Genomic DNA, 72,089 nt, shown 5'->3' on the forward strand with positions numbered 1-72,089 from the left:
CCTCCTTCTTCCCTTTTTTAAAGATGGGCACTACATTAGCCTTTTTCCAGTCATCTGGGACCTCCCCCGATCACCATGAGTTTTCAAAAATAATGGCTAATGGCTCTGCAATCTCATCCGCCAACTCCTTTAGCACCCTCGGATGCAGCGCATCCAGCCCCATGGACTTGTGCACGTCCAGTTTTTCTAAATAGTTCCGAACCACTTCTTTCTCCACAGAGGGCTGGTCACCTTCTCCCCATATTGTGCTGCCCAGTGCAGCAGTCTGGGAGCTGACCTTGTGCGTGAAGACAGAGGCAAAAAAAGCATCGAGTACATTAGCTTTTTCCATATCCTCGGTCACTAGGTTGCCTCCCTCATTCAGTAAGGGGCCCACACTTTCCTTGGCTTTCTTCTTGTTGCTAACATACCTGAAGAAACCCTTCTTGTTACTCTTAACATCTCTTGCTAGCTGCAACTCCAAGTGTGATTTGGCCTTCCTGATTTCACTCCTGCATGCCTGAGCAATATTTTTATACTCCTCCCTGGTCATTTGTCCAATCTTCCACTTCTTGTAAGCTTCTTTTTTGCATTTAAGATCAGCAAGGATTTCACTGGTTAGCCAAGCTGGTCATCTGCCATATTTACTATTCTTTCTACACATCGGGATGGTTTGTTCCTGCAACCGCAATAAGGATTCTTTAAAATACAGCCAGCTCTCCTGGACCCCTTTGCCCTTCATGTTATTCTCCCAGGGGATCCTGCCCATTTGTTCCCTGAGGGAGTCAAAGTCTGCTTTTCTGAAGTCCAGGGTCCATATTCTGCTGCTCTCCTTTCTTCCTTGTGTCAGGATCCTGAACTCGACCATCTCATGGTCACTGCCTCCCAGGTTCCCATCCACTTTTGCTTCCCCTACTAATTCTTCCCTGTTTGTGAGCAGCAGGTCAAGAAAAGCTCTGCCCCTAGTTGGTTCCTCCAGCACTTGCACAAGGAAATTGTCCCCTACACTTTCCAAAAACTTCCTGGATTGTCTGTGCACCGCTGTATTCCTCTCCCAGCAGATATCAGGGTGATTAAAGTCTCCCATGAGAACCAGGGCCTGCGATCTAGCAACTTCTGCTAGTTGCCAGAAGAAAGCCTCGTCCACCTCATCCCCCCTGGTCTGGTGGTCTATAGCAGACTCCAACCACGACATCACCCTTGTTGCTCACACTTCTCAACTTTATCCAGAGACTCTCAGGTTTTTCTGCAGTTTCATACTGGAGCTCTGAGCAGTCATACTCCTCTCTTACATACAATGCAACTCCCCCACCTTTTCTGCCCTGCCTGTCCTTCCTGAACAGTTTATATCCATCCATGACAGTACTCCTGTCATGTGAGTTATCCCACCAAGTCTCTGTTATTCCAATTGCATCATAGTTCCCTGACTGTGCCAGGACTTCCAGTTCTCCCTGCTTGTTTCCCAGGCTTCTTGCATTTGTGTATAGGCACTTAAGATAACTCATCGATCGTCCCTCTTTCTCAGCATGAGACAGGAGTCCTCCCCTCTTGCGCTCTCCTGCTTGTGCTTTCTCCCAGGATCCCATTTCCCCACTTACCTCAGGGCTTTGGTCTCCTTCCCCCGGTGAACCTAGTTTAAAGCCCTCCTCACTAGGTTAGCCAGCCTGCTGGCGAAGATGCTCTTCCCTCTCTTCGTTAGGTGGAGCCCGTCTCTGCCTAGCACTCCTCCTTCTTGGAACACCATCCCATGGTTGAAGAATCCAAAGCCTTCTCTCCGAGAAAAGGAGGGGCTGTGGTTTCCGGGTTAACATGCAGCACAAACCCAACTACCCCCCCCCCGAATTCTCTGGGATGATCATTTCACCCCTCCCCCCCAACGTGTGGCTAACAGCGGGGAACATTTCTGTTCAGCCAAGCAGGAACGGGCACCTCTGAATGTCCCCTTAATAAAATCACCCCATTTCAACCAGGTGTCCGTGAATGATATCACTCTCCTGAGGATAACAAAGGGAGATAAGGAATGGATGTTGTCTGCATGCCAGCAAACACCGGGACCATACGCTGCCATGCTTTGTTATGCAATGATTCCAGACTATGTGCTACTGGCCTGGTATGGTAAAGTGTCCTACCATGGCGGACGGGATAAGGCAGTCCTCCCCAGAAACCTTTTGCAAAGGCTTTGGGAGTACATGAAGGAGAGCTTTCTGGAGATGTCGCTGGAGGATTTCCGCTCCATCCCCATACACTTTAACAGAATTTTCCAGTAGCTGTACTGGCCGCGATTGCCAGGGCAAATTAATCATTAATCATTAAACATGCTTGCTTTTAAACCATGTGTAATATTTACAAAGGTACACTCACCAGAGGTTCCTTGTGTGCCCTCAGGGTCTGGGAGCATGCCTTGGGTGAGTTCGGGGGTTACTGGTTCCAGGTCCAGGCTGATAAACATATCCTGACTGTTGGGGAAACCGGTTTCTCCGCTTCCTTGCTGTGAGCTATCTTCATTGTCTTCATCGTACCCCGAACCCGCTTCCCTGTTGCGTGATTCTCCATTGATGGAGTCAAAGCACACGGTTGGGGTAGTGGTGGCTGCACCCCCTAGCATGGCATGCAGCTCCGCGTAGAAGCGGTATGTTTGCGGCTCTGCCCCGGACCTTCCGTTTGCCTCTCTGGCTTTGTGGTAGGCTTGCCTTAGCTCCTTAATTTTCATGCGGCACCGCTGTGCGTCCCTGTTATGGCCTCTGTCCTTCATGGCCTTTGAGACTTTTTCTAATATTTTGCCATTTTGTTTACTGCTACGGAGTTCAGCTAGCACTGATTCATCTCCCCATATGGCGAGCAGATCCCGTACCTCCCATTCTGTCCATGCTGGAGCTCTTTTGTGATCCTGGGACTCCATCATGGTTACCTGTGCTGATGAGCTCTGTGTGGTCACCTGTGCTCTCCACGTTCGGCAAACAGGAAATGAAATTCAAAAGTTCGTGGGGCTTTTCCTGTCTACCTGGTCAGTGCATCTGAGTTGAGAGTGCTGTCCAGAGTGGTCAAAATGAAGCACTGTGGGATAGCTCCCGGAGGCCAATAACGTCGAATTCTGTCCACACTACCCCAAATCCGACCCGCAAAGGCTGATTTTAGCGCTAATCCCCTCGTCGGAGGTGGAGTAAAGAAACTGGTTTAAAGGGCCCTTTAAGTCGAAAAAAAAGGTCTTCGTTGTGTGGACGTGTCCAGGCTTAATTCGATTTAATGCTGCTAAATTCGACCTAAACTCGTAGTGTAGACCGGCCTAAGATTCTCTCCTGGGCTCAAGAATTGGTAAGGATGACAATTACAGCCACCCTGCTTCTGAATTTCACAGTGTGCCTATGGGGAGGAGATTCTGTCAACTTCCAGAGGAGTGTGGACACAAATCAGAGAGCTTGTCTACACAGGGAAACTGACTGACTAGCATAGGTGTAGTAAAATAATTGTTAATAATTATCCTTCCACTCCCAGCCTTTTTTCTACATCCAGTTTTGCTCCCCTTTAGTACTATAGGTAGAGGAAATCGTCCAGTGCCATTAGTCCTGCTTGAACAATCTAATTTTTAAGATAAGGTATTGTGAAGAACTAGACCTGATATTGATATTCTTTGTAAAGTGTAAAATGGTTTCATTTTAATATTTCTTCATACCACTGTTTGAAAGTGGCTGTTTTAACTACTTACTGAAATTCAAATTCAAATGACTGTGTTAATTAGCTGGAGGGTCTGCTATGCCCCTTTTTTTTCTTAAAGAGATTTCGATCATGGGCTGGATAAAATGTTTAGAGAATAAAAAATACATCTCAGATGAAACTGATGACTTAAAGTGAGTTAAAGAGCCCAAGCAGATGATGTACTTTTTAACTTTTTGTAGTGCTGTATCATGCACTCGGGATAATATCTATTCCCATAAGTCAAAGTGAATATTTTCTGCTTGTTTGTAATAGACTTGAAAATACGGGTCATAAACAACTCACTCATCACATTTTTTTGCTGTTAGTCTTTTTTGAGTTATGTGGGAGGGGAGGGGGAGCTTTGGAGCACTTGGAAAACGGTGTCTTTTCTATGTTTGTGCTATTTTCTGGTTATATCATATTATGTTTCAAGTTTTTAAAAACCTGATGGGATAGTTTAGCATTGTTTAGTCACAGCACAGCCTTGTTGCCCCAAAGGGAAGTTTGAGGAGGGGCTTTGCCTCAAGGAAGTACAATCCTTCTCCAAGCTTCTTTGTATACCATCTCCATCAGTTTTGACTCCTGCCGCTGCCCCTTCCTGCACTTTTACAAGGTCTAGAGACAATCTGGCCCTGAGAGTGGCCTATCTGAGATGCATAAGATTATAACAACAACTGCTCATTCCTTTTCTTTCTGGTGCAGCTCTGTATTGTGAAAACAAGGGGTCACTTGGTGCAGTAAGTGGGCAGTAAATTTCAAACATCTCAGAAACAGCACCTCATAGAGCGTGTAGTGAGCCTGTGGAATCTGAAACCACAGGAGGCTGCCAGCTCAAATACTGTATTGGATTGAAAAGAGTCTAGATACAGTAGATGCCATTTTATAACAACCCTATAATAACAACTTTGGGTTAATTAGAAGCATTTGCCTGGAACTGTTACCATCCAACTGACTATAATGTTAATTAGTCCGGATAGTGGCAACAGACTTGCTGCTTACTGACAACCTTGTTAGTGAAGAGGTTTTAATATAATCAATTTGATGGCTGACCTGAATGTGTGAATCATGGCCTCTTGATTTTTACCTGCAATTTAAAGCCCTGGACGTTGCCCAAACCAAACCAAACCCAACAATTATTGATGCACTTCATTTCGCTAAGGAGTCTAGGGCTGCAGCTCTCCCAAAGACAGTATGTAATGGCTTCTGAAAGGGCAGGTTTGTTTCAGCCACTGACAATGTCGGGCTGGAGGACACTGATGTGCACCTTGATGATGTCATCCCCTACAGTCTAACAGCGGAGGAATTTGAGACCATTGTTGAGTTTGACAGCCAGGTGGAGACCCCGCCAATGTGGAACTCCTTTCAGACAGTCAAGGCTGTAATGAGTCACAAGAGGAAGGTGCATCAGACGAAGAAGCCAAACAGCCTTCGCTTCCAGGACAGTTACATGCTCTGAATGTTTTCCAGAGGCTATGCGAGAATCATGGCTTTTACAGTGGATACAATCCTCGATCACAAAATTGAGAGCAATTTACAGGTGGAGGTGGCAAATCAGAAAACAGACACAGGATGAATTTTGTTCTTAAACTAATTTTCCCCCCACTTTTTTTATTTTACTCACATTTTCTTTATAAGATTTTTGTGCTGTTTCACTTTGTGTGACATGCCTGGAGTATTGACTTTAAGTACAGTAGACAGACATTTTGTAAGTTTGCTAACGTGCACCGTATATAGTGCAACAAACGTGGCACTTTTGTAAATAAAGGAAATAAATTTCTAGGCCTCATGTTTGTGGAGAAAAGTCTGAAAATGTGAGCCGGGTGTATCCTAACAGCTGCAAAACCAGAAGGCAAAAAAAGAACTCCAACTGTATTATTTTATGATATTATTTTACATTGTTTGGGTGGTCAATACTTGTAGATCTTTCTCTGTTCTAGTGGCAGAGCTGGTTGCGACTGCAAAGCCATTTCCATTATAACATTCTGTTTTCACACGCTCAGAACTTTCCCAAACTTTCACCTTTTAGGATGGGTGAGAGGAGAATCAGCCCCCAAGTTTGATTGTGGTAAGTGCTTGCCCAAGTCCCACCCAGTAGGGAACCTACCCGTCTGTTAGCCTGCAACACTGTAGCTTCTGTGGTTGAACAGAGCACATCAAAAGCCATGTGTGCTATGGCTCTGTGGAAAGTACAGGCTGTTTAATTAAAGTCCTTGGTCGAAAAGATTACGTAGAGGAAAGAGTTTGAAAATCGTTACCTTAGCAGCTGAGCTCTATGCAGAAGATCAACACATTATTATTTAGTATTAACTATTGTTTATATAGAGCTACTGGCAAAAATATACTAGGCACTTTCCAAGTAAAGCAGGCACAGTCCCTGTCCTGGAGTGCTTGTTTATTGCACAGGGCTCCAAGCAATGACTATCATTTAATGCAAATAATATGAAAATGGTGCTCAATTAGTTTAGTGTGGAAGATTGTGAGAAGATTTTAATAATATGGACTTTACGTGAAATTTTTGCTTTCGTCTCAGTAATTAACACTTGCAAAAGGATTAATCTGTATTTATTAAGCATGTTGTAATATTGGCACATGAGCAGAATAATAAGATGATGAGTATGGACAATGGGGTTTTCACTTTACTGTAAGTTGCCTTTTATTATTATTATTTTTTTAAGTGCTGAACAATAAGGTTTATTCTAAACTAAAATGAGAAGATGCGATTATTCCTGCAAAGTGGTGGTGTGCAAAAAATTTCATTTTCAAGATTTCCCTTCAAGGGCTTGTAAGATGATGCTGTGGTGAAATGTTTATGTATTGCAGAAAAGTCAAACTCATTTTGATTATTTCCTTGGTGCCTGCAGATCTTTGCAAAGTGAATGGGTTGCAGAGTATGGAAAGATCATTTGCAAAGTCTGCAGTAACTTGTTTGACACTGTGTGTGTGTGTCTGTGTATGTCTAAATATATATACATAGTGTTTGTTTATTTATTATTTTAAAATGGTAGTAAAGTGTGTGTGTGTGGGGGGGAGGGGGAATACCAATTATATCCACAGACAGCATCTACAAAGTGCTAAATACTTTCAGTTTATAAAACAGAGCACAAAAATGTGAATCATCATTTCTTAGGGTTTGTCTACTCCATGGGGCAATGTGTCCCTGAGGGGTGTGAATTCTAATAAGCATCAAACTTTTATGCACTAACTGGCCTGTGCATGGTGTGCACTAAAAGTTCCTTAGTGTGCATAAACCTTTTACATTTTTAATATTTTAATGAGCATTAAGAAACATCTAGTGCACACCAGCTGGGTCTACACAGTCCAGTTAGTGCATAAAAGTTTGTTGCTCATTAAAATTCACACCCCTCTTGGACACATTGCCTATGTGTGTACATCTAAGGGCTTGTCTACACCATGGGGCAAACACCCGGCTCTCTCACCTATTCCCTAATACTTCTCATGCTTTTCTATATGCACTACCTCAGGCTTCCTCCACTCATCCTGCAGCAAAATCCTTTCCTTCCTTCCTTCCTTCTCTCCTCCGTTTTTCTTCACCACCATGTGGCAAAATCCAGCCTCACATTACCTCCCTCTACCTTCCCCTGCCATGATCCCCCTACCTCCAGGTTTTGCCATGCTACTTTCATCCTACCTAGCTGCTAGAAAGATCTCAGCCTCTCAGGGAATAGGAAGGGGTTTGCTGCTCACTTCTTTGTGCTCCCTCTGGGGCCCTGCCATAGCTGGGCAGAGCATGTATGTTGTGATGATGGTATGCTCTGATGACTAGCCAGGCTATGCCTCACTGCTGGTCCTGCAAAGGAGGCTCCCTGATGCTGCTTGCAACAGAGTTGGTGCTGTCATCAGCTTGCGGCCTCCCGGTGAAGGGCCATTGTCCTGCACTGCCACAGTGCAGCATGGGGATGTTTTTCCAGCAAAGTGAGACTGGGTGGGAGGGAGCAGGGATAGTGGTGGGAGATTTCTCTCCTAATTTTCAAGTGACATAACATTATTGGAATTCACCATTAGTGGGCCTGCATATTCTTTGCTTCTGCAGGCTGAGCTCTTTGCACACATCAGGGCTCTCCTTGCTTTCCTCCATTCCGCCTCACAAGTTCCCTCTGTGTCACCCTCCTATCCCCCTCTATTTCCGGGATTCCCTACAATGCCTACTCACTCCTTCATGCCCCGGGCTCTGGGTATTCCCCCATTTCCTCTCCCCATACCAGAATCTCCTATTCTACTATACCAGTGGCTCTGTGAGTCTCCCATTCTTCTCTCTCCAATGCTATTGCCACCTATTCTCCCCCAGCCAGGGTCCCCCATTCCCACCCCATACCAGAGGCTCTTGTCTGCACCCTCACATTCCCTTCCTCCCACCATTCTTAATTCTTTTAATTCTGTTGAGGCGATAAATCATTCAGTGTGTCAACACTCTAATCTGGATTGGGATGATGGGCAGAGCTGAGATGGGGATAGTGTTCTGTAGGAAGCTGTTAATGACGGCTACCAATCGGTTTTTTGATCTACAGACAATTACAGATGTGATTGCAGAAGCTGCTGGGTCTGCTAACCATGTGCAAGGGGCTCCATGTGCCCAGTGATACTTAAAACATTCCCTGAAAGTTTGGAATTAATCAGATGCAGAGTTCAAAAGTTATCATACAAATGGAGATGCCATTGGTTGTATGTAAGACCTTGCTTTGCCTAGCCAATTACTGGAAGGCACCAAATGTTGCTGTTAAAGATAATGTTATATGTTCTGCTTATCTGAATGTTATAGCATTTAGAGCTGGGAGAAATGCTTCTTGTCAGCTGCGATGGAGTTTTTTTTTAGCAGTTGAATATGTCATCAGAAGTCCGTTTTGCTTGAATCTCTCTCACTGGATTGTTTTCTCAGGTATAGCTGCTGTCTACAGGTTATATTCATACAGGGAAACGAAGAATTACATGGTGCTAAAAACGTTAGGAGACAGACACACTTGTCTTTTAAATGCTAAAATGGTGAGGCTCAGCAAAGCTGGCTGGGTTGGGGCCTCCTGGGAAATGGGGCCACCATTCTTCTACCCTACTTTTCAGTACTTCCATCCTACTCCCTTTCTCCTCCTCCTGCCATCCCAAAGTCTGTGTCCACTTTTCTACTCCTAGGCATCCATGGTGTCAATCTGGTTTCAAGTTAATTTTTTATATGCATTCTATCCCAATGTTTGTCATTCTCTTTTCTTACTGAACCTTTTTCAGTAGGAAAGAGTCAACTTTCATCTAATATGGTGGGTGAAGGCACAGCTACACTAGAGAGTTTATAGTGGTCTAATGTAGCTGCTCTAAGCCGACGGGAGAGAGCTCTTCTGTCTGCTTAACTATTCCAGCCCCTGCGAGTGGCAGAAAATATCTCAGTGGGAGAAGTGCTCTTGCCAACACAGAGCTGTCCATACTGGTGCTTATGTCGGTATAACTTATGTCACTTGGGGGTGAGTTGGACTCTGTCTACACTACAGCCTATGTTGACATAACTTATGTTGCTCAGGGGTGTGATACACCGAGCGTCTACTGCCAACATAGCTTCTGCCCCTTGCAGTGGTGAGCTCTTTCCCGTCAGCATAGAGCGTCTTCACCAGATGTGCTGCAGCGGTACAGCTGTATCGGTACAGCTGTGCCGCTGCAGCGCTGTACATATAGATATGGCCTTATTCACACTCCTGAGTGACTTAAATTATGCCGACATAAGCTGTATTGTAGATATAGCTTTCAGTAAAGGTCTGTGTGGTAGGTAATATGTAGTGAGAAATACCTGCAGGTGAAAGCCAAGTAGATAAATATAAGGTACTTCAGCACCTGGTTTCTTATCTAACCTTTTAATCCTACCATTAACAGTTTCCTGTTTATCCTTCAGTTAAAATCTTCAGCTCACCTTGAAGAAGCTGATTGTTCTGTGGGAAGACTAATTATGAGCTGCATCTCACTCCCTCTCAATAAATGGGCAATCAGCCCTGAGGTTTTATTCTCCGTTCTGGATTGAATGGCTGCTTTATGTCACAAACATTTTTTAAACAGGTGGATTTGGCCACTGAATATGTTTGCTTTAAAAGTAAATATACAGATCTAGGTGTTTGTTTTTTGGCACCCATTTTAAGATTAAAACTTTGAGTCGTCCCAGGGAGTTTATGGTTAGCTAACACTGTACATAATTACACACAGTAGGAAATCTGGGGACTTCTCTCTCTTGCTTCAGTGACTTGACCAGCTTGCTTAGCAATCCGACAGTGCTATGTTGTAAGGGTCAGGATTTTGGAGCCGAGCCAGCATTGGTATTTTGAAGCCAGGTTACTAATGACTCCATCAGCTTTTTCTCTTCTGGCCTGGCACAGGTAGCAAAACCAACATGTCTCAACGTGTTTGGCACATAAGTCCTGTCAGCTGCCTACTTCCCCCAGCTGAGGGAAAGCAAGCAAAAGAGGTTTACCCATTCCTGGCAGCCCTGCAGGTGTCCAAGTCTCTGAAAGAGTCCCAAAGGTGTGGGCGTGCTGGAAAGAAAAATCCCCAGTGACTTCACCCGGCTTTGCTTGTGGTGGTTACTCACAATGAAGTCATGTTTTTTTTTTTTTTCAGCTCTGCATGTTCAATGCTACATCTGCGTTTTTGCATATGAGTGAAACTGCAGCTCAAGACTGACTCAGGGAGCTTTCTCTTCAGAGAGTTTTGGTGAGTAAATTGAGATAAAGAGGAAGCTGAGTTAATCCAATAACTCCTCCCTGAAGGGCAGGTGCTACAAGGATGGCTCAAGATACAGAACAGAGGAAGTGCCTTGTTGACACAGGCGATCAGTGCTAAGTGGCTGAAATTGATATAATAATATTAGTTTGGAGAGCAAAGCCCAATCTCTCAAGCCTGCTAAATTCACCCCTTCATAGTGTGTGTGCTTTCTTTAACTACCTCCATTTGACCAGCCTCCCTTTGCAGTGGGAGTTCACAGCTCTCTCTCATTGTCTCACAATGGTTGCATCACTGCAGTACAACATGGACTATGCCATGTTAGTGTGTAAGGATTATTAAAATAAACCCTGACTCACACTTAGCCATCCTTGGGAAAGATGGTTATCAAGGGTTTATTTCACACAGTTAATTCTCTTAAACATTACATCATTAGATATCTTCTGTGACTGATGTAGAAATCCTGTGGGGCTAATGACTGTTTATTTTCGAGGAAAATTCACACGGTAAATGGTGTAGGGAAACTTGCCACTGCTTGGTAGGATATTTTTATCTGACAGTTAACCCATCATCTCTTTGAAATCCTGGTTTCCTGATCTTTTTTTATCGCTACTCCTCCCACTTTTATTACATCTCTCGTATTCTACAACCACTGGTTGAAGCAAATCATGGACGTGGTCATTGTATGGAGGTGGAGGGAAGTGCATTAGAAGGGCCACCAGGTTGTGGAGGGAAAGGGCATTAGAGGTATGAGAGTGCAGGTAAGAGGACTCCTCAGTACTGTGCAGAGCCACTCGCTAGTTTGGGATGTTGGTGTTGGAGCGTGTAGGCCTTGACTGGGCTCCTACACGTAGCAGGAGTTCCAGATTTCCCATGGCTGCTGAGCAATCTATTTCCATAGTGTGGATAAGGGCTCAGAGACTGGGCATGCCTGGGGCAATGGCGCTATCTCCTCCAACACGGCCCTTTGGACATGTGAAAGTGGCTGCAGGAGAAGGTGCCAGCTCAGTGTGCTTTTCACCGCACTGTGCACTTGCTTGCAGCTCCCCAACTCGCCCCATGAAGGCTTTCAGGACTGGACTCCTGAGCACTGGGGTTCACTTCAGGGACACCTCCTTGCAGCATTTTACCTGGTAACGTCAAAGACCAGCGGTGGTTTTATGTTTTTGTAGGCAGTGGGAGAATTACTTAGTAGATATATCTGTTTCTTCAGTCACCCGCTTTTTTCCCATCAACCAGAAAATTCTTGTCCGTCAAACCTCATTCCTCATAGGCCCACCACTACTCTCTTCTCTTTCCATGTGGGGCAAGGACATGACCAGGATGTAGGAGGCTGTGTCTAATGGTTGGAGCTATGGAGGTAGCCAGGCCTAGAGGTTAGAGTGGAGCCAAGCTGGAGTCAATGATGAGGGCCATAGGATACCCAGCGGTGTAGTTAAGAGCAGAGCCAGTGATCATAAGCCAAATGCCGAAGCCAGTGGGTGCGCCGGAGATGTGATTGGGAAGCAGAGCCAGGAGTCAGAGCCAGAGGTGTCAAGGATGGAGAAGGGCAGGGTCTGACGCAGGCACAAGAGCAGGAGCTGGCACAGGAAGCAGTGCCAAGTGCAGCTGCGGGCTTGCAATGCGTGGAGCAGCCAACAAGGCTCTTGCTGGGTCAAGTAGTAACTAGCTCCACCCCTTCACCAGTCAGGAACTGCAGTCAATCAGACAGCCCCTGCCAGGATCAGCGGTGTCCAGTGTGTTGCTAGGAGACTGACTCTGCTGAATCTAGCTCCCTGACACCACCTCTGTCCTTTCCATCTTCTTCCTCTTCAAAAACAAGAATAACATACTTGCTGCTCCCACAGCAGATTGACCACTGAATGAGGGGCACCGCATCTGGCCCCCATCCCTAGGAACAGCTCAGGATGTGATTCAAAACAATTACTAAATCTTGTTGGAAACACAAGATAGTCCTCCCTCTCTTTCCTCCCTGGTCTCTCCCATTTCCTGGATTATTGTTGCCAGGTTACCTTTCACTGTCTCGGTTGTTAGGCAAAGTGGATTGGTAAAGCAGGTTGAATAATACAAAGTGACTTGTGAATGTTCTCTCACTCAAAAACTGTGAGTTTGTTTTGCTGTTGTTTGTGAGGACCTTAGATTTTTTGCCTGCTGCAAGTAGGTCTCCTTGGGGTGAACCCAATGTTCAGGGGTCCAGTCCTGTAAGCCTTTATAGGGCAAGGGCTTGGAATGGCTTCTGGGTATTTCTGGAAATGTCCATGAATCCCCAAATGGTCTCAAATTTTGCCATGGATGATTTTTCATCTGAAATTTTGTGCCAGATATGTGTTGATTGCAATTGATTATTCTCTAAAAAGTTTCAGTCATCCAATCAAGGATCAGATGCAATACCATATGATGTAGGCAACCAATTGTGAATAGCTGAGGTGTATCATCCTTAAACAACCTCTAGGCTGAAATGTGTTACGTGAACTATTTGGTGAATAATTACATATATACTTGTGGACATCAAGATTGGGTAACAAACAATCTGCAAACAGAAAAAAGGGGGAAATTAGCAACATAGAATATTTGCAATGAATAATTTGACCACTGTAATGATAGATTTGCTGCACTTCCAGGTCATGGTACTACCTGAAATGGTTAAACCTTGGAAGAGATCTGAAATATATTGCATCAGCAAACTGGTACATTATTTACACTGGCAAAGTCCTCAGCTGTAGGGAAAACTATTTCAGGAAGTGTTAGTCTGGGCATGGTCAGCATTGGCTCAGAGTTTATATAAAATGTAGATTCAGGAGATGATTGGGCACAAAATATTATAGATTTTAAAACACCTAAGAATATTCATCCTGTTCGATTATTCAGTCTGCTGCAAATATTCTACACATTTCTTTGGAAAAGAGAAGTTGGCTTGCGCCATGGAACAACCAATAAAGTGTCCCATTGTCCCTCTGGACTGGGCTGTTAAGTAGGAAAGAGCTATGTACATAAAAAAATACCAGCATTTACATTTATTTAGGAGGCTAATAATAAACCTTCAGTGGAGCTTTGTAGTCTACTCAAACTGTGTTCCTCCCCCACAAAATCATTGCATGTTAGCATTATGTTTATAATTTCACCCACACTACTCATGTACTGACACGAACAATTTGGGCTCTAGTTTTTTCATGATAGGCTTGGGCATGAGTTATGGAAGAATCATCGGATCAATGTCACAAGTCATGGAAATCACAGGATAAATTATGAAATGTTACCCATGTTTTATAGTAAATAACCTATCTTCCCAGAAGCAGTCCTCTACATTAAGTTCTTAAGAGCTAAATCTGGTGGTTCTTAAACTCCCAGTGAAGTCTGTGGGGAATTTTGGCCAACTAAGGACTTCAGAATGAGACCTTAAACATATTCTGGGAACCCTCTTGATTTGAATATAAACCCTTCTTTTTATATATCCCTCCTTTATAGGTTCAGGTTTCTTTCTTCTTCTTCTTCCCCACAAAAAGTTGCCTTTAGATTGAGGGAGTAACTTGTCACTACTTCTTGTTTGACAACTTGTTTCCCTATATTTCCCTCATGGTCCATTGTGTCATGTGTTGCTTATTCTTTATTCTCTACTAGTGCTCTGTGAAGTCTTTTGGGCTTCTTGTTTCAGTCTCAATAGGCTTGATTGTACACATCCTTCCCATGCAGCACTATTGGTGATGTTATTTCATTGCATAGTGCTGATTTCAGTGGAAGTTCCACACAGAGAAGCTTTGTAGGGAAGCTCCAAACCTTATTCCAGCAGTTCTCAAACTATGGGGCGGACCTTGAAATTTGTCAAGGGAGACGTGAGCTGTGTGCTTTTTTAAGAGGTCTGGCTGTCAGCCCCAGGTGGCTGGAGCTTGTGCAGAAGGGCCATGGACACCCAGGAAGTGGGGATAAAGGCGACTGTTGGAGCCCTGTTGCTTGGGCTCTCCTTTCCCCACACCCCTATCCCTCCCTGGGAGGCAGCCTGGGCTTAGGCTCTCCTTCCTCCCTTTGTTCTCAGTTCTCTCATTTGGAGGTGGCAGGGCTCTGGCTGTCAACCCCAAGGTGCAGCAGCAGTGCAGAAATAAGGGTGGCAATGGTGCGCTAAGTCTGCTGTGATAAGTGATATTGACAAATATCACTTTTCACATTGCTACCCTTACTTCTGTGCTGCTGCTGGTGGCGATGCTGCCTTCAGAGTTGGGCACCCAGCTAGCAGCTGCTGCTCTCCACTCTTTCTTCAGAGCTGGGAGGAGGTATATGTATATGTGTGTGTGTGTGTGTGTGTGTGTGTGTGTGACATGTAAATGACTACAGACACAAAGAAGGGGGGGGAGGGTGAATCAAATAAATTTGAGAACCACTGCCTGATACAAATATTCACCTGCAGGTTCACACAGGTGCTTTGTTATCTGCCCAGCCGCTGACCTACTAACACACCAATTCCCCAAAGTCAAGGATATTTATAACATAAACATGAAAATCTTTTGAGTCCATGACTCTTGTGACAGTGATGACAAATATACAGCCTTACTGATAGTAAAAGAGGACCTTGGGAGCAGCTTTTATCATTTACATGCTGTAGTGTTGCAAAAGAATGCAATAGGGAAAATGTATCAAAATAAATTAGGCTGGAAGATTCTTTCCCCGCTATTGTAATGCATCTTTCCTCATTTATGTCCAGGGAGAATGTGTTTGCCTCCTATGCTTAGGCTTAGTTATCACTCATTTACGGCTTGATTGTGCAGTGTATTGACTCAATGGGAGTTGAGGGCACTTAGCACCTTGCCGGATCAAGCCAATAGAAGATGGCTTTAAAAAATGACTCATTTGCACCAGACCCTGTCTTGCCATGTTACTGCCCACCTTAGTCTTAGTGAAGGTGGACTGATAAATCATGTGCATTGATTTCCCAACAGAAGTAACTTCACTGGCACAATAAAAAAAATATTTCCTGTCAGAACAGACCTCAAATCTTCCAGTGAAATAATGGGTTCAAACAGTGCAGACATTGCATTTTTGGCAATCTCAGGGAGGATTTCCTACAGGAACATAAAGTATCCTGTTGGAAGCAAAACTCTCAAACGAGGCCTTTATTACCTTGTGAAACTTCTTCTGAAATACAAAAAATTCCTGAAGCATCAAAATGAAAAGAGGAATACAATTAAGTTAAAGTTAACTAAGACCAGATGCATTTGTTATAGGAGGCAATATGCTAGGCTGAAACCCTCCTCCCCCAACAACCTGGTATGTTGTTCCAAATGGCATCCTGGGAAATTGTCTAAGGTTAACTAACGTTACTAAGGGTAACTTTTAATTTGAAAGGAATATGAGGCACTTATTTTGGCCCTTGGTCTCTGCTGTAGTCAAACCCAACAGCAAAACCAAGCTTTTCCATAAAGATATATTAGATGAAACTCAAACTACCAAATGAGACCTTTATACTTCCACCTGTACATTATGGCTCTAATAAACACGTTATCAGCTCATGAAAATGATGGTAAACAGGTGACTGGAGGATTTGATAAGTCAGCAGCAAAGATTAACAGTTTTTTCTCAGGGAAAAGCTGTGAGAGATTCACTTATTTAAAACAATTGCAGCATGTGAATTTACTGCACTTAAATCATTATTGGCAATTAGTATGTGTCAGAAAGGTTGCAGCTGGCTCCAATTACAGGTGGAGGTTTTAGAACTTGAACTTAATTGTATGTGAGATAGTAGGAGGCTGGGCAATGCATGTTAGGATGGGGAAACACCATTCAGAAAGGAGAACAAGATTGTGTGATCTGGATCTTGATTTTTTTCTTTGGCTTTAGTCCTCCTTGAGGAAAAACTCATGGTAGTGGACTACCATGATGGACTACAAGCTGTCAGGAACAGTATCCCTGATGAGGCCACAGCAAGCCTGGTGGCTGAGCTTTGTGACTTTGTCCTCACCCACAACCACTTCAGATTTGGGGACAACTTATACCTTCAAGTCAGTGGCACTGCTATGGGTACCCACATGTCCCCACAGTATGCCAACATTTTTATGGCTGACTTTGAACAACGCTTCCTCAGCTCTCGTCCCCTAGTGCCTCTATTTGCGCTACATTGATGACATCTTCATCATATGGACCCACGGAAAGGAGGCCCTTGAAGAATTCCACCTGGACTTCAACAATTTCCACCCCACCATCAACCTCAGCCTGGACCAGTCCACACAAGAGATCCACTTCCTGGACACTACAGTGCAAATAAGTGATGGTCACATAAACACCACCCTATACCGGAAACCTGCTGACCACTATACGTACCTACATGCCTCCAGCTTCCATCCAAGACACATCACACGATCCATTGTCTACAGCCAAGCCCTAAGATACAACCGAATTTGCTCCAACCCTTCAGACAGAGACAAATACCTACAAGATCTTTATCAAGCATTCGTAAAACTACAATACCCACCTGGGGAAGTGAGGAAACAGATTGACAGAGCAAGACGGGTACCCAGAAATCACCTACTACAGGACAGGCCCAACAAGGACAATAACAGAACACCACTGGCCATCGCATACAGCCCCCAGCTAAAACCTCTCCAGCGCATTATCCACGATCTACAACCTATCCTAGAAAATGATCCCTCACTCTCACAGACCTTGGGAGGCAGGCCAGTCCTCGCTTACAGACAACCCCCCAACCTGAAGCAAATACTCACCAGCAACTGCACACCACACCACAGAAACACCAACCCAGGAACCAATCCCTGTAGCAAACCTCGTTGCCTACTCTGTCCCCATATCTACTCTGGCAACACCATCAGAGGACCCAACCACATCAGCCACACCATCAAGGGCTCATTCACCTGCACATCCACTAATGTTATATATGCCATCATGTGTCAACAATGCCCCTCTGCCATGTACATTGGCCAAACCGGACAGTCCCTCCGCAAAAGAATAAATGGACACAAATCAGACATCAGGAATGGTAACATACATAAGCCAGTAAGTGAACACTTCAATCTCCCTGGTCATTCTATTACAGATTTAAAAGTCACTATCATTGAACAAAAAAACTTCAGAAACAGACTTCAAAGAGAAACAGCAGAACTAAGATTAATTTGCAAATTCAACACCATTAATCTGGGCTTGAATAGGCACTGGAAGTGGCTGGCTCATTACAGAAGCAGCTTTTCCTCTCCTGGAATTGACATCTCCTCATCTATTATTGGGAGTGGACTACATCCACCCTGATTGAATTGGCCCTGTCAACACTGATTCTCCACTTGCGAAGTAACTCCCTGCTCTCCATGTGTCAGTATATAATGCCTGCATCTGTAACTTTCACTCTATGCATCCGAAGAAGTGAGGTTTTTACCCACGAAAGCTTATGCCCAAATAAATCTGTTAGTCTTTAAGGTGCCACCAGACTCTTTGTTATTTTTGTAGATACAGACTAACACGGCTACCCCATGATACTTGACATCATGGTAGTGGAAGGCTTCTGGGACCTCAGCAGGGTTCACCTTGTGGTATTTCCTTCTTGTTCTGCTCTTCTCTAAGAGGGAGGGGCTTCTAACTTTGTGTCAAGGAGAGGGTGTGTGGCTTGGAAACCCTGTGCAATTTATCTAACCCTCTGTCTGTCTTAGGTTTCTCTATAGTGCCAAACCTTGGACTGTGGAGTTGCAGCATAGAAACCAATCCCCTCTCTTCTGGTCCTGGCATCTCCTCGGGAGCTGTGTTGTCACTAGATAACTCCTGTGCCTGAGCCCTATCTTCCCTGTTCTAGGGGCTCAGAGGATGCAGAGGAAAGCTTTTAATATTTCCACGCTCATTAGTGCATGCTGCTTACAACCCTGACATGTCTCCCAACTGACAGAGCCCCAGTGTGTGCCTGTACTAGGCTTGTGTATCTTCAGTGGGAGGAGGGAAAGAGCAGCAGAGATGCTGCTTTCTTTTGCCTTCCCTCCCTGTCCTTTGTTTCCAATTTCTTCCCCATTCCACTGGCTTTAGCTCCTCTATACTAGTGCCAGTGGAAAGGAGCAGTGGATCATTGTATTTTAAAATACTCCAGCTGAGCTCATTTATAAACTCTGAGGCGATTTTCTATTTGCATCCCCACATTCATTAGCTAGCAAATAAAGCCTGCATGGAGAGAAGGCAAGTGATCTGCAGTAAGTTTATATTGAGGTTTATGCCTGTGGTACAAGTGTCCCGTTGGTCCTCTATATTGCTCATGTACCTTTGTTTGTGCAACAGGACATCTACTGTGAAACTCATTAAAGTTGCACCACTCTCATGCTTTCCTGAAATAGCAAGTACTAGGTGCTGGGTATTAACAGGGAAAGAATTCTGTGCTTTGAAAACTAAACTGGCTCTTTATTAAGAGAACTGTTTAAAGAGGAGCTGCAAATGCAGCTAGCATTCTAGCCATCTGCACAGAGACTGACTTCCTGGTGCCTCCTCCAAGCTCTTCTCTCCTGCATGTTTTTCTCCTTACTTCAAGTTTCAGGCATGTTGCTACAGGTGGGATCATGAGTTTAAAATCCTAGCTAGGTCTTCTCTCTCTCATCCTCTGTAGTTTCAGAAAGTGAGAGTGGGCAAAACAAATGACCAGGAGCAGGAGAGGGAGAATCTGTGGATTCCAACCTAATGCTATTCTTTCAAAGTCAAAGGAGAAGTGCCATCAGAAATATTGATTGCTACGTGTGTTTAGTTAAGGATGTTATTTGGAATTAGGGTTTTTCAAATCAGAGTCTTATATCAGACCTTCACAACCAAGAGACCATATTGTACCTCTTAAGTATAGTTTGTTTATCAGATACACTTGGTTCTAATACAAGATATGTATGCCTTTTCCATAGGAATGCCACATTAGGAAACTGGTGGTCTGTGACATGCAGACGTGTTTTACCTCACTGTTACCTTGTGCTCCCCTGTCTGTCTGTATCTTGACTTGTATTTAGATTGAAACCCTGCCACAAGGAACTTACAAACTGTTATGTTTGTACAGCAGTAATCACATTGTGGGCCTATGATTGGAGCTCATAGAAGACACCCATCAAGATTTACATAATTCTGTTTTGTTACTGTCAATTATTGATCTCAGAAGTGCTGACTGATGAAACCATAGAAAAATGTAAACATATTAAATCATTAAATCCCACATCCTGTAAATCTTCCTTCTCCTGCACTATGTTAAGTTTTTGTATCTCAGTTGGAGGCTTTGTCACCTATCTTTGAAGTCCAGCACTGTACACTTCGTTTTTGGAAGATTCTGTGGTATGCAACAAAATTACAGTGATGAGAGTGTTTTAGATCTGTATTTGCATGCCATTTTAGCAGCTATGTCCCCAAATATTTCCCCCTCCATATATGTTGCTGTTCTTTTTTTAACAGCAGTTGTATTAACTATTACTATTGGTAATTTTATTCCATGTATTTACTTACCCAGGGTCTGATCTTCTACCTTACCACTGTGCATGGACAGGAGTTACATTTAGTGCATCTGGATGAGGAGCAGAGAAGTTGAGGAGTAGTGGCTCTGAAGTATGCTTGCCTTTTCCACAATCCCACTGAAGTGCCTCTGAAGGTACACCACAGAGCTAGGCCTCTGCTTCTCTGGTCAGAGTATGATCAGGTGGCAACTGTCAAATACTTGGGAAGTGTCCTAGACCTTGCTGGAAGATGCTCAAAAGATGTGGATGCTTGTGTAGCAGCTGCCTCTGCCACATTCCAGGGCCTTCAGCAGCTTCTGTGGAGACATCGGGACATCACACTTTCTACGTATCTGCGGATTCTCAGAACTATGGTTATACCAATTATATTGTACAGCAGTGACATATAGGCACCAAGGAAGGCTGAAAAGCAGCAGATTGACATTTTTGATGCTCATTATCGTAAGCTGCTCTATATTAAGTGGCAGGAAAAGATAAGCAATAAGGATATTCATAGCCAAACTCACCAAGTATTCCCATCAGCACTGGTTTGCTTTTGGCAGCTTTCTGGGTATGGACATATTTCTAGGATGACAGACAACTGAATTACGAAGTGTATTTTCAAAAGAATGCCACTGCAGGTTTAGTGATCACCAACAGCTTCCATAGTGCAATAAAATCACCAATGATGGACATAGACTGACCATCCAGCTAGACCATCTTAAGGAGCTAGCTAGAGATCAATCAACATAGTGCTCAATCTGCAAGGAGGCCACTCCCTTTGGGATCAGCCTTGACACTAATGGGGGTCAGCAGGGCATGTAGGGCAATGCTGCTGTCCATAGTACTGTTCCCTCACAAACTCACCTATGACTTCCCTGAGAGAACCATCTCCACATGCTGTGAAAAACCCCTTCTCGGAGGGTGGTGATACTGCCAACCCCAAGTATTCGAATGAGCGAGGTTTCAACAAATCATAAGAGTGGCTTAAAATCATATGATTTCATAAAAGACCCAAAATTTATTTTATTTGCCTTCTATTGTTGGAGTGCTTAGGGTTCATGTTTCCAAGCTTTCCCCCAGAGCCATAAGGGCTAGAAATTTACAGTTTTTAAAATAAAAGCTGAGCTGCTCACCTAATTATCTGATTGAAGCTGCTGGGGCAATAAGAAAAGCACCAAATAGTGTGAGAGTTGGCAGTGCTGTAGTTAGTGGCAACTGGCATGAGGAATACATGGAAGTGCACAGAATGAGGGAGCTAGAGGGCTGTAGGGCTGTGCTTAGGTGATGGGCCTCTGTGGATGGGGCTCTCTCTCTGTGGGAGCATCAAGATCCATATAGAGTTCAGGAGACCTGTGTACTTATAAGGCTGATTACCTTGCCTGCTCAGTAGGGGACAAACCCCACCGGGGGCAATTCAGAAGAAAATGTGAAATACATCGTGTAGAGTTGCTGGTTGGATTTCTCCACAGAAAGGAAATACGACCTTCTTAGTGTCTTCTAGAAGGAAATACAGCCTTGCATATGAGAGAGAGTTTAATGTTCTCTCATCTGCAGAGCTCCAGCAATCTGTTCCACTCTCTCACAGCTAATGCATTCCACTAACTTTCAGCACTGCAGTATGGTGGTCTTACAGGGATACATCCTTACAATCCTAAGTAAGGAAATCCTGCCTTATTCCTTTAGTATCACATTCTTTCTTAATGTTGTTTTCCTTTAGTTCCTGTGTTTACAGCAATTTAGGTAGTCTCATAGCATTATATGATCATATGGATACAATGTGGCCTAGGAGTTAGAGCAGGTGACCGGAAATCAGTATTTTATGCTGGGTTTTAGTTTCAGCTCTGTGACTTTCAGTGTCCCAGGGTTAAGGCTACAATTCTGTCACCGATATTTTTAGTAAAAGTCACTGACAGGTCACTGGCAATAAACACAAATACATGGAAGCCTGTGACCTGTCTCTGACTTTTACTAAAAATGCCCTGGGGGAGGGGGGGGTGGACAAACAGAGCACTCTTGGGGCTTGCAGCTGGTCTAGTCCCACCACCACTCCTGCGGCAGGGGCTGACTACTGCTGCTTCAGCCCCTTGGCTAGCCACTGGTCAGCTGTTTTAGCAGCCAGGCCTGGGGCCTTGGGAATAGCTGATCGGCCATTGCTGCTTTAGCAGCCCCAGGGCCTGACAGCTGCTGAAGCCCTACCCAGAAGAAGTCATGGAGTTCCTGGAAAGTCACGGAATCTGTGACAGAATCGTAGCTTTACCCATGGTACATCACTGAACTTGTGTACCTCTCTACCCTTCTGTACAAGGGAAATAATAGCATCAATACATAGAGCTGTCCCGAGGCTTAAGTGATTAATGTATTTTAAATACTTAGAAATTCTCAAATGAAAAGTCTGCTCTAAATATATTTTATTATTACCTTCGATTTCAGTTTCTGGGCATAACAATATATATCAGCAGTGAGACACCTCTTCTTTCTTCCATCAAGCCAGACTTTTGTATACCTTATGGAGGCAATATTGCCAACCTCAAGGAGTCATTAGACTGGCCTCAAAAAGCAGGCAAATGGCTTAAAAAGCAGGAGATCTCTACAAATAATATATATATTTTTAACCTTCTGCTTTTCAAGCTGTTATGATTCGGATTTTCAAGCTTTTCTTTGCAACTTTGAGGGCTACAGATTTACTTTATTTTAAAAATGAAAGAGAAGATTCTGACAAAGACATGATTACAGGAGGTAGGGCTTTAAGAAAACTAACCAAGAATGCAAGACTTGTGATAAAATTGTGAGAGTTGGCAACACGTGAGGTCACCCCCTGTTACCATTCTTTTTTTCACCCTCCCAAGCAGGAAGAGATTTATGTGTACAGAAACCTCCTTACTCATAATGTTTATTTTTAACGTCCATCTTGTCTCCTTGTGCACTGAACAGAGGTATTATAGAGTATCCCTAATCACCAAGCTGATGTTTTTGAAGCCTTATGACATCTCTTCAAACTGCTTTTTCTAAAAATAGGCCTGGTGAAAAGATGGATTCTTATTTTCACAGGTTTCATACTCCCCTTTGTGGGAGGTTGCTTCTGTTTTGTTTTCCTTTCCCCACCTCTGCCCTTCCCTCCTCCCTCCCCCCCCATATTTCCTTTACAATGTCTTCTCTGTATTTGGGCAACTTATAGCTGGGCTACACTCTACTCCAAGAGTCCCATTGACATAGATTTGTTTTAACAACCAATACTTTTGTAGCAGTTTTTTTTTGTAAAAAACCTTCCTCTGGGAACAGCTGTCAGCCCACATAACTAATATTTAAACAAGGGAATATATTAAGGTTTTACTTAACTCACTTTCACATGTTTTAGCAGATTATTATTATTTTTAAACCCTGTTGTGTTGTGTAAGTCCTGCCACCAAAACAAATGAACATTGTGTCACCATGTCTCAGTTCTTTTCAAATATCAGAAGCTGAGATAGTTGGGTACAGCGCTACCTACACTACTGTTATAACTAGCTATATGTGTAATCTTGATAGATTACATTTAAGGTGCTCTGTGCATAAATCTAGTCACACAAGAACAAGAGCTGTGGAAAAGAAATAGCATTAGGTGTACACTTTTCACATTCCTCCTCTTATAGCTTCCAGGCTGTCAAGATATGGCAATTCAAAGGAAGGTGATTTCAAGTAATGATTTAGATTTTTAAATGTTTCATTGAAATGCATTTCAAAGTCCTTCGTCAAAAGTAGAAAGTACTTTAAAAACTGTGATTCCGCTCTGAAAAGTGACTGTAAAAATAGCATTGTGGGGGTTCCATATTTATTGTCTCTAGAGGGTTTCCAGAGCAAATTTGGTTTATAAGTTTACTAAAAGTGTATCTTTAAAAATTCTCTACCAGGCAAACTCAATTTGAGATTTATAGTCCTGATTGTGTTCCCTTTGAAATCAATGGCAAAACCTCTATTGAATTCACTGCGAGCAGTGCCTGACAGTTAAGTGGCGGTCTTTCTGACTGTGTCATTAAATCCCTCCTTTAGTTGCACAGGGAGAGAATTTGGTCCTGTAATTTAGTTATTTCTAGTAATGATTTTATGGTGCATCAACCAGAATAAAATCCAGCTCACTCTTAGCACCATTGGCTTTACAAGGTTAACAGGAATATAAGGAAGTTGGGAATGAGTTACAGGGGGTGGATCACTTGATTATTACTGTTCTGTTCATTCCCTCTGAAGCACCTGGCATAGGCCACAGTTGGAAGACAGGATATTGGGCTAGATGGACCTTTGGTCTGACCCAGTATGGCCATTCTTAAGTTAACCATATAGGTCCAATTACTGCCCTCTTTCCCTGCCATTGCACTTCAGCACTACTCCATCAAGCCAGCTTAACTGGCTACTGGAGATTCTGCCAGTGTAAGGAAAATCCACAGGCAGTAAGGGGCCAGTATGATAGTTCTATACCACTCTTGCTACTACCTGAAGCACACAAGGCATTCTATGGCTATCAAAATGGCTTCGGGAGGGAAGGGCTAAGCAATTGGTCACGATTTAGAGCAACCTGCAGGTTGCTTTAAGTTGTACCCAGGGCTGAATCAGACCCAGGATCAAGATGGCCTAAAGCCATGTTTGATTTCCCCCCACCCCTTTCCTAGTTCTGTATTGATCTCAGCTCAGCCAGACCAGAGGATCAGCATATGGACTGAAATTTTCAAACTTCAGTGCATAAAGTTAGGCACATAACTTCATATTTTGGTACGTTAATTAAAAATCTGCCCGACTTTCAGAGTTGCTGAGCACCAACTACTGCGAATGTTCTGCACCTTGGAACATCAGGCACCTTATTTTTAGATGACTAAATGTAGATTTAAGGGCCTACCTTCAGGTCCTAATTTAAAATTTTGGCTCAGGGAGCAGACCTGCTCAGGAAGAAGGTGTCATTTTAAACTGGTCAGTTTTCAGAGAAGAACGGCATTTTTAACTTAATACAAAGAAAGGGAATTTCCTTTCGAATGACAGCGAGAGTAGGCAGGTCTGCAACTCTCTTGTAGCCTGTGGTTTACTTAACTATTTTTAATGTTCTGAAGCGTTTATCTATTGATAGGGCTAACAGGCTCCTTTGCTAACAATACACTGATGACAGCTGTATATCTCACTTCCTACAGAGGCAAGCAGTTTGCCATCACTAAGATTGCACAATGCCTGCCAAGAGATCACTGCCTGGATGAAGAAGAGCTGACTCTAACTGATATTAGGAAAGACCAAATTTCAGGCTGGTAGAACAGGGAAAACACCGTGAAGAACTAGCTGGGACACTGACCTCCTGTCCTGCTGAAAACATCTGCTCTCTGTTTGTTAAAGGGTACAAAGCCTTGTGGTCTTCCTGGACTCATCTCTAACCCTGTATGCCCAGGCAGCAACAGTAGCAAGAAATGCCTTTTTTCTCCTGTTAACTATTTTTGACTTTGCTTCTTCCTCCCAGGTGAGGGTCTGGCCATAGTGATCCATGTAGTAGTCATCTTCAGACTGAATTATGGTAATCCGGGCAGAAGATGGAAACAATACAGAGAATATGGCAGCCTGCATTCTAGTCAGATGAGCCACTATGACTGGTGCTCTAAACTCTCTTGGTTTCCAATCTGGCACAAATTTAAGACCTTGGTTCTGTTCTTCAAAGCCATCAGAATCCAGTTTATATCTGTGACTGCATCTCCATCCCTGATCCACTAAGATAGAATCATAGAAGATTAGAGACCTCAGGAGGTCATCTAGTCCAACCCCCTGCTCAAAGCAGGACCAACACCAACTAAATCATCCCAGCCAGGGCTTTGTCAAGCCAGGCCTTAAAAACCTCTAAAGATGGAGATTCCACCACCTCCCTAAGTAACCCATTTCAGTGCTTCACCATGCTCCTAGTAAAATAGATTTTCCTAATATCCAACCTAGACCTCCCCCACTGCAACTTCAGACCATTGCTCCCTGTTCTGTCATCTGCCACCACTGAGAACAGCTTAGCTCCATCCTCTTTGGAACTGCCTTTCAGGTAGTTGAAGAATCCCCCCTCACTCTTCTCTTCTGCAGATTTAATAAGCCCGGTTCCCTCAGTCTCTCCTCATAAGTCATGTGACCCAGCTCCCTAATCATTTTCGTTGCCCTCCGCTGGACTCTCTCCAATTTGTCCACATTCTTTCTGTAGTGTGGGGCCCAAAACTGGATGCAGTACCCCAGATGTGGCCTCACCAGTGCCGAAGAGAGGGGAATAATCACTTCCCTCAATCTGCTGGCAATGTTCCTACTAATGCAACCCAATATGCCGTTAGCCTTCTTGGCAACAAGGGCACACTGTTGACTCATATCCAATTTCTCGTCCACTCTAATCCCCAGATCCTTTTCTGCAGAACTGCTGCTTAGCCAGTCAGTCCCCAGCCTGTAGCAGTGCATGGGATTCTTCCTTCCTAAGTGCAGGACTCTGCACTTGTCCTTATTGAACCTCATCCAATTTCTTTTGGCCCAGTCCTTTAATTTGTCTAGGTCCCTGTGTATCCTATCCCTACTGTCCAGCGAATGTACCTCTCCCCCCAGCTTAGGGTCATCCACGAACTTGCTGAGGGTGCAATCCATCACATCATCCAGATCATTAATAAAGATGTTGAACAAAACCAAGGACAGACCTCTGGGGCACTCCACTAGATACCATCTGCCAACTAGACATCGAGCCGTTGATCACTACCCATTGAGCCCGACGATCTAGCCAGCTTTCTATCCACCGTATCCATTCATCCAATCCACACTTCTTTAACTGGCTGGCAAGAATACTGTGGGAGACCGTATCAAAATCTTTGCTAAAGTCAAGATATATCATGTCCACTACTTTCCCCTTATCCACAGAGCTAGTTATCAATCAGGTTGGTCAGGCATGACTTGCCCTTGGTGAATCCATGTTGACTGTTCCTGATCACCTTCCTCTCCTCCAAGTGCTTCAAAATGGATTCCTTGAGGACCTGATCCATGATTTTTCCAGGGACTGAGGTGAGGCTGACCAGTCTGTAGGTCCACAGATTCTCCTTCTTCCCTTTTTAAAAGATGGGCAATATATTTGCCTTTTTCCAATTGTCCGGGACCTCCCCTGATCACCATGAGTTTTCAAAGATAATGGCCAATGGCTCTGCGGTCACATCAGCCAACTCCCTCAGCACCCTTGGATGCATTAGATTCGGACCCATGGACTTGTGCTTGTCCATCTTTTCTAAATAGTCCTTAACCTGTTCTTTCATCACTGAGGGCTACTCACCTCCTCCCCATACCGTGCTGCCCAGTGCAGCAGTCTGGAAGCTGACCTTGTCTGTGAAGACCGAGGCAAAAAAAGCATTGAGTATTCCAGCTTTTTTCCACATCATCTGTCACTAGGTTGCCTCCCCCATTCATTAAGTGGCCCACGCTTTCCCTGATCATCTTCTTGTTGCTAACATACCTGTAGAAATGCTTCTTGTTACCCTTCACATCCCTTGCTAGCTGCACCTCCAATTGAGCTTTGGCCTTCCTGATTACATCATTGCATGCACCCCAGTAGGACAGGACAGCTAACAGAGCTTAGATGAAGCATATAACAGCTGGAGCTAAATCATTCATAGTGGTATTGTAGCACATAGACTGCCACAGACTTGTGACAAAATTTTATGACTGCTAGAACTTGCTGCAAGGGACACTTTCCCCTTAAAACTTCTCCACCATAACTGGAAGGGTTAAGAAGGATATAGGCCTGATTTTCAGAAGGGCTGTCCACCTGCATCCCTAACTGAAGCAACGGGAGCTGCTGTGCCTAGTACCTCTTAAAATCAGGCACAAACATACCTCAAGTAAAGTAAAGCTTCCTAGAATCTGTGAAGAGCAGAGAAAACCATGACATTCATTCAGGATGTTGGTGTGCAGAAATAAATAGCCTGTGTACTGCTTCGATACTACATTGATGGGTTCTGTGGAAAATTCTAGTATAGACAGGTTGGAAAGTTTCAGAACTTGGCATCTTTTTAGACCATGAGCCCAGTTGAATGTAGAAGCCCAGGTTTTGTCCTTGGTCAGAAATAGTTATTTTCATCTTTGGAAAGTTCAAAAATTGTCCTCTTTTCTTCCAGATGCACACTCTGCCACAGTGATCCTCTCCTTTGGCATTTAGGCTGGGCTGCTGTGATGTGCTTTAGTCCTCCTTACCCTTGAGAACTATTCATAGGTTGCAGCTGATGCAGAAAATAAAATCACAACTGTTCAAAGAGACTTGCTCTGAGACCTGGTGATGCTAATGCTCCTTGATCAGCATGGGATGCCTACAGTCTAGACAGTTAAAGCTTTAACTAATAGGCCCTCAGATGCACTGGTCTATTTCTGTTGATCCACTAAGGACAACTGAGGCTGTTGGGGTTGGTGCTATTTATCATCCCTTGTTATAATCCAAACTTGGATCTATATCCAGATTTCACAGTGGCCACTGCCTTTTCTAAGGGGGTCCATGAAATTGGACAACTAGTGGGACTCAGGTCTGACAGCTGCTGACATTTGGAGAGTTCGAAATCAGGTTCTGGATTTTGTGTCCAGGGCCAGTCTCTAATTATAATGAATATTACTGCAGTGTGCTGAGTGTAACAATATATGTGTCTTTATTTAGTTATTTAAGAGTTGGGCCTGAACTGGAACACTGGATCTAAGCCCTTCTTCCTCTATATCACAAACTATAGGCAAGTTTGGTTCTGGATTCAGATTTGGGTCCTGAAGCTGCCAGGTGCGGATTTGACTTTTTAACTGGCTGAACCAGAACAACTGAACCTTGGAAAAGTTTGAATTCAGAGCTGATTCAGATATGACCCTCACAACACAGATTCATCTCTAATTACTTTATAATGTGCTACATGGCATATAGCCTCTGAGCACCTTGTACTGTAAGGTATTTGATAGTCAGCCCTGCAAGCATACACAGTACTTCTGAGGCCAAATTCACTAAAGATTTGCAGGGTTTCAAGGGCTGGAGTGATGTTTAAGGGTATGTCTACACTGCAGTCAGAGAGATGACTGCAGCAGCTATAGACATGTAGACACAAGTTAGCCACTTGAGTACATACCAGGAATGCACGTGGGCATATACCGATTATGCAGCTGCCTGTGCTGTTGCAACTTCACTACTATAGTATTTCAGCCTAGCTAGATCAAAGTTAGCTCATTTATGTCTATACATGCTGCAGTCACACCCTTTGTTGCAGTGTAGACATACCCAGAGTGGGAAGAACTTTGGACAGATTCTCAGGGCACTTCCCATAGGGATGAATGACTCCCTTGATAAAATGCTCCTCCCTATTTTAATAATAGAGATGACATTTTTGGAGGAATTCATAAAAAAAAAATTCTGTTGCTTTTCATTGCTTAGAGTGTGAACAATTAGTTTAAACATCATCAGTACAGGATGCATTTTTATGATTCTAATATTCCAATCTTCTTCTGTATGTCAAATAACATCAGCTGTTTAGAAGCATTAAAGTGATATGGCCCAGATTATGTTTAGCCTTGTGCGGGGAAGTATGGTAGTAGGGAGTTAGGCTTAAGGAGCCTTTACCCAGTCATACTCTCCTCAACCCAAGGAACAGCCATATTTGCAGTCCCTGTGCTCAGGGAGTACTATATTACTCTGTCCTATTGCTGCCAGAGGCAGAAATCACCCCAAGGTACCCACTCCTTCTCCATCTTCACACTAGTCCATGGAGCTGGTAGACTGCAGAGGGGGACAGGCATCCCCCAGAGTAGGAGAGAACTCTCCAAAGGGATGTTGCAGCTTGCAATATCTCTATCTTGTTGGCACAAGAACAAATGGATATAAACTGTCCATGGCCAAATTCAGGCTGGATATTAGAAGAAGATTTCTAACCATTACAGTGGCGGGGTTCTGGAAGAGCTTCCCATTCAGAGTTGTGAGAGCAAATCACTTAATTAGTTGTAAGGGAGAGCTGGACAATTTTAGGAGTGTGATTTTTATGATGGTAGGGGCCAGGGTTTAGCAGCCCTGAGGTTCACTTCTGCTTTATGTCTTATGTTCCTAAAGCTCATGCTTCAGGCTTACGATGGGCCACCTGTAGAGATCAGGAAGAGATTTCCCCTCCCCAGTGTATTCTGTTTGTTTTTAAGCTCCTTTCCCTGATGCATCAGGGATGGCCACGGTTAGCAATCAGATGTGGGATGGGCCAAGGCTTTGATGTGGGACCAAGCACCCGCCCTCCTCACGTGATTGTCTGGATGATTCTTGCTCAGGGTCTAACTGATTGCCATATGTAGTGTCGGGAAGGAATTTTCCCCCCAGATCAGATTGGCAGTGACCTTGGGGATTTTTCACTTCATTCTGCAGTGTGTGGATCCCTTACTAGGATTATCTCAGTATATGTCAATCACTTCCCTGTCATTTTGGGGGCCTTAGACTGGTGTTCCTCAGTCCCTCCTATTCTCTGCCTGTGGCATACCACCTCTGGGCGTAATACTTTTGTCTAATTTTGGTTGTTGGGTTAGTGTGTGGGTGCTGGGTGGTGGTGGTGGTGGCCTGCGATACACAGGAGGTTGGACTAGATGATCTGATGGTCCCTGCTGGCCTTGTGTGGTTCCTAGCACTGCAGTATCTGCACCCCTCCACATGGGTGAGCAGGGGCAGGGAAAGTATTTCTTTATAAACAGTTCCTCCTGGAGATTCCTGGGGGCAAGGGCATCGCCACACTGCCGTTAAAGCAGACATGAATTCAAATAATACATCCTTCCCCAGTATTAAAAAGTATTCCATGCAGTACGTTCACTGACAGCCTTAACCAGAACTTGGTGTCTTGATGGGAAGAAAGGATGGTCCAGTGGTTAGAGTGCTAGCCTGGGAGTTGAGACCTGGGTCCAATCCCCTGCTGTGCCACAGACTTCCTGTGTGAGCTTGGGCAAGTCACTTCATCTCTCTGTGCCTCCGTTCTACATCTGTAAAATGGGAATCGGAGCACTTCCCTACCTCACAGGAGTGTTGTGAGAATACGCACATTAAAGGTTGTGAGGTGCTCAGATACTATGGTGATGGGGAGCTATATTACTATCCAAGATAGATTTATTGCTTTTATGTATTAGAAATAAAATGAACAGATGAGTCTGGATACTTTCCTACTTGAACAGGCATCTGGTAGGAAGGGATTTTTACCTTTGCTAGCCTGCCACTATGCCGGAAGGCCTTACTGTCTAGAGATCTCTTTTCCCAAAAGGATTGTTTGAAGGAGCAACATTGCTCCATCAGACAATACTAACTGGTTGGCTTTGAGTCACAGTCTATGGAAGCAGTACTTAACTGAGACGGTGATTTTTGAAATGATGGATGCCCCTGCTGGCAACTGGGTATTAACAGGGCATGGTTAGGGCTTCTGTACTTTCCTAGATCAACCCATTTCTGAATACCATATCGCTGCTGCCATGCACAGAGCATCTTGCATCTCATTGAAACTGTCCCGCCAAATCAGTAAAATTATTTAAATACAGTATTTTATTAATTTATGGTATGAAATATTTTAGAGCAAATTCCTTTGATGTATGATATTCTAATCATACCCACAGGGCATTAGCAGGCACAAGGCACATCTGAGTGTCTCTAATTCCCTAATGGTGTGATTATATCGCATAATATTCACAACCCCCTGGAGCTTCTTTACTGGTATAAATAAATCAATTATTTAAGTCAAATGCTTTGATCATTAGAAACTGCCAGTGAATGCGAGAATGCCTGAGCTGTGCAGTTCACAGGGAATGATTTTGCCTGTGAACGGCCAGTCTGAGCACTAGCAGCACTTCATTTCAATCTGCTTTATAAATTAGATTGGAAGTCAGTTTCTAATACTTCACCCTGGACAGCAAGGTAGAGAGAACCTTACATGGGTGGAATGCTGAGATATTGCTGCCAACAGATGCTTTTATAGTTAACACTGCAGTCATAGGTTAAATATGGGCTACTGTTCATATTAACTAATAGCTATTATACAAGAAACTGATGCAGGGATTTCTGTGAATGCACCATGAACCTGATTCACACACGCTATACCATATTAACTATTATTTGCACATATGGGTGGAAAGGAATTTTGAGTCACTTGGGATATATGGCAAATTAGCATTTTATATCATATTAATGAAGTGCTAATTGCTCCTGGCAACCTTTTTTGTGTGCAAATTGAATGGGTCCTATTTGCATTGTCATGGAACTGCTGTATTACCTTGCAGCACTTTCCTTAAGAAGAGGCAGCACAGAGTTCATCAAGGAAAAATATTGCTAATTGTAAGATAATTAGTCATGAAAATAATATTGTTTAAAGTGGAGCAGCAATGCTGTAGTTTACATTGTATTAACCTTTTTAATTCATTTTATATTAATAGCATTTGCTTTTGGGAATTTTACAAATACAACCCTCTTTTCCAATAATTTCTTCTCCCAACCTGTTTACCGGGGTGTGTTTTTCCCCTTAACCTAACTCAAAACAAAATAATGGAATCTCTTTACTATGCTGTTGCAGGCCATTTACCTGAGGTGAATAGTAACTTTGAAAGAGAAAAATAGATAAATATGTCTAAGATATTATATTTACAAGTTGTTTCATGCCCATAGACCTAATTCAACAGCTATGGTGTCTAAAATAAATTTAATAAATTTTTGGAGACATTATAGCTAAAAAAATCCTTGTCTGAATTTTATCAAAGTTCTCAGGACAAGGAAACTCTACATCGGATAGAGAAGTAGCATGTGAAATTTCAAGGGGATTAGTTTTTTGTGGGGAGGGGGAGATGGAGAAAGAGCAGGCTGAAAATTGAAGGCTAGATTTGACATTAACTATGGGTTGTTTGCATTGGAAAGCAAACATTTATTTTTCTCGTATCACCTAAGAGAGCCCTGCAGCAAACTGCATGGATCTGCACTAGAGTCTTCAAATGTATGCCACAATGTAAAAGACTCAAAGGCAGATCCATAAGTAGAAAATGGGTCAGCATGCCCTCCGGCACAGTCAAGTCATCCAGATTTAGGGTCTGGGCCTCATATTTTTTTCAGTGCAGTGTTAGATATGGGCAGATTGCTAGTTACATCCCAGGACAGTATGACTTGCAATCTATGTTAAGAAACATGTTGTCTTAGGTTGGGAAATAGATTGGGCAATATGTTGGGCGCATGTAGAAATGCATGTTCAAATGTCTGTTCCTTCATCTTGGCTAGATGACCTTTGCGGTCCCTTCTAACCTTATGATTCTGTGTGTTCAGAAATTTTTAAAGCAAATTGATCTGATGGACAGGTTGATATTGATTGTATTTCTATATATATGCATACCTTTATCAAAGACTCTGCATTCTCTTCAGAAGAACTTGCATAAAGAAACTACTTGCGCAGATTCTTAGGAATGTAGTCTCCTCAGGTGTGTATGCAGGGGAGGGAATCAGGACTTGTACCTCAAATACACATACTGAATACTGTGTCCAGCTGTGCAAACTATTTTAAGAATGAAACAATGCAGCAGCCAAGGACCTTCTGGTTTAGGCCTAAGTGTGCTAACAAATAAGTAAACAGGTGTATTGGTCAGACCTAAAGACTAGATAGAGGCACCTGCAAATTGCTTTGTTCTGCCTTGTACATGCTCCAGGCTTATTTAATGTGGAGAATGTTGATTGTCTGGATCTGGGCCATATCCTGTCCACCAAGGTACCAAACCAGAAATACCTGATTTTGATGCTACTTGCATCTTTTTATCATGTCTGAAAGAAATGAGTCATGCAGGGAGCTGGGCAAAACTAGCTTTGTGACATCAGCAGGTGCACCTGCTTTATACCTTCATAAAACATCTTCTACCTCACTACTACTATCCGTGTGAGGGGAAATCTTTTCTCTTCTTGCCAACATTTTTTTTTAAATGTAGCTTTCATTCCTTGGAATTGTAACCTGGGCTTTCTTTCCTAGCCACACTAGTGGCTAGTTGTTTCTACTTAATCTAACAAGCCACCCGAGATTATGAACTGCTCCATCATCAGTAAAGTTTCTGTTCATATACAAAGTATGAGATCATGGATGGGCAGGATTACAGTGTAAAATGTGGGAGCAGAGCTGAAGTACATAACAGGATTGGTTGTAACAGATGTGAAGCACACATAGTACTATTTACTGTGAGTGTGAGTACAGTGAGGCTGGGGGAGGAGGCAGGGGAACGTGGTGAGGTGAGAACTTTGGAAGTGTAGGAGTTTTTGAGTTTTAAACAGAAGCTGAGCATAGGTGATAAGAGATTGTAAGCTGCCTGAGGAGATCGATCAGCAAAGCTCTGGCAGAGGGATATGGGAAGCAAGCACCCCACCTTTCTCCATTACTGACAGGTGGGATTGCATTGTTTACACTATTCTGATAGTCCAAACTGGCCCTGGAGAGGAGCTCAGCAGAAAGAGGAAGCCTTCTGGTAAATGAGGAAGGCTTCCTTTTGCCTCTAAAGCCACTTCCTGTTACATGACCCTCTTTGTTTGTTTCTTTCTTTCTTTCCCGGCACTGCTTGCAAGCATGCCTGTAAGGCATAGGGGTTACTAGTGGGATTTGGAGCTTTCTCAGCTGTAGGCTAAACATCTAGCCTAGTTTGGTAGTTACCAAAACGGTTACCAAGTGACAGCTCTTCGGTGGCCTGTGAGAAATGAGTTTGGTCTCAGGGAGTTCCCAGTGGACAGTTGTCTATGTCAAAAAAATCCCCACCACAGAAGACACTAGCTGGCACAGTGAGCCATCTCAGCAGAAAGAGCAAGGCTTTGGATGGGGCTTGCAACCAGAACGTCTCTCTCTGCCCTGGAGGTGAGGATTGGGGCACGTAGTTTTGGAGCAGCATGAGGAAGTTTTTGCTGCTGCTGGTGGGGTGCACCTATTCTATGGCTAAAGAGAAAACTTCCTTCCAAGGGAGCGTGGGCCAGGCACTTTTCAAAAGTGCAAAATCAATGTGAATAATGTTAAATGTTAATAGATTGAAGTCTGAAGCATAGCTTATGTGAAATCAGGTAGAGAGACACCTCCCTAAGAGAACTTGCCTGCTTAAAATGTTGCTTTAAAAGAATCCATGTTTATTGATATTAATTTGTCCTGGGTGGAGCAGGAGGAACTGGTTACTGAAATAGTTCCTAAAGGTTCAGGTAGTTGTAATGTCTGAGAGCAGAATAAAAGGAAACAATTTACATAAGATTTGCCATACTGGAAAAGACCAACAGTCTAGGCCATCTAATCTTGCATGCTGTTTCTGACAGTGTCCTGTCCTGGATGAAATAGAGGAACGTGTATAAACCTTGCAGTAAGGGCCAGACTGACACTAATCTGAAAGATGGGGAAGCTGCCCTCAATCAGAATTCTTCCAGGGATTCCTAATTCCTAATTCCCTCTGCCTTACCCCAGAATGCAGACTGTGGCTTAACACTACGTCCTGATTGAGACCTATTTGGGGCAAAGGGTATTGTATTCTGGATCTTGAATTATGTGGCTGGCTTTGTTCAAGTGTGTACAGTGAATACCTGTATGGCGTTCCTGGGCTACAATCAGAAATTAATCCTGCCTCAAGTTAGCAGCCCCCCAGACAACAGAAAAAGGTGCCGTGTATGGTCCCAAGCAGTCAATGCATAAGGAAGTTTGAAATTTGACTTGGTGTGCATGTGCCATCTTTCCTGGCTGTGACAGAGTGGAGAGTGCCCAAGAGACATCATACTCAGTATAGCTTGACATTTTTGAGAACTATGAAATTACTGACAAATATGATAAATTGAAATTTAGGAATGGAAACATATAAAACCAACGCAGCCAACATCCCCAAGGGGTGACCAGGCTATTAACCTGAGATGAACTTCTTATTGACCAAAGTGTATGCAAAGAGATGCACTTATGCAGGATCAAAGGAGTTTATTGAAGGCCAAGAAGTACATGAGATGAAATTGAAAATATTTAGATTGCTGATCTCAAGAGTAGCTTTTATTAGCAATCTTATATAATTGTGTTAGGATATGAGTTAATTTCTCTAATTTCTAAGTACTGCATCAGAGGAAACAATTCTCCCTGAGTGAAATTCACAACAGCACACAGGACCAGTACAAGGTCTATGCACCGCTTAAATCCCATGTAAGCCCCTAAAATAAAGCTTAAGTGGGACTTAAGTGATGCATAATACAAGGGTGAATTTCAACTCTCATATACTAATGTAACATATGGTTCCATGGCTGTTATGGTAACGTAGGTTCTAAACACATCAACTGGAAAGTATAACTGACAGTCTTCCTGACTTGTGGGTTCTCTTATACTACAGAACTGAAGCTCTGTGAGGCTAAGAGAGAGGCTCTGAGAAACTGACCCTATCAGACGATTTTTAAAGTTGAGTGTTTTATTCTCTGATTTATTTTCTATGACTCACATGTTTCGGGGTATCTTGGTAAGGCTAGGTACAGTCTGACACTGAGGTGTTTTCCACCATTTGCTTTTTTAAATTGATCTTCTGATAAACTTTGTTTTATTCAAGATAACTTTGGTCTTAAACTTCTGGGCAATTCATTTGTGGTCCATTCTCAAAGGCAAGCAAAAAAAAAAAGTATCTGTCCTCTGGGCAAAGGGGAAAAAATGGTATATGATGGGGGAGAGGGCAGGTACTTGATCAAAGACACAGGGAAAAGATTTCCTGTTCTCAAGAGGTTTTACTTAGTTCAGTACTGGGTTCAGTAAGTTGCTTCTAACGGTAATGGGAGTATGGGACTGAAGGTAACACTCCCCTTCCAATGAAGTGTGAATAGAAAAATAGGTTGAAGAGTAAAACTAGTGAACATTCTCCCGTCAGAGAAAAAGTCCTTCATCGATGTATAAACTAAAAAATGAATTGGTTCTGCAGCTGAATCCATGTTCCTAGATCTGTTTTTAACTGACAACACCCACCTTTCAATCACACTGTGACATCTGTAGCAAGTTTGCACACCTCTTGCTAAATATTTTCCTGTCTGTGGAAGAATGGTGAAATGGTTTCACAAGAACTCAGGCCATTTGTTTGACAGCTCTTCCCATATTTAATTGTCTGTCTTCACTGATAAGGAATGAGTACGTAACCTGGAGTGTAACCACCAGAGGGGAAAAACCGGAAGCTTAGTAGACTATCAGCTTGAACATAAGGTCTTTTCAGAAGAACTTGCCTTTTGTTTTTTGGGGAACCCCGAACTTATCACCCTTCTGCTCTTCCTCTTGCTACCACACACACATTTTGAGGGGTGAACCCCTACAGATGTTCCCAAAGGCTGTCTCCCCTTTTACTTATTGATGTTGCATTTAAGAGGCCCTATCATAAACATTCTTAAATGACTACACAGTGGGTATTGCTCATAAAGTGTTTTCTAAAGATGTTCATATCAGTGAAGGAAGTTGCTTTATTGCTGAGACTTTCATAGCATGGCTGGTGAGGAATAGGGCCCAGATCCTGCATCACTGAAGGCCATTGCAGTTTTGCCATTGGTCTCAATGGGATCAGAATCATGCTTTTGGGGAGACAGAGTGTATATCTCCTCCAAAATATTAGTCTCGCTGCAGAGATTGCTCGTGGCTTGTGAGCAATAGCTCAGATCCTCAAAGGAATTTAGGCACCTAACTGCCAATGATTTCCTAGAGAGTGGATCTCAATGGGAGTTAGGGGCCTAAGTTCCTTTGAGGATCTGGGTCAATATGCCAAGTCTCATTCAAAGACTGTCACATTGTGAAGGGATGTTTGAAACCATTTTGAAAACTTCAGTGTTTTTGAGATGTTCGTGGCATATGTCGCCCTATTTACAGTTTCCACCTCATCAAAAATGCTCCCTCTTTCCTAGAAAGCTAGAACCAAGTGCAGAGTCTTTGCTGTACAGCTGAGTACATGTTATCATTTCAGGGATAGTTTTACACTATAATTTTTCCACATTTCTTAATGGGGTGCATTGGAACACAGGTCTGGTCTGGAATGCCTTGGGGAGTTATACTTGCACAATCTTCTTTCGCCCCGCTCATTTTTTGCTCTCTGTGTAATCTGCCTTTCCCAACTGTATGACTGTAAATGTTGCATTTTTTAAATTTAGGGTTGATATCTCTGTGTTGAACTAAACCACAACAGTTAAAATCACTAACTGGTGGCAAGAGAAAGGCGATTTAGGCAATATCTTAGGCAGAACGTCACAAACCTTTCTGCAGCAAAAGTACCATGGAAGATTCCCTACCTGTCAATCCAGGGGAGAAGCTAAAGGCAAAGGTGGTTCCTGGAGAAAGGGAGTGTAAGTTAGCAGGCCTGGAAAATAACATGTATAAAAGAACTGATGGGCTTATAACACCAGTAATGACATCAGGTGCTCTGGCCACCAAATTGATCCCCTCCTACTCTTGTGCATCTCCTGTAGCATCCTGTCTCACCCCCTAGGCCACTGTCTAACAATTAGGGCATCCGTTGGTTTGGCAAAATGTAGATATGTTTGCCAACAAAGCCCCACGCTCACATTTTGCCAGCTGACAAGCAATAGCCCAAGATAAACTGTTAAATTCAGAGGTGCATATAAATAGGGCTGATTCTTGTTTATGCTAAGACTCTTTTACGCTACTCTGGTGATGTAAAAGCACCTTTAAACTGACCACAAGCTGCATTAATCTCTCCCCCCTTAATTTAAATACATCTTATTTACTTTTTGTAGGGTTTGCTATGGTACTCATTACTCTAGTATCTGAACGCTTCAGATACATTCATTTATCCAGGCAATGTCCCTGTGAGGAAGGAAGTATTATTATCTCCATTTTATAGATGTGATACAATCGTAGAAATGCAAGTCTGGAAGGGACCTCAAGAAGTCAAGTCCAGTTCCCTGCGCTGAGGCAGGACCAAGTAAACCTAGACCATCCCTGACAGATGTTACATCCAACCTGTTCTTAAAAGTTTACAATGACGGGGATTCCACAACCTTACTTGGAAGCCTATTCCAGAGCTTAACTGCCCTTATAGGGGGAAGTTTTTTTTCCTAATATCTAACCTACATCCTCCTTCCCTTACTGCAGATTAAGCCCATTACTTCTTGTCCTACCTTCAGTTGACATGGAGAACAATTGATCATGGTCCTCTTTAAACAGCCCTTAACAAATTTGAAGACTGTTATCAATAAGGCTACGATTATGTCACGGAAGTCACGGAATCCATTACTTCCATTGACCTTTGTGACATTTTCTGCCCTGGAGGTAGAGTTCCCAGCCAGCCCCACCCTCACAGCTCCCAGCCTCCAACATGGTGGGGGGAACCCCGCAGCTGCCCAGCCATGGCAGGCGGAACCTGCAGCTGCCCAGCTGCAGTGCGGGGTGGAAGGACCCCGCGCAGCTGCCCAGCTGCAGCCGTGGCCAGCGGCTGGCGGACTCTGGAGCAGCCCAGCCCTAGGGGCAGGGGGATCCCGGAGCTCCCACGCATCGTATCGGTGGGGGACCCAGAGCCCCACCAGCAGTGGGTGCTGAACCCACGTACCCCTTTTGTCAGGGATATTTTTAATGAAAGTCAGGGACAGGTCACAAGCTGCCATGAATTTTTGTTTATTTCCTGTGACCTGTGCATGACTTTTACTAAAAATAGCCGTGACAAAAACTTAGCCTTAGTTATCAGATTCCCCCTTAGTCTTTTTTTTCCTCATGACTAAACATGGCCAATTTTTTAAACCTTTTCTCATAGCTGAGGTTTTGTAAACCTTTTATCATTTGAAACTGCAGCAAAAAGAATGTGTGTAACTTGCCCAGCATCACTCAGGAAGCCTATGGTAGAACAGAACTCAGATATTTCAAGGCTTGGTTTAGTGCCTTCCCCACAAGACCATCCTTTCTCACCTTTTTTCTAGCTCCTCAGCATGTAAATGACACCAACTTACACTCAACCCTGGGTGAGTGGTTGAAAGTAGGTTTGAGGGGGCCTAAATGAGAATTAGGGATTCTGACTTGTATCACTTTACACAATATCTCTGAAAGAGTTCCTGATTTCCATCCTATTCAAAATCCCTTGATCATCCATTCCAAATGAACTTCCATGTTTGCTCTTTGTTTTCCCAAATAAAAGCATTGAAACCACTTCTGTGCCATGTTTACTAAGCATGTGGTAGGTGGGGAGAGAATCCCAAAAGAGTCAGATCACAGATGTTAAAACCTGCACCTGCAATGGAAGCCTGGAAGCAGATGTGGGTGAGTCTGACTGACTGTGATTAAAGTTTTCCAAAGCAAGAGCCCAATTTTGCTGGGTAGGTTTCCTTTCTGAAAGTGTGGAGGGATCCCTCCTCCCAATGTTCAGTCCAAAGCTTTGGATGGCAGGAAGATTTTCCTTCAATACGTTCATAATATATAGGGGAGGGGGATAGACTGTTTATATCTTAAGGTTTCACTGTTAACAAAAGGGATTGCTTTTAGTTATATTTTTGTTTATGTTGTTGCCAGCCTGCCCCCGCCTTGAAAGAGTCAGAAAGCATTCTGTGGTATTTATTTCTAATGTAAACATCACAAGTGAGCTGACTAGTATGGTATTTTCAGTGGCAATACAGTATTTCTACTGGACAAAATGCAAGAATGTTTTATCTCTTGGAATTTCCCACTCCAGAATGGAACTGTTTTTCACCCTGCTGAGGCTGCCTCAGCTCCAAATATGGATTTAGCGAGTAGTACCAAAAATACCCATCAGGACCAAAAAACACAGCTATTATGGCGGCTTCTCAAAACCTTAAAGAAACACGTTAAGATAAAAATCTATTTTAAAAATGCCCTTGCTTGTGTTACTAATAACACGTTAGAACAATTATAAAATGGAAAGACTCTTGCACATCTAATTTTGCTTTCCAGTGTTTTCTATTAGTTTGTATGTGCACTTCTCTCAGATTAGAAAACAAGACTAGACTTTGGTGTTTAGTTAGTTTCAGTTCCTGCATCTCACACATTCAATGTAGACATACCTTTCACACCACTGACGGCAGCACGTTGGGTGTGGGTAGCTACATGCCACAATGAAATATGCCGCAATGGCTTTGTCCATATTGTGGTGTATAGCTACATGTGGCAGTGAAAGACTCTGGCAGGGGTGAGATACCAGGGAAAGGCTCTGGAAGTAGGCAGCTGATGGAGCATTTCACACTGCCTCCCTGTGCCAGAGCCTTTCCTCGCTGCCAGAGCCTTTCCAGGGAAGCAGTGAGATACTGCTCTCCTAAAAATAGCAGTATAGATGGGAGAGATATTGCTTGGGTGTGTAGAGAGTCATGCAGGGTACTTACATCAGAACCTTAGGATATCTTTACGCACCTAAGCAGTGCCTCACCATCTATGCTGCTATTTATACCCATGCTAGGGGGGCGTGCAGTGTATGTACTCTAAGGGCTGGTCCACACTAAGCCCCCAGTTCGAACTAAGATACGCAACTTCAGCTACGTGAATAATGTAGCTGAAGTCAAAGTATCTTAGTTCGAACTTAAAGGTACTTACCGCGGGTCCACACGCGGCAGGCAGGCTCCCCCGTCAACTCCGCCTACTCCTCTTGCGGAGCAGGATTACCAGCGTCGACGGCGAGCACTTCCAGGATCGATTTATCGCGTCTAGACAAGATGCGATAAATCGATCCCAGAAGATCGATTACTTGCCGCCGAACCAGCGGGTAAGTATAGACGTACCCTAAGCACCGCCATAAGGAGTGTCAAATGTAGACATACCGTAATATGACACTGCTGTTGTCTTTGGTTTTCCAACATGGCAGGGTGTGGTGGGATCAAGCTGTGAAACCGTTTGTTTTGGTTTTGTGAGTACTGCTCCTAAGCATTATTCTTGTTTGAAGAGTTCAGCAACCATTTTGTTCCTAGGGTTTGTAGCCTGGCAGAATCTTTCACTCTGTGCTCTCTTCTTGTGACATTCCTTTTTTCTTCTTGCTGTGTTGATCTCTTAATGTAAAATATGGTATGTTCTGAATAAAAGCATCTATTTGCTCTTTGTTTACTGTTGAAATCCCCAAGCACTATTTTCACTGAAGTTATTAATTATCGAAAGCACTTGTATTCATAGTTAATTCTGAAAAAAATATTTATATATAAATCTTAACAAAACATAGGTCTTTAGCTATATGTTATTTAGAGATCTAGCTTATATGCTTTATGATTGTTATGCAGTGAGAGAGAGTTGTAAAGAGTTGATACGCAATGGTGCAATGTCAAATCCTAAAACAGAAAATATTCCCTACTCTACATAACAAAGGGATAATTCTAATGACTGTCTCCCATGACAAAATAAACTACTGTGAACCTCAAAAGGGCTGTTCCTATCACCAGAACCCTGAGATAGAGTTATAGCCATAATTTATTTATATGCATTTTGATAGTCAGCCTCCATAAGAATTATAGGACTGGAAAGGACCTCAAGAAGTTTTCTAGTCCAGTCTCCTGCACTCAAGGCAAGATTAAGAATTATATAGACCATCCCGGACAGGTGTTTGTCTAATCTCTTAAAAACTTCCAATGACAAAGATTCCACAATCTCCCTAGGCAATTTATTCCAGTGCATAATCACCCTGACAGTTAGGAAGTTTTTCCTAATATCCAACCTAAACATCTTTGCTGCAATTTAAGCCCATTGCTTCTTGTCCTAGCCTCAATGGTTAATGAGAACAATTTTCTCCCTCCTCCTTGTAACAACCTTTTATGTACTTGAAAACTGTTACCATATCCCCGCTCAGTCTTCTCTCCTGCAGACTAAACAAACCCAATTTTTTCAATTTTTCCTCATAGGTTATATTTTCTATAATTTTTGTTGCTCTCCTCTGGACTTTCAGGAAAGATGTGGATAAATTGGAGAAATATGGTGTCCAGAACTGGTCACAATACTACAGTTGAGGCCTTATCAGCGCAGAGTAGAGCATGATAAGGTTAAAAGTAGTATCAGCACAATGGCCTTATTGCTATTTGGTGAGGTAATGGGAGATAGAAACTAAAAAAATCACTGTCCGTGTAGCTGGATTATCTCTTCAAGCCATGTTTCTTTCCTCTTTTGTGAAAATTTGAATGTACTGCCTTGCTGTCCGCAGGTTTCTGAGAATGGATTTTGAAACTGAGCTTTGTGTTTGGTCTAGGTGAATAATTGAGTGTGGGCAGGTTTACCTATTAAACAATGTTGAACACCCTGGTTATCCATCCTGAGTGGCTTACCCTCAGTCCAGAGTGGTGGGCAGACATGTAAGGCTTCATATCCCGCCAGCCAATTATGGCCCAGCTTTCTAGCTGACCTTTGGTTGCCCTAAGATGCTACTGGCAGGGTGAGACAAAAAAACCCTTCAGAAGGGAATTTTGAATGGTGCTGAGGCCCCTGTTGCCTTTGCTCTCCTCCCCAGGGTGGTTGCACTTGGTTGTGTAACTTATTGGAACTTGTGTGATGAGCATGGGGAAAGTAAAGGTCTACATTGTATTTCCACCAGCAGTATTTCCACTTTTTGTTCTATTCAATTATTTGAAAGCTGGTGTTCCAGATCTGATTGTTATGGATAATTTGTTGATGGCATTACTCTTTTATATGTTCTGATGTGACATCAATGGCTGGCTCCAGGCTTCAAAACTTGTTTTAACATGTAATCTTGTGGGTTTTTTTTTTTTTTAAACTCTGTGTAACCAATTTAATAGAGCAGGACATTCAATGTCAGACTTCTCATTCTAAAGTCAGATGTGCAACACCAGTTACGTCTGTAGATGCAGTTTGAGAGACTCTTGTTGTTGTTCTGGAAACATTGGTAATAAATTGCACAGCAGCCTGATAATTATGGTTTGATTACTCCTTATTAAATACTTAATTGGACGCAGACTCCAAGAGAGAGGGATGCTTTTGTAGAGGTGCTTTCTCTTGGCATTAATGTCAGTGGCACCACCCTGATGCCCATAGATGTGCTGAAGTGGGTAGTTCAGGAGGGGATAGAGTATCATACAGTAGATATTGATTCATGTGTATGGAAGCCCAACCAAGGATACCTGTGTCTAACTGGGGTATTCTTAGGTGTGCACAGTTGCTTAAATATAAACAAAGGCAAATGCCATTATGAATTGCAGCCTCAACCTGTTTCTCATTCCCAGATAGCAGTCATTAATGATCATTGTGTATGTCTCTGGAGTTCTTGCAAAACTTTTATTGTAAATACCTTTTATGCTATAAATAATGACATCCACCCTAACTTGTGCTTATGTTTTGTCTTAACCATAGAGGGATGCGATGTTAGGTTTCAATCGGCAAGGATGACCTCTAGAGCCATTGGAACTGCATACTATTTGTATGATCATGTTGAACCGGTGAGTCTGGGACTAAACATCTCGTTCATCAGCCAATTGATGGAGCACCCAGACCTCACCAGGCATGTCGATGAGGTGGTAGAACGAGGTAAGTCAGTAATGCTCACCATTCACCACTCATCAGAACAAATAGAAGCGGTCCTCTAAAGAGTGCAGAGGACAGCGGCTATAAGTAATTGGTGGAAATCTCTGTTTGCTGACCCCACCAAGGTTGCTGAATCCTGGCATTTATTGGTACATCCTTTTACGATCTTGTTTTCATTGCAATGTGTTATGTTTGTATTGCATTTGTCGCATTACAGGTGGGCTCGCAACAATTTCAGGAAGGTAGACAAGAAATCCAGGTGTGCCACCCTAACTGGGTGTCAGCGAGGTGTGTTGGCATCAGATCCCTGTGTTAAAAAAGGGAATCCTTGCTGACAAGGAGGGGACTCTAGGAGGGAGATTTCTGTTTTGGCATTAATACCCTCATGCCATCTTGAAATTCTGGCAACAACAACTAGGAATCCATCTTGGCTGCCCATCTTCCGCCTCCTCAGGTGTAGTTGTAGCCCATAGGATTACTTTGCTAGCTATTGTATCCTACTCATCCAGCCAGCCGTATCAAATAATATGTTTCTCTTTCTGAATTAATCCATTTTATTCTTATATTTTATCAGTATTAATTCCTATGAATTTAGGATGTGTTGAGGCATATGATATGTGTTTCTTAATAATTATACATAGAATAAATTTTGCTGAAATGCAAGAAGCCTACCGGCCTGTATCTGGTAAGATCCACTAAATAGCTAAAAATATAATCAGTAAAAGTAAGTCAGCATAAAAGCTGGTAACCTTTGGCACTGATAGGAATGGTCCCTGAACTTTGGGGAACCAAAGGGAGGAACTACACACAACACTGAACAGGTTTATCCGGCGTCTGCAACCGGTTGGTAACCGCAGGGTATACCACAAACCTGGAAGTCGCCAAGAGAGCCTAGGTTGGCAGTTCTGGGAGTGAGATAATCCTTATTAATATATAGAGAGTAAGTGTCATAATCCACTAACCTATAGGATAAGGGTACCCATACATTTCTTAGGGTACAGAAATAAGATTTGGGTATAGATCCTATAAAATATCTTGTAAGGAAGAGAGCTTTAGCTCTTTCTTTTCTTTGTTCTATATTCTATAGACTATCTTCTATCATGCTATCAGCTCAGCTTGTGTAGCATAGTATAACTACTCAACATTCCTAACTATTGGGGAAGCCAGCACCATCGTGTTATCGGGCATGCAAGGAGTAAGGCTGGTCCTTCACCTCCTATTATCGGGTCCTCAAGGAAGGGTGTGAGTATGTTAAGTTAAGGTACTTATAATAGGAAGGTTACACCAGGAGTTTTAGAATTTTTTAACTGTTTTGCAGTTATAAATTTCATAGCATTTATTATTCTTTTTTTAATCTCAATAAAGTTTTTTATCACTTTGGTATTGTCCTCAGTGTAAGTGTTTTTGCCAAGTACCCCGAGAGTCCTCTCCCGATATAGAACTCTCTGAGTTCTCGGACCCTGTAGTCTGAATTGGACAAGAACCTATAAATCTTCTGGTCGGATGCGATCAGTGGCGAGCCATAACAACTAACCCATAACATTCAGGTCAATATAGTTTTCCCCCCCTCCCGCCCCCTTTCTACTGAAAAGGCAGGGAACCAAGTAATCATCTGACATGTAATCTGCTCGGTAACAGCACGGCATATAAGGGCTAGCACATCAGAAGGACGGAGCTGCCCATCCGAGTGGCAGAGTGCTGGACCACAGCAGTGTGTTCTACTCAGGAGTTTAGGCCAGAGCACCGTGCCTTGGTGTCGTGGGAGGGTTTAACACAATTGCATGCAAGGGTGAGTGTCAGAGGGTCCGCACAGGTTTCTGCCTTCTTGCCCTGTGCCCTGTGCTGAGGCTGGTAAAATAAGAGTTCTCACGCCTTCTTCTGGTGTTTCATCCTTGTGCTTTATTTTACAGTGCCACCGTGCAGTCCCCTTTATCCCCCAACAGTTATCCCCTTTACAACCCGTTCCAGGGTCTCTTGGCCCTTGAGGCTTCCTTCCTGTGGTGAGGAGACAGAGCTGTAGCCTCCTGTCCCCTCCCAGGCTAGCCTCCTAACTGAGTTTTGTTCAGGGCTTTTATAGCCCGCCCAGACTTCAGCCCAGCTAACGCTGATTAGGTCAGTCTATTGCAGTGAGCCAGCCCTTGTTAGGGCCCACAGCTGGGCTCTCTGCTGGCTGCTTTGAGCCTCTGCTCCTGGCCTCTCTGCCCGAAAGCAGAGCTTAGCCAGCATTTTAGCAGGGCATTCAAGGGGTTTCACCCCTGCCCTGCCACAGTGAGCTTCTAGCTCCCACCCTCTCACCTGGATCTTACTCGCACCCATGATGCCGCAGAGAAGGAGAAAGAAGAATTACCAGCATCAAGCAGAGTTACCATCTACCTGTTGTCTGAGGTCCACTCCTCACTCTGCTGAGTCACCTGGTCGGTTCCGGATCCAATCTGCATCGTGAGGTTGTGAGGTTCCAGATGCAAGCTGCAAGAAATGGCAGAGACCTTTTAAAGTCCTCTGTACCCTTTACCTGGGACCCGTCTTGGAAAGGGAGTAAACCCTTTTTGGTCACAGTCAGTATAGTTATAATGTCACCTTTACCTATTTACCTTGCTTACCTGTGTTGGGAGTCCTTTATAGCATACCCCATTTACTTACCTTGTTTGACTGTTGTTGGTCTAATAAACATACTTGCGTTTTACTCCTACGCTCCCTTGTTGGTTTTTATTTCAGGCAATCTTAAACCCCAATGATAGATGCAGGGAGACAAATCTCTTGACTGGTCTCCCGCCATCCTGAAACCAGTCAACACTTTGACATTGCTGCCAAGGTAGGTCTCATCTGTTAAACAGATTCACCATCAACTTCTAGGAATTTAAAGGGGCAGCGCACAGAAAAAAGACATAACATGTTCCTAGCTATATACATCAGATCCCTCATGTTAGTTAGTGGATGAGAAAATACAGACAAATCATAAGAATAGGGGGCCAGATCTTCATCTTTTGTAAATTGTGGATGTCCTCCCATCGATGGTAAATCCCAGAGATCTTGGTGAATTTGTAGAGGGCTGAGGCCTCATGCAAAGGGGCCAAACTTTTTGTCTCTGTGCAGCTCTAGCCATGGCCAGTGAGGTTCTTTGCCACCAACGTAGTATGTAGTGTAACATAGAATCCTGTGGGGAGTAAATGCTGAGAGGATCACTAGTAATTCCTTCATGTATTTCCTTGCAGGTTTGTCAGGGGATCATGCTGCACAGAACAGCTATTCCCACACCAGGCTCTTTCACTCCAGTTCGCAACCTGAAACCCCAAGTGTCCAAAGCACGTGGCATTCACATGGAGAAGCTTCTGCAGCGTGGAAGACTGCTGTTATGATGAACTGTAGAATCAACTCCCTTCCAGCAAATTTTTGGCTCATTGCAGCAGGTGTATGCTACTTTCATGTCTTCCATACCTACAGGTAGAAGCCAATTAGACCCTTAATTTCTACACTGATTAGCTTGTTACCTGCAAAAATAAAACTTGAATAAGTACATATTTATCTTTATAGTTGCCAAGGGAATAATGAAGAATATTTTAAGCCTCTCCAAGAGTTAAGCTCTGTATCCTACAATTGGTTTTCTCCTTTAGGTTATTGGTTCAAATTCAATTCAGGTTGACAGTGAGTCACAGTTGTTGATGGCCTAGATGAAATGACTTGGTTTTCTCAGTATAGTTCTAGTGGACAGATGCTGATAACACAAAAGCCAGCATAACAAATGGCACTAACTGGTATCCGTCTTGGCAGTCTAAACAGAGGGAATTGCATGAGAATAGAGAATGAACCAACTGCCCCTGCAGGTTTGCTCCTCCAGGTCAGATTTAAGGCATGGTTGGTGGTGGGTAGAAGCTTGCTCTGCAACTGGTCATGCTATGCCTATTCCTTGTGGATTTCATTCCCTAGGGCTATCAAATCTAAAAACACCTTACTGGAAAAACAACATGAAAATCACCAGTGACATCAACCAACGATCTTTGGGGGTTTTCAAGTAGCCAAGTAAATTGTTGAGCTGTCTCTAAGGTTGATGAGATATAACCTCATTTATATAACCAATAAATTATACAGTGGTTGACAGTCTGAGCCTATGAAAATGTTTTTTTGCGCCAACTACTTAAGAATAGCTACCAGATCTTTGCTATGGTGTAGAATCCTGAACAGCCTTTGGCAGGTGTGCTGCGGGTGCCCCTGAGTGCTAGGTGGTGCCAAATTCTTACAACCTTTGGGGATGAAGGAATTCACCCAGGAAACACTCCATGGCACAGATCAATTCCAACACCTTTATTAGCATGGACTGAAGTCCATTGTAATTGAAGAAAACAGTCAATGGGAGTATGATAGAAATCCAATATGCCTAAAAGGAACTCTTCTTCGTCAGTCACAAACGATCTTGCTGCCCCTCCAGCTGGCTCCTAGACTAAGGTATCTCCTTCCCTTTCTGTAGCAGCTAATTCTTGTGTGTGGTACAGGCTCACAGGGCCACACACTCAGACTGCTCCTTGGGCCTGTCCCCCCAGTCCCTAGCTCAGGCTCTGTTTGGTTTTGTTGTCCCTGCAGCAGGAGCATGTGCTTTCTCCAGTTGTGTCCCCCTTCTCCAATTGCAGGACTGCTGAAAGGAGAGGTGGGATTTCTTGCCAGGTCTGCAGATAACCAGGGCTCTACATTGGTTGGAGAGGCTAACTTCTGTATAAAGCTCATCAGAGGTCCAGGGAGATGGCCAGCCTTCATAGCATTGCTGCTGATCTGTTGAGAGGGGTGGTGTATGTAGCAGAAGGAAGGAAGATTTAATCAGCTTTTTGGAAGGTACACAAATATATCCTGGCAAGCTTAAAAGCAAGTCTGTATCTCCCTCTCATAACATTGAAAATAGTTCTTTTCCACCATTAAACCCCCTTGTCTCTGAATCAGCAGCACATGGGGCCATGTCTATGGAGCTTTTTATAAGCCATTTTGAAACCAAATGTACAGCTTGCATCTTATAGCATCTGGCCACCATGCTACATCCTGCCAGTAACAAATAACTAGTCAGTTATTTAAAAATAAGTTAGTGTCTAATGTCTCTAGCCTCTCAGCCCCATCAAGACACCTGTGCTGACATTGAGGTTGTAAATGCACTCCCCACAATAACTTCTAGCATTTAACAGTGTACAGATGTGTGTGAAAAGGAGCTCGGGTCTTTATAAGTGCTTCAAGATTTGACACAATCTAATACAATTTACTTAGCACTAGATTGTGTTGGCCTTTATGCATACTGAATAGCATCTATCTCTGCACGTAGGCCCAGTGAAGCATCAGAATCTGGCCCATCAGCTGCAGGTAGGTATGACCTATACAGTGCACTATATCTGGCATTATTTCCTTTCTATCCATTGAGACAGAGCGATTTGACATGTATCCTGATATCCCCTTTTGGATAGCCCTGTTCACACAGCTTGATTCCATTTGTATTCTTGAGGAGGCCAGTTAGGTGGAAGATGTATCTGTCAAACACATGTGTATTCTGGACAGCAGCCCTTTTACGGGTCAGGCAGTGAAACATTACTAATTTGATTTCAAAGTGGTCCATTACAAAATGCCTTTGTATCTTTTAGACCTCAAGAGAAGTGCCTCAGTTGGAAATTTTGAAATACTGCATCTGCTGTAGTGACAGACCCTTCCTTGGAACAGATCTGAAAATCAGTCATGTCTTTGTCTAGGAGTTCTGCGCCTCTTCTGGAGGAGTCCCCTGATGTGAGAGGGGAATGGCTGAATGTGTGTAAAAGTTCCAAGGGACAGAAACTTAGTGATCCACAGCGTCCATATGATGTTCAAAGCTGTCGAGCAACCTTGGGGAAAGGATGGAAATTTAACTCTTATTTGTCTAGCCTGAGTTTTGAAACTGTGATTTTAGATATCAAGAAACTTGATATACACTAGGTCTGTGCACTCTTTGGCAGAGCATGTTGCAGCGTGCTGCTCTCTCTGATACAACCCTGCACACTTTTAATATTAGCTCGGCATTAGGAATCTGTTTTCTTAAGTACTACAGTGATAGGCACATTCAGCTACCACTCTTATGGATGTGCTATGAGAATCCAGACGGACAGCTAGAAGTAATCTAGGCCCAAGATTTAAGTGTTAGGTTGGGCCCCCAGACAGGTACCCCAGAACTGGAAAATTTGAAAAATTTGGCCACAACTTCCACTTTTGTTTGGTCACATTTGTAAAATTAAATGAATCCATTGCCTCAACCCAATGATTATTTATCTTTAGCCATCCGTGTTATTTAAAATATGAATACAAATATCTTCTGCCCCGTACAGTAGCTCCTGCAACTGCATTTAAGAAATGCTGGTTTCATACATTTGTTAAAGCTTTTTCCCAGCCTCAGCTGCATCAGTACATGCAGTTAGGGTTGCAAATGATAAAACCCCATAGTTGCTCATAGACTGAACACTATCTATGCACATTAAAGCCAATAATACCAGCCTAAGTGGCATTCAGTACAAATAAGGCTTAGATTCAGCGAGACTCTAACTCAGTACTGCTATGTGCCAGAACAGAGGTCATTTAATTTCATGTTATGTTGCATAGTTTTGAAGTGACATGTGTTGAATTAGTTTTTCCCACTAAATGAACTATAACAAGTATTGCACTAATTGGCTCTAGTGAAATGCCAGCAAAAGAGAGATGAAATCTTTCCAAAATAATATTCTACTAGAGAAATAAGTACAACAAAGATTAGTGCCTCTGTTGTCAAGCTTATGTAATTACAAAAATAGGGATTTTGGCCCTTCTCAATGACAGCTTGCAGAAGGCATCACTGTTTTATATATGAAATGTCCATCTCTGTAGTCTTTAAATGTCTGAAAAAATGGGCTCAAGAGCGTGTGTGATCGCAGTAGCTTATCTTCTAGACCTAAATCTTTGTTTCCTGCGATTCTCAGTGAGGCCATAGGCCTTGACCGGTTCTCTCCCACCTTAGAGCTCTTGTCTCCTATCCAAAATCCAGACTTTGGAGCACATCCATACTGGCTCTGAGACGGGTGCAAGGACAAAGGAGAGGCGGCTTGCATGCACTCAATACTGGTGCTGTCAGGGGCTGGTTTGGGCCCTTAACTTGTTGCTCTGGCTGCCTATGGGCCCTGCATAGCTAAGCGATAACTTGGGCACAGGGACTCTCTGGGAATACATTGACATGCCCTTTCCCCGTTCCCCCCTGAACCACTTTGGAATGTCCTTGACAGGGTGAGCACAGAGTAAGCCGACTGTGGTTGGCACAGAAGCTCCTTGTGGTATTTTTTCATGCAGACTCTTATACTGGGAGTAGTCATCTTCTTCTCATGTGCCAAACCATCCCCCTTTCCCCATTTAAACCCCTGCTTGGCCTGGCACTGTTTGCCCCAGAACTTCAGCCTGATCTTTTCACAGATCCCTTTTATATCTTATGCTGAGAGCTCCTTGTCTTTGTAGATGCTTGTAAAGCATTGTGCAAATCTGCAACCCAATTGTATTCTCTAGGAAAGAAATGGGAATTTTGCTTTTGACTTCAATGTGGGGAGAGGGCAGTAGGATGGGGCACTATAATTCATTATTTATATTCTGCATGAAATCAAAACCCTTGGTGAGACATGACCTGTGTGCTTCTTTGATGCCCTGCATAAGCTTTGCCTGCTAAAAATTAATGATCACTTAGGCCAATTGCAGGCCAAATCCTGTTGTCTCTATTTTGGCAATACTGCCAGTGACATCAACTAGGCAAATCTCCTTTTGAATGGAGAGAGAGAAAAATCAGAAGAATGGATCTGATCTACAATACTCTTCCCTGCTGTTGCCCCTGATAGTCAGACTTTTTGAAGCCCTAGAAAAAGGAGACAATTAGAGTTGGTTTGCAGGCACAAATTGGCTTATCCTGCAGTCACCCACTAAAGATAACCAGAAGTGAGACTGGTTCATTTCCTTTGGAGTCTAGCTTTTCTGGATGGCTAACTATACTGGATGGCATCACCTGTATTGCATGCCACTCCCACTTAACTACACACATTGCACAAGGATACTTCTGTGCATACAGGTGGTAAATATTTTAACACTTAGCTGATCTATTGCCTGTTTGGGTATAACATTACTTAACCAAGGACATCTAAACTTATGTAAACACATTTTTAAAAAAGTGGGGGAGGGCAGAAAGAGGCCAGATGCTTGCTAGCTTAAATGACACAATGAAATAGATTGCATTATACAATCTACAGCCCAGCATCTCCCACAATGCTGGAGATGTCTGGCTACTCCCCTCCACTCTGCAGCTCATAGGATTGGCTCTGCACCCTTTGCTCCTGCTTGCCACTAGATTCTTTGCCTCTGCGGCAGTGGGTCAGTTGGTGGTTACACTGCTCCTGTGCCTTTTATTTCTTCCCTTGTGGTTTTTTTCCTTTTTCTTTCAGGCTGTGGTAAATAGCTTTTTCTGTTGCAGGCGTCTTTCCTCTGTCCTGGCATGGTCTTAAGCAGCCTGGTGATTTTATCTACTCAGCAACTCCCTGCTGGCACCTCTGCCTCTATATAGGCAGGGCAGAGCAGTCAAGAAAGCAACAGGTCAAATCCAAGCAGTGCTCCATTTGTGAGGCAGCCTTCCTGGCCTCAGCAGACAGCGAGTTGTGCCCAGCTTTCACCCATCCAGCCAAACCTAACTCTGTTACGTCTCAGGGCTATGTGGAGTCCCCTCCCCACCAAAGCAGCTGTGATTCCACCATGGGAAAAATGGATCAGGAAGCCCAGAGCAGAGTAGGGACAGGTTCTAAAGACAAGAAAGGCTCTAGCCAGCTCGGCTCAGGGGTAGGTCCCAAGGTACCCCTGGGAGACCAAACTGGGGAGACTTGTGGGGCCACAAATCCTGCCATCCCCATGTTAAAGTCAGTCCTGAGTGCACTGGGAAAAGAATCCTAGTTTACAGGTTCCCTCCTTTTTGGAGAAAAACTAGACAAGGTGGTGGCTGACAAAGCAGCAAAATCTAAGCACTCCCTCCCATCATCACTAAGTGCTCTGAGGAGGGAATACAGACCTGCCTTCAGACAGAGGTGCTCCTTTCAGCCCTTGTCCTCACAGAGGTACCAGCAAAGGGAGAACAGATTCTCCAAAGGAGGTGAGGTTCAGGCAGAAATCCCCCGGGGAGCTGTCTTCCTCCTCCCCACTGTAATCCACTTTATGACAAAGACCACAGAAGCTTCCACCCAGAACTAAAGCTAGGAGGCAGAATTTCCCATTTCCTGGAGGAATGGTTTGCATCAATCATGAACAAGTGAGGTAAGGGAGATAGTGAGCCAGGGATAATTCCATGAGCTGTAGTGTGACACTGTACCTCAAAATAGCACCCTGGAACCCCCACATTCACCAGTGCGATATGATTATATGTTTTGTACAATGCATGCACCCCAATATTCATCATTATCATGTAATTAGGGATATGTTTTGTACACAGTATGCCTTGTGAGGTATCATTCTAAAAGTCTTGATCTACTGGACATTAAGATCTCATTGAATTGTATGTGTTATTGTCGTAGGTGAAGTTATGAAGTTTGGCTATGTACGTATTACAGAAACATGTTGTGAGGTTGAAAACACCCACAAGCAGCCTTTCAGGTACAACAGTAAAAAGGCCAAACAATGTTAATGGTTTATTGAGGAAATGCACACAAGCACAAGGATTACCCCAGGAACAGTGTACAATAGAAACCTCTCAGAGATAGCACTACACAATGGGAACTGCTTGACCCAGGCCATGGCAAAAGAGCTTTCCAGCAAGTGGGAAGAAGATATAAAAGGGGGGAAATGACATCATGTGGGGACCTCACTCTCCCTACAACAATACACCTGGAAATACCTGAGGAATAAAGACTGAACAGAGGGGAAGTGATAGTCCCAGGCTAGGGGATTGCTAGCCTGTGTATGAAAACCTGGGAAACCCATGCTGTGAAACCAAGGCAGCTTGTGTTTAAAGACTCTGCCAGCCTGTTTATCACTCAGGGTGAGAATTTGCTAATTCATATCCTACCTATCTAGTATGTTAAGGTCAGTTTGAAGTTTTGTTTATTTACTAGGTAATCTGCTTTGATCTGTTTGCTATCACTTATAATCACTTAAAATCTATCCCTTTGTAGTTAATAAAATAAGTTTGTTTTAATCCAAATCAGTGTGTGTTTGATTAAGTTGTCTGGGGAAAATCTCAGCTTGGTTACCACAAGTGTGCATGGTCCTCTTCACATTGAGGGAGAGGCGGACCAAGTGTTAAACCCATATACTAGCCAGATTTGACCAGGACAGGATGGTACTGCTCTGGGATCCTAGGCTGGGAGGCTGGTGGTTAGAGAGCCTTCACGTGACTGCAGCTGTGTGTGTTCCTACCTGTGTGAATGCTGGTGAAAGTGCAAACTTGGAGGGTTTTGCAACTTGTCACAGCAGCACAGTGTCAGAGGGAGCCCAGGCTGGTGGATCAGAGAGCTCACAGATGCTGCAAACAGAACACTATTAAGAGCAGACACCTGACACACTATGGTGCTGGGCAGAAGACCTTTGTTGATGCCATCTTGGAAAAATCCAAAATGGTTGAAATTCCTGGCTTTCTAGGATCAACACCATGCTCTTGGCACCAGCTGCTGACTCTGGCCCAAATAGAGGAATATACTTTTAGTATTAATACTCTCCTCTATGAAAATAAAGTCCTAGTGACTTTGGAGGACAAGTAAGAAATACTAGTACTTCCCTCTCAACAAGCAGGCTGTTACCTGAAGACAGTTTGGGTCCTGATGGAGAAAAGGACCTTGTGAGAGATTGCCCAGTCTCCATGGAAACTGAAGCAGAGGTTCCAATTTCAGCTCTACCAGCTCTGAAAATCAAGGTCTCCTTGGCCAGTGGAAAGTTGTCAGTATTACTGTGGCCTTCTCTCAGTGTATTTTCTGGACCACCTTCCCTAGGAAAGGACAGGCACAGAGGAGATCCTGTGTGCTAAGGCCATCTGTGTGCTAAGGCATCTGTCCCCAGGGATTTCGGTCTATCTCCCTGGTGAAGTATTTGGGTCTCTTCACAGTCATATAATTCATGAACAGGTTGGCTGAAGGGAGACCGAATGTCTACACAATTAAATCAAAAACCTCCTGATTCAGGCACCACTCAGAGTTGTTGACCGTGTGCCCTCTGAGCCAGTCCACCTTTTGGTTCAAGTCCCCTTTTATGTGGATTACTCTGAGAGAAAGGAGAAACTGCTCTGTTCACATCATTATTTCCATTGCTTCCACATGTAGTGCTGGGATCCTCGTTTTCCCTGGGTTGTTCACACATGCAACTGCAGTCATGTTGTCCGACTGAACCAGAAAATGGCTCCCCTTCTAGACAGGTCTGGAACTGTCACAGAGCCAGTTTGACCTCTTTCAGCTCTAGAAGTTATATGTTGTGAGCTCTTTCTTCTGTGCTCCAGAGGCCTTGATCCATTCAGATCCCAAATGTGCTCCCAGACTTTCAGGTTGTGAGAACTAAGGGGTCTGGAAGGCATATGGACATGCCTCTGCAGTTGTTGCCTTGGGCTGACCACCATTTTAGGGAGCTGAGCACCTGCAACAGGGCCCACACTTGATCTTTCATGCATTCTGGGGAGTGATCCCACACCCTTAGGATGAAGGCTTGAAGATGCCTTATGTGTGATTGTGCCCATTGAGTGATCCCTATACACAGCACCAGGGCCTAGCAGTTGAAGACATAGCCTTATGGTAGGCCTCCTGAAGCTCCAGAACAAAGTGATAATATCCTGGATTATCTGAAACCTTTCCAGTGATGGGTAAATCTTTGTTGTCGAGGTGTCTGTGTCTATTCCCAGGTTAATTATTCTAGTCCATGAAATCAAGGAACTTTTCCTGGCATCGATTATGTAGCTATGTGCCTGCAGGAGATTCAGCATTGAGTCATGACCTTGGATAGAGCTCTGAACAGGATGTCATCTAGGTGGGTATACTGCGACATGAAAGACTGGCTATGATCATCATCTGTGTAAAGACCCTGGGGGCGGAGGACAGGCCAAATGGGAGTGTTAGGTACTGTTGGAATTATTAATAATAGTTGAAATTAATATTGATATGGGAATCCACCAAACAATAATTTAGCCATAAATTCCTTTATTAAATCCAAAGGCCAAATGGTATTTATACAATTGCTCTAAACATGCCTAAAAAGCCTAACTAATAAGCAATTTACTACACCCATTACAGTAAAATATTTATAAACATTTGATCAAGATACTTACAAATGGACTAAACCCAGAGGTACTTAACACCCATATTGGTTGGCTCCAATGTGGTCAGGCAAGTATTAGCAATGAACCCTTTTAGAGTTTACTTTTTATACCCTTTAACAAGTGACGTCATTGCCAGCGACTGACTTCAGCTAAAAAACAATGCAAGACAGTTCACCCTTATTTCCAATCTTAATCCAGATAAGATTTACAACCTCCTTTCTTCACAAGGCCTTTCCTCCCCTCCTTCATGCTGCGCAACTGTTTTTCAGTGCTCCCGGATTAACATAGGCTTTAACACTGGTGTGTGCTTTGGGGAAGGGCCACGTTGGCTCATTTTAAGACAGATTCTCTTTTTGTCTTATTTAAAATCATCTGCAGTCACCCTTATCAGTGAGAGGTCTTCTTTTTAGAAACTTTCCCTTATCTCATTAGTTATTCTTTGAAGTAGACGTCTACCCTACATCATTTCTTCTGGCCTCAGAACTTCTTATATTCAAGGCCTTCCTTCTACTTGCTAGTCAGGGCCTCTCTTTACAACACATATATATTTTCTTAGACAAACTTAATTCTTAAATTTCATATTTATCCTGATAGTGCTTCCCGCTGCAAGCAAATCTCAGAAGTCTGTGGTGGCAATATGGAAGTAAGATGGGAATATGGAGGTAAGCATCTGCCAGATCCACTGAAGTCAGGAAGTCCCTTTGCAACAGGGATGACACCACAGAGGTCAGAGTCTCAATCCAAAATCTCATTTTCTTCATACAGTTGAACATTTTGAGGTCAAGAATGGCTCTGATTGCTCCTGTGCATTTCTGAACAACAAAAAAGATGGGATAGAACCCTAAGAACTTTTCTTCAGAGGGAACGCTGTCTATCACTCCCATATCCAGAAGACGAGATATTTCATACTGGATCAGAACTCACTTGCTGGTAATGTTGCATATGGGAGACCAGATGAAGAATGGAGTGGAGTCTGCATGTCACATCCCCCGGGGTACAACCTAGACTGTGGAACCACTGAGCCCCCTTAAACTCTTCAGCCAGGGCTGTCTCTCACAATGCTATGCTAGTGACAAGCAGCAACCCCCTCCCGGTGCTGTGATCACTCAGCCATCAACATGTGGAGACACACACCCAGTTGAGTTGCATGAACGCTCTCTAAGTCACTCATGAAGTATTCACAGGGAGACTCCAGCCAATTCCCTCAGCCCCCCCAAGCCTTGGCCCCCAGTGACATCTTACACTGCTCAAAACATTTTCTTGAACAGTGAAAGCTCATTAATTAGTTTGCTCCTTTGTCAAAGGATAGGAAACATGCATCTGTCTTTGTAATCTGAGCAGATTCCCCAAGCACTTTAGACAAGCTCACTGGTAAGGATAAAACATTAAAATAGGTGTATTAATTACAAAAAATAGATTTTAAGTGATTATAAGTGTTAGGCATAGAGGTCAAAGTTGGTTACATAAGAAATAAAAATAGAATCACAGTCTAAATTCTAAACTTTAACAGACTAAGCAAGGTTTGATTTCTCACCCCATGGATGTTCCAGGTAGTTTACAGTTCTTAATATACAGGCTGAATTCTCTTCTCAGCCTGGGACCAATCTCTCCATTTCAAAGTCTTTGTCTTCCAAACAATCTTCCAGGTGTTGAGATGGGGAAGGAGAGACGCCAAGTGGTGATGTCACTGTCCCTCTTTTATACCTTATTCCAGCTGTGTCACAGGAGTTAGACTGCCCTTATCGTGTACATGCCCTCTGAGGAATCTCTGGGAGGGACATTGGGAGAGTGATTATTCTTAATGGGCCATCAGTGCCTGTCTGGTCAATCAGTGTAAACCTGTCTTGTCAGTATTAGTTGCTCCTTTATTGTCACTGAAAGGCTAGCTGTGGACATTTCTCACTTACCATAAGGCATGTGTGACAGGTTCCCTGAGGGTCTCCCAGGCAGAAAACCCACAGGTAACCAGGTTTCTTAGAACTGTTTGGTTAGCCAGGCAGGTCGGTAGACCACTCTTCCCAAAATGGGACCTACTGTTTGCACTGAGAACCTTGACAAGCAATTTCTTTGACTTCAGTGTCAGAATTCTACGTATCCATCAAAGCTTGCTCTCTGACAGCCATCATGTCCACCGGGCAAGGGTTGGAGCTGGCAACCTTATCTATGCAGGAGCCTTACTGCATGTTTCATGAAGACAAGGCAGTGCTCAGAACTCCAAAATAGTTTCTTCTTAAGGTGAACTCTTCCTTCCATGCTTCCCAAGAGGTTTTTCTTCCCTCATTCTGCCTAAGACCACAACATCTGACTGAAAAGATGTGGCACACCTTAGATGTAAGGAGATCTCTGAAAATCTGATGTGAGATCCTGGGCCTGACCGAGAACCTGTCAGAGCTGTCAGCTTATAGTTTGGTTTGGCCTGTGTGGCCTGTTTAAGGTTCTCTATGACCGACTTTCAGAGCCATCCCTCCCTGTATCATCCTTAAAGTTGTTGGTGTGGCATAATAAAGTGATCATGACAGGGTTAACTGAAATACCCGGAATGTTATGGGATGGAGCCATGCTCCACTCCTCCCTTACTTCTGCTTTAGTTAGTGGGAGTTCTCCCCCACCCCCAACTCTGTTACCATTCAGTTAAGTAATGCAGCAGTTTCTCAGCCAGAAGCCCTGATGTTTGTTGAGCTGAGCAGTCCCTTTACAAAATGTGGACACACAGACTCCTCCCCTGGGTATGTAACCCGACCGCCACAAAGACACTATACAGGTGTCCATGAGAGCAGAAGCACCCATTCAGGATTCCAGTTGTACTCTGGATCTGAGGGTTAACATTGGAGCTGATAGCTGTAGCCAGCTCCATGCTGAAGAACTCATTGGGGTAAATGTGTATAAATTGGGATAGTTGTACCCAACCCTTGATTCTTCACACTCTCCCAAGCCCAGAGTACCCTGAATCCCCACTGCCTTTAAAATGGCATTAGAAGGGCCCTAGCATGTCTATTGGGTTTTTTTTCTACTGGGATAGCACAGCTCTAATTTCAGATTTGCATGCTAATTGTAGAAAGCACCAGGCCCTGGGTTACATAAACTCATGCGCGTGAAATTTGAGATGAACATGTGACGTAATGATGCATTTATTTGAATGAGTGATCGTGATCAAACAATGCACCTTAATTGTTCTCTCTTCTTTTGTATAATTTCTCAATCCAAGAAAATTTAATGTAACCACCACAAAACCATCCCAAAAACGTATATTGTGTTAATATAACATTCTGAATGACCTTATACCTGGACAACTGTCTGAAAAATCAAAATTATATATTTTCCACATTAATCATAACTTTGCCACCCTGAGCTTGCTTTAAAGTATCAGATATGATACAAAATACTACATGTGCACAAGTGGGCTGTGAGAACAATAACTTTGGATTGCCTGACTTTGTGTTCATGTAAAATCTCAATTATAACGTTGCACGGACATAGCTTTTCCATTTACTTTTACCTAGCTGATGATGATGTCCACAACTGACCCCTGTTGATATATTGGTTTTTATTTTGACAGCTGTCTCTTTCTCCCCTAGCGGTTGATTCTTTAGGACTTCAGTACTTTGCAGATTGCCTAAACTGCCCTTTAATTTACCATTTCTAAGGGGATAACCATTGTGAAGATAGCTCTCTTATCCCTAATAAAAGCCATAATAATGTGCTCAGGATGAATTATCGCTCCATTACTATTCCTTTCAAACTAGATGCCATATAGTACGCTTGATATAAATGTGTAGCTTTTATTGGAATTGCAAGCCCCAGATTGAGGGCTAGGGCCGGCTCTGGCTTTTTTGCCGCCCCAGGCAAAAAAGCCTCCCGCCACCACCCCTCACTCCTCCCCGGTGGGGAGCGCGGCAGGGGAGGGCGCTGAGCCCGGCCGCGGCACCGCTCTCCCCGGCTGGCTGGAGCACCGGGGGGAGGGCGGTGAGCCTGACCGGGGCCCCGCTCTCCCCGACCGGCCGGAGCACTGGGGGAGGGCGGTGAGCCCAGCCGTGGCCCTGCTCTCCCCGGCCGGCCGGAGCGCTGGGGGGAGGGCGGCGAGCCTGGCCCCACTCTCCCCGGCCGCCTGGAGCGCCGGGGGGAGGGCGGCGAGCACATGCTTGGAGGGCTGGTGTCTGGAGCCGGCCCTGTTGAGGGCAATATATGACCCATTTGGTCTTGTCCTGCTCCCTTTGAAATCAAAAGGGAGCAGGATCGTGTCATTGGCTTGTACAGCTGACATACCATAGAAAGGGAAATAGGTACTACAGCAATGCTGGAGGTGGTGTCAAAGCTACTGTATTTTTTTATTGAATCAGTTGAAAAGACTCTACTTACTATTCGAGGAAGTCTGAACAGATTAGAAGTTATGCTTGGGGTGGGCACTTGTCACTACTGAAAATAGCTGTGGAGTCTCCAGGGAATCTACTTAGCTATGTCACATCTGTGTTAAAAAGAAACAAACCTCAACTGGATGACTTTAACAAAGCCACTTCAGTCTGACTGCCTGGTTTATCAGTTTCAAAGGTACAGAGCTCTTTTTCCAGATGTAAATAAGGCTTCTGGATATGAGACGTTAACATGCTCATTCACACTTGTACCCAGGACTCAAAGAAATAATGATATCTCTCAGGGTATGGCAGGGATATGTGTGGTGGTAGGCAGGGATATGTGTGGTGGTAGGCAAAGTGCAACTATTTTTCACTCCTGAATTCTAAATTTAGAATTAGTGGTGCAATAGTGCTCGTGGGTGTGCATGGCATACTGGGGGCCTAACTCTTCACTGCTTTGCACTTTGGGTTGCCATTCACACCCGTGCAAAGTGGCTGCAACACGCTCCTAAAACAGAATGACAATGTCTGAGACTATCTTTGCAAAGGTGTCTGTGGTGACCCAAGGTGCAAGGGAGTGGAGAATTGGACCCCTGTGTGTTATTGTTTAGGCATAATCAGTAGGCTGAGATCCAGATGAGGAAAATTTCTCTATGTTGTAACTCTACTATGCAACCCACTCAGCAGCTGCTCTGTCTAATTGTTGTTTTGTGGTTTTCTATTGCCAAAATCTTTACTTTGTGGCTGTTTGAAAGAGCATCTTTACAACTAACTAAAAAGGCTTTCTTAAAATGTGTAATTGCTACTTATGAAAAATGCCATGTGAAGAGCATTTGGCTTCAAAGAAACGAGTGGTCACAGAATGGGAGCTCTGGTTCAAGCTCACTCATGCCGCTCTTATCTTCTCCTAATATGTCCCTACCCTGACATGAAAGGACCATCTCTAGTGGTGTGAGGCTATTAGGTCAATCTATGTGATGGGTCAGTCCATGTCCTGTCAAGCGAGACCATCAACAAGGCTTCTAAATTGACTTACTATTTGAGACATGTAGCACCAATTCATTTCATATAGGTCCCTGTCACAGATGGGACTGCCCTGTAGCACTCCTTGCTGGACTCAGCGTGGTGCTGCAGATGCTCCCTGACTTAGTCCACAAGTTTGGCAATCAGCTCAAAGTAAGCTCAGTATGAGTCTCCAAAGAGTTAAATAAAGATAACAAAGCTCAGAATTTGGCTGCCTGCACCTTTCAACAAACAAACAAAACTCAAAGGCAAGTGTTTAGTTGCAGTGTTGAGGGCAAGGCCCTGCCCTGGCCTTGGGGGAACATCTCCTCTGTCTCAGTCTCACCCTGCCCCGCCCCTGAGAAGAAGCAGACAAGCTTCTTAACTGGCTTGTTGCTGCTGATTGGTCAGTGTCTTCTCCTGGCCCTTTTAGGCCTCTTGAGGACTAAATCTTATTGGTAAGCCAGTCTGAGTCGTTTTCCTTGAATGAGGGGGTGTCAGAGTGGTGATGCCTCCAGTAAGGGCAGAGTAGGGCCTGGTGATCCTGTCACAGTCCCCACAACGCATCAGATAGATGGCAATCACATTAATTAAATCACTGGGCCAAATTCTCTCCTAGTGGTGATGAAATTCCACTGACATTGATTAGTATTAGTAGTACTGCAGTAGGGTCCTGAAGGTCCAATCAGGATCAGAGCCCCATTGTGCTAGTGAATACATAGGTTCCACAGATCCAGCTCTAAAGAATTTTCAATGAAATTTGAAGCAAGACAACAAGTGAATGGATAACATACAGGGTAGGATGGCTTAATGGCAATAAGACCACAGTTACATAGGCTAGCTGTGTGTACAACTTGATTAATCTGAATCATCTGAAAATTCTTAAAAATAATATCAGCCCTCTCCAACAGTCCTCAATGTAGCCATTACAGTTGGTACATTTCTTGTAGGGTTTACACCAGAGGTGGGTTTAAAGGAGTATTTGAAGGAAGGGGAGCAGTGGCCTTATAGGTTAGCCTAGGAAAGGCATTCCATAAAAAAATTAGTGGACTGTTAACCACTAGGTCTGAATTCATCCCACAGAATAGAGTAGTTAGATCACTAGTCCATAACACTGCCCGTAAAGAATTTCTTTTTAGCAGCATTTTGTCCTATCTAATTTTGAATGTGCCTAAAAACATGCTTCCTCCACCTACTTTGGGAGATACTTTGCAAGCTAACATTAATTTCATTCTATTGCTCCTAGTTAAACCCTCTTTTCTTATACTACCTAAAATAATCAATCTCCTTCTGTGATATTTACATCCTTCAATATTTGTAGACTCTTATCGCTTTTAATCAGTGCCAACCTGAGCCAGATCTGAACTGATGACCTAGAGGTGAAAAGCTCTGTCTTCCATTACTGACCCCAAGAGAAATAGATTGCCCTTCCCCACCCCCTTTTCATCTAAAGAAAATTATTTTTCTGTACAGGCTCTTTTTCTTCCATGATTGCTCTCTTTGTCAAGAGCTTTTGTAATGATTTTCTCATGGTCCAATCCTGAATGATGTACTGATCACCTGCATTAAAGACAATGAGAGCTGAAGTAGCTGAACTGCCTGCAGCATTGGATACTTACTCACCAACATGTTCTTTAGGATAGAGGTAGGCTAGAAAACCGTGTAAATAATAACTCTCATTTCTCTTGCTGTAGAGACATTTTAAATGGAGGACTCACAAACTGGGATTTTAGTGGTGAGCATTTGTGTGTTATTTTGGTTGATAATAGCTTTTTCTTAATTCTGAGAATTGATCTTTAATATGTGACTGGCCAAATGTAGTTCTATGTATCAGCAAAGCAAAGGAAACTGAAAACTAGAGCTCGCAGGGAATTCTTTGGGACAAAATATTTTTTGTTGGAAAATGCTAGTTTGTCAAAACCAACACTCTTTGTGGGAAATGGTAGGTGTAGATGAATTACCCGTTTTGAAAAAAATTGAAAATAAGTTGCAGATGTGTCAAAATGTCCTAGTTTGACAATTTCAAAATGAAAAGTTCTGTTTTTCAGTTTGAAATGACTTTATTTGGAAATTTGTTATTTTAGACTAAATAATGAAAAGTAAAAACGATCAAAATTGAATCAAAACATTTTGATTGACTTGATCTGATAATTTGGGTGGACTTTTGGTTTGTGAAAATGTTCATCTCTCAGCTTTTCATCCTGATTGGGGATGGGGAAAAAATTAAATCTCAAAAATTTTCATAGGACAATAAAAATGTTTCCTTCCTAACTCTACTGAAACCATCATGGCAGGATAGGTGTGGGGCGTGGGGAGAGAGATAATTGGTGCATTTAGTCCCATTTAAGTGATACAAGACATCATGGAGTTTGACAATGGTTTGAATTTGAGGGACTCACTCGGAGAAAGGCAGCTGGGATATCAGAGATGGCTGCCAGAGATGGAGCTTATATAATTGTTGCTGGGAGCAAGTGCAAGGGTAAAAAGGAAAAAAAAATCTTTCTTGAAAACCCAGTATAAAACAAGAGAACAACACTTGCATGCCAATCGGCATTGCTGGGAGAACAAATTCAGTTAATGAAGGTTACAAACTTAATGGAATGTTGAGAATGAAATCCAGATTTCCCATTGGTTACTCAGCTGGGCTTTGACAGCTAAGGCAAGACCAGTACTTGGGACAGAACTCCATAGCCATGCAAACATATCATTTTAACTTTGCAATACATAAGATAATTGCACAAAATTAAGCATGTCTGTAATGCTTTTCATCTTAAAGCTCTTTATTAACATAATGAAGTCACAATTTACACGCTGTAGTCTGCAAACCCTTACTTACACAAGTGGATGTTACTCAAATGAATTCATGTTGCTCATACAAATAAGCCTTACAAACATTAGTAGTCCCACTGAAGTCAGTGGGACTATTCACATGAGTAAGGATTGTTAATGTGAGTAAGCATTTGCTGGATCAGATTGCAATCTAGGTTGGAATTTTCTTTGAGTTAATGATTCCTCCAGCTAGTTGTTAACTGCCAGGAATTACCTTCCTCTGTGTTCATTATTGCTTAATAATGGCTCTGAGATACTCCTTTCCCAAGTTTGGTTCATCATTTTTCTTTAATAATTTCTCCCAGGAGTGGATGAACTATTAGAGAAACTGCCCCCTTCTCCCTTACTAGCTCTGGATACTTAGAAACAAATGTTTTAGGAGTCTTATCACATGAGAATACATTCTTTGGGCAGGCATTTGGATCATAATGACATAGCAGGTTGCAAAAATATTCATTGATGTTTTGATGTGAACTCAGAAAACATCTGGCTGAACCAAGGAAAAATATTAGAATTTAAGAAATCACAGAGGATCAGTTTTTCAGTACATGGTGTAGATTTGCATCTTCATTGCGGGTCATACAGAACCCAAGTTTGCGTGTGCAATCAGCTAATTGTGATTCTGGCTACCTAACTGATGCATGCAAATAGTCTTTGTCTACACAAAGTTGTGTATATGCCACAGGTTTAGTGGCTCCTTTTTAAAATTTGGCTATAATAGTATACAAGTGGATCTCTATGATAGAGGATTGATGAGATTTGTTAGCTTTCCATATGAATTAGATGTTAATGTCTACATCACATTGTATACTAAACTGTGTGACCTGCAAAATATTTGTACTAGCTGAGATTAGGTTTCATACATTTTAAATAGTTTGTGGCAGGGACTATATCTTTGTGTGTGTATACAGATAATAGTACAGTGTTTCTCAAACTGGGGTTGCCACTTCTGTAGGGAAAGCCCCTGGCGGGCCGGGCCAGTTTGTTTACCTGCCCCATCCACAGGTCCGGCCGATCGCTGCTCCCACTGGCTGCGGTTTGCCGCTGCAGGCCAATGGGAGCTGCTGGAAGTGGTGGCCAGTATGTCCCTCAGCCTGCGCCGCTTCCAGCAGCTCCCATTGGCCTGGAGCAGTGAACCGCGGCCAGTGGGAGCCGCGATTGGCCGGACCTGCAGATGGGGCAGGTAAGCAAACCGGCTTGGCACGCCAGGAGCTTTCCCTACACAAGTGGCGACCCCAGTTTGAGAAACACTGTAATAGTACATGCACATTTACTCATATTTAATTCAAGCTCTAGGTTTGGTCTGAACTGACTTATCTTGATGAAGGAATACATACTGCACATACAAGTAAAATTCTCCTTGTCCTACAGCTGTGTTCATACTTTGCATGATGAATTCCATGAAGCAATATTGAGAACCTGTATAAAAAAAGACATTTCCTTCCTGCAGGAGAGGTGGAGTTTTAAGACTGTTGTTTAAAACCAATATATAAGACTGCATGATATGCTATAACAATGCTGTACCACATGCATTTGCATGTGAAACTACGTCAGGATAAAGCACACACTTCTAGACCCCTTCTCATGACAAACACACTATGATCATGTGCTACATGAAGCAAATCAGCATAAAAGGCTTACAAAAGGCCATTAAGTCACATTCCTTCATTGGGCTAGACAAGAGTTCTCAGTTCTTAGCCCCGTGCATATGTACTGGAATATGCACAATTTGCATTCAGTCAGTGAAAACCAGTGGTAAAAGGACTTGTAGGTAAAACAGTAAAAACTGAAACAAGAGAAGGGATTCATGTAATTGCATTTTGCAGCTGTGTCGTCTTCATCAATCATCATCAAGACAAATCACACAGGGACAGAGGCACTCAATCTGCAAGGAGGCTATGTCTTACTGTAACAGGGTGACCTGCCCCTTTAAGAGCCAGACTCTTTGGGCCAGTCAACCCTGTTCCATTAGCCCAACTCTATTACATCTGTGCAGAATTGATTTTAGGAGGAAAGAAGCCCAGCAGTACGATGCTGGCTGGAGAGGAGAGCACAAGGCAGGCAGAAACCTGTAGGTAGAAAGATCTGGAAGTGGCTTCTCTGAAACGAGCAGGGTGGGATGCAAACATGCCCAGGATGGGCTGAAGTGAGAGACTGAGCAGAGCCTGGGAAGGGCTGAAAAGCTGTGTCCAGAGTAGAATTCTGAAGATCGATATCCTGCAGGTGGGGCTGTGCCCACTTGAGGCTGGGATGAAAGACCACCTTGTGTTTATTTTGAACTTGGTTAATAAACTAAACTGAAGCATAGGTGGACTGGACCAGATCCCTCTTAAAAAGCGTAGTCCATCCTGTGACACTTAAATGTGTTAAAAAATAGTCAGATGGAATACAATATGCAGAGTGATTCTCTCTTCCCCTTGCTCTAACAAAATCTGGTTACAAAACCAACCAACCTGTAACTGATATGACTAAATGTAGACATTTTAATTTCAATATTTGTCTCTAAATAATTAGAGCCTGATTTCTAAATGTTTTGAGCTTTGCAGTTCCTGGAGGATAGGTCCATCAATGGCTATTAGCCAGATGGGACGGATGGTGTCCCTAGACTCTGTTTTCCAGAAGCTGAGAATGGGCGACAGGGGATGTATCACTTGGTGATTACCTGTTCTGTGCATTCCCTCTGAAGCACCTGGCATTGTCCACTGTCAGAAGACAGGATACTGGTCTAGATGGACCTTTGGTTTGACCCAGTATGGCCGTTCTTATGTTCTTATGCTGAAAGTCTGGTTTTGCAGTGCTGGTGCCAATAGAGAATTAAGTTACTTTGAAGGAACATCATACTTGACTTAAGTTCTTTGGAGGCACTTAATCAGTTCTATTATTTTTACACTAGACAGCAACACTGCATTCCAATTTCATCTCATTCCTGCCCAAATCATATACATCAGGAGACTGGAGCTATAACATGGATACCAAAAACTTGAGCTGCTCATTGCAGTGGAAGTATGGTACTGATGATATTTTAACACTATTTAAGATCTTCCTTTTCACAAATACTTATTTTAATCAAATCTCAGACAATGGACAACCTTTATTGTACACATGTTCCTCCAAAGACGGGGGGACTGATTTAGATCTCCATTTACACTGGTTCTATGCCAATTTACTGTCAATAACTTCAGTTGTGTTACTGATTTACAGAGGTGTAAATGAATACAGGATCAAGACCTCTAAACATCAATTCAGGTCCAAATTTCACAACGGTCTCCTCTTTAGAAAGAGTCAAACAAAGGGTGCAGCCCTGCCAGCTTGGAGGATTGAACTCCGAAACTGAATCTGAACAGCATTGAACATGAACATTTGTGACTAAAATCTAGTCTGAAGTGTAATTTTCTGGCTTGGACCCATTGCTGGTTGTAATAATAATGCTATTTCCTCGGCAGGTGCCAAATTGAGATTACTGCTACTGGTTGGCTAAGAATGGCATACACAGCTAGTCTGTTCCAAGACATCCTATACTTCTTATTTCATTTCATCCCCACTCACTTATTTATCTGAAGCACTTGTGTGCCTTGTCTTTTAGACCCAGATGCAGGACAACACTGAAGCATGTTCTTCACTTGAAGCCTGAGTTTAACTCAGATTGACCTCAATTAGATGCTGCCCTGAACTAGGGATGCTTTCCTGAATCAGGGCCTTAGTCAGTCAGTTCTTTGAGGCAAGGTCTGTCTCACTATGTTTGCAAAGCATGTACAATAAAAGGTCCCAACTTAGCTGAAGCTTCTAGGCACTACTGCAATATAAATTTTAATAATTAATAAATTTTGGTTATATAAACCCTTTTGGACCCTTCCAAAGATTGGATTCTGAGGCCTGAAGAGGAAAATCCTAGGACCCAGTGACTACAGGTATCAAATACTTAGAAAATATATAATTAAAAAAGTTGAGAATTCCAGCTTCTTACAAAAGAAACAACATGTACCTTGCCTGATGAGCATCTCTGGGCTACCTTGAAGGTCAAGTACTTTAAGACTTGGATATTTCAAGCTGCTGTCCCATTTAAGTTCCAAATCATTAGTGAAGCAAATAGAAACTTTAATGTACGCATAGTCAATAGGGAGGAAAAATTCCACAACATAATATGTCTAGGGATAGAAAGAGCTACAGCATACAAGCACATTTTTAATTCATCATTCCTTACCTTTAAAAAAAAAACCCACCCCAAAACTGACATGCTTGCAAAAACTAGGTCTGAATTCCCAGTGGGAATAATGAGCAACAGCAAGAGTGAATGCTGGGAGAGAAGAATGTGATTGTATTAGGCTCCATCACAATGGGAGGTAAACCCAAATCATTTATAAAAGGTAAATGCTGGCAGAACACAGGGAGCCCAGAGCACCACACTGCAGGTGTGATTTATGAGGGTAGAGACTGGCTATAAATCAAACCCTTTTGTTTTAAATAGTACTGCTTCAATGCAGAAGATCAATTTACATGCAGAGGGAATGATGAAAAAATCCAATACATTGCATCCAAAGAATATTAGAGAATCAGATTGACTATCAGTGGTACATTCACACAATAGATATCTGATGCATGATTTAATGAATGCTACCAGCTTCTATACACAGTGCAATAGTCTAGCAACTCAAGTACATTTAAAACATTTTTTTTGGAATGTATGTTATGAAGCAGTCCTTAGAATTGCTGTACTTATGATCAGGATTTTTTTGGCTTGATTGCTGAATAGGTGGAGGTGCACCTGTATGTCATCAAGGGCAGAATTTGGCTTTATCATCACTAGGTTTTCTCAAGTTATAAATTTAATAATTTAGAAGCCTAATCCAAGGGTGATGGGTGGATAAAACAATTAATTGCATGGGAAACTATTGGGACATAGGCATATAGAAATCATTTTCACATTAAGAGGAAAACATATCCCTAGATGGAAAGGGAAAGTCTGTCACGGTCTGTGTCCATTTTCAGTTTAATATGGAAAATGTTATATGACTATCTAATAGAGATTTTAAAGGTAACAGATTAAGAGCAAAATCATCTCTTATAACCAGCATTCCAGATTTGGCAGTGCTGATATTCACTATATATTTTTGCACTCATTTTGCATGCATGGAACAAGTGCAGAATATATACCCGTGATCTAGCAGCATTTTTCTTTCTTTGCCTATCTCTAAATTTTGATTATTATTGATGGAAACATTTTTTCATTGGTTGGTGTGTGTGTGTGTGTATGGTGAACTTGATGTTTATCAGCATTTACTGATAAAAATCTAATCCTTCCAAATCTATTTACGGATAAGTGAGCACCTTCTCTGTAACCCAGGGTCCAACCCATTTTGCAGTGTTTAGGACAATCACATGCTATCATTTCTCATACGTGAATGACTTCAGTGTCCAAAATGCAAATATTACATAAAGACAAGGAAATTTTCAGGATCTTTTTGGGGGTCTGATATAGAGACAACCAAGAGAGTCCTCTGTTCATAACTATAGATATCAGCTAAGGCCAAAGGCATTAATATCAATTGCCCGTATGAAAACAGTATCAACAATGCAGTCAAAAAGTGATTTGTTCTTATTATTCTAAAACATTTATAGTGATATACATTTAATAGGCATTGTATAAACGTATATGAAACATGTTCCTGGCGCAGAAGAGCTTACAATCTAAATAAGACACATACAAGACAAAGGTGCCAGAACATCAGTTCAGGTGAGAGGACTCAGGTATCGTTCATTATTTGAAACTAACTATTTCAAGTTGATAACAACCCTTTACTAATAAAGGTAAAGGATGTATGAATATTAAGAATGGCAGCACAGAACTCATAGCTCACGGAGGAAGGAGTTAAAGTGGCCTTTCCTCCCTCCCAATCCTAGGCTGCTCTGGGGCCCCAAGGTTAATTTTGATAGCCCTGAGAAGTTTGTCAAGTTATGGCATCTTCCCGAGGCTGCAGTGCTGTGTAGCTGCTCTATAGCACTGCATGCCCGTGACCCCCCCACTTCTGATGCATCCCTCCCACCTCCAGCTCCCAGACACACCACCTATGCAAAGACTAGTGAGGGTGGCCTCGAAAGGCAGTCTGATGTCTGCTCCTCAGAGCCTTCTATAGAGGAATCCTCCCCCACTCCAGAACCAGGGCTTGTCTGGCCCCTTTATGGCAACCTGGAACAGGAATGAGGATTTCACTTAAGAATTTTAAATTACGTGAGAGTGTTACAACAGCAGAGGTGGAAAAAATATTAGAAAAGAAAAAGCAACAAAAGCATTTACATGTCTCTAATGACTCATTGATTAATTATATAGAAAAGGCACAAATATTTTGCATAGAAAAAACATGAAGGCTGTCCACACGAAGTCTGTCCTGTTTGGAGAGAAGAGATTGTGAGCACGTCTGAGCATTTTGTGTATGTGATATTTTTATATTGCTTTAAAGTTTGACTTTTTCTGATATACTTGGGTGAAAAATAATTTTTGGAATGTATTTACAAAGAGCTGGATAGTGAGGACTGAAGGCTGATAATTTTGACTGATGTAGTGCCTTGGGGAGAAGAAATCTGAACACTGAGTTTAGAGAAGACTGTGTGAGAAGAGAGGTAATAATGGGTTTCATCATCCAGACACAGGTGATGGAATGAGAAGTAATTTTCCTCCTCAAATTGAGGATGTAGGAGAGGAGAAAGCATGTACTGTACTTATGGTAGGCAGTATATTGGCATTTTGGTGACCTGAGGAGTGCTAGTCTAGATTACAGTGGAGACCTGCAGTTTTTTCCTGTTGCAGGGCTGCTGTGTTGAATGCTGAATACAAATCTCTTGTGTTCTGTGATTGATGAAGAAAGTGCCCCATATTTATACTAATGACAATTTTAATCTCAGCTGGACAGTGCATGCAGCAGCCTATTTCAAAATATCTACTACTCTGCTTATGAATATGTAATGATCAGTGGTAGCACATATAGGGTGACCAGACGTCCCGATAAAATTGGGACCATCCCGATTTTTAGCTGTTTGTCCTGCGTCCCGACCGATCTCTGGTCAGGACGCAGCACTCGGCTTTTTTTTTTGCTCGGCCGGCAGCACTTGGCTTTTCCCCCTCCCCGGTGTCCCGATATTTTCTTCATCTCATCTGGTCACCCTAACATATACATAGACATTATGCAGGTTGTATAGCAAATAGAACTCATGAGCTTTGGTTCCAAAGCCATAACCTCCATATAGTAAGCTACAGGATCAGATTCACTACATCAGCTGCTGAGTGGAACCAATCAACATGTGCACAGATCTGAGAGACTGTGCGGTAGTAGGGAGAGAATCATGTACATGCAAGCCAGTTTACTATGCATGCTAGATTTTTTTCAGCTGCAGTGTTATGCATTGCCTATCAGAGATTAGAATCTGT

The 72,089-nt window shown here is 43.0% G+C and overlaps 1 long non-coding RNA gene across 2 annotated transcripts; it reads left to right on the forward strand.

The window, feature by feature from the left end:
• Positions 1 to 10,273: 10,273 nt before the first annotated feature.
• LOC101942987 (uncharacterized) lies at positions 10,274 to 54,350 on the forward strand. Of its 2 annotated transcripts, XR_010599441.1 has the most exons (5): positions 10,274 to 10,368; positions 44,048 to 44,221; positions 45,306 to 47,030; positions 47,431 to 47,659; positions 49,828 to 54,350. It is a non-coding gene; the product is annotated as an uncharacterized LOC101942987 (long non-coding RNA). The 2 variants fall into 2 exon arrangements; XR_255303.4 differs by having other exon boundaries at positions 44,048 to 47,030.
• The last annotated feature ends 17,739 nt before the right edge of the window (positions 54,351 to 72,089 follow it).

This window comes from Chrysemys picta, chromosome 3 (assembly GCF_011386835.1).
Source record: "Chrysemys picta bellii isolate R12L10 chromosome 3, ASM1138683v2, whole genome shotgun sequence".
NCBI classification, from domain to species: domain Eukaryota; kingdom Metazoa; phylum Chordata; order Testudines; family Emydidae; genus Chrysemys; species Chrysemys picta.